This window comes from Pleurodeles waltl, chromosome 2_2 (genome assembly GCF_031143425.1).
Source record: "Pleurodeles waltl isolate 20211129_DDA chromosome 2_2, aPleWal1.hap1.20221129, whole genome shotgun sequence".
Classification (NCBI taxonomy): Eukaryota; Metazoa; Chordata; class Amphibia; order Caudata; family Salamandridae; genus Pleurodeles; species Pleurodeles waltl.
The window spans coordinates 663,272,623-663,344,711 of record NC_090439.1 but is presented as its reverse complement, the minus strand read 5'-3'; the positions used below and the strand labels follow the sequence as shown (position 1 = coordinate 663,344,711).

General features: G+C 43.8%; 1 protein-coding gene and 1 long non-coding RNA gene across 2 annotated transcripts in view; both read right to left on the bottom strand.

Moving 5' to 3' along the window:
- Window positions 1-27,928: 27,928 nt before the first annotated feature.
- Window positions 27,929-63,802, bottom strand: LOC138273753 (uncharacterized). Its single transcript, XR_011200295.1, has 3 exons — window positions 63,707-63,802; window positions 51,961-52,101; window positions 27,929-28,306 (listed from the first exon to the last, which is right to left on the bottom strand). It is a non-coding gene; the product is annotated as an uncharacterized lncRNA (long non-coding RNA).
- Window positions 63,803-71,754: 7,952 nt separating this feature from the next.
- LOC138282534 (cytochrome P450 7A1-like) overlaps window positions 71,755-72,089 on the bottom strand; it is a 10,846-nt gene continuing 10,511 nt past the window's right edge. Inside the window, exon 6 of the mRNA XM_069220225.1 lies at window positions 71,755-72,089. This exon is cut by the window's right edge and continues 1,896 nt beyond it. The gene's annotated coding sequence lies outside the window, so the exon portion shown is untranslated.

Sequence of the window (72,089 nt, the reverse complement as noted above, 5' to 3'; positions counted from 1 at the left end):
TAATTATCCCATCATACGTTTCTGTATAATGCGGGTGCTTGTGTCAAAGCCCATTGAATGGAATAGGATTCGGCGAGTTCCTCTGGAACAAGGGGCGAAAAGGAAGGTTTAATCACATCTTCTCCATATGGGCAGATACGGACAAATTCAGGTGGCCAATCTTGTTCGGCCAACAAACCATCATATATGTTTACTATGCGATCCCAAAAGATTGCGTCTGTTATGTGCTCAACGTCTCCTTCTAACTATAGCATTACTTTATACACCCTATCAGGCGTGGAGACACGCATGTCAGTAATCATCAGTTGCTTTCACCTCCAGATGCTCTAGAAGATTCCGGAGAACTATTGTGACCTCTGCCGCGCTGTCTAGCAGTGCTAGAGGACCCTCTTCATGAGTGGCATTTCGGACTGTGACTGCTGCCACTTTTTTCTTTTTGAATTGTGGTTTTTGTTGGGCGGGTTTCTCTTCCTTTTTAACAGAAACCTCCAAAGACCGTTGTGATTCCTGTCTCGGTTTCACGTACTCTGTCCTTCGCTCTGATCGCCCACCTCTCTCATTTCGTTTTTCCAATGAGTCCTGAAAGGAACGAGATTGACATGTATCAGTATGTTGATATCTATTAGGTGTTTTTATATTATCTCTGTTTCTGAGATTATATCTATTCTGCGGGGTCTCCATACACAGAGATTCTCCCCTCTCTTTTTTAGGAGTTTGTTGCTTTTTATCCCAGCGTTTCTTATTAACCTCAGGTGCTTGCTTAGGGGAATCTTTACTCAATTTACCCTGAAATTGTGTTTTTTGTGGTCTGGCCCCTAGACTATCTCAACCAATACTAGAATAGGTCTCTACGATTATTTTAGGCAGCTCTCGTTCCTGATCCTGTTGTGGAACGTCATGGAGCCGCATGCGCACCGCAAGCGCCACGGCTTCCCCTTTAAGATTACTTAAAATGATTGAGGATACTGTGGCAAAATTTCCCATCAATTGCACCCCTAAATCTAGGGCCGGGGCAGCCCCGTATTCATCTTGAATTTGTTTCAACACCTCCGGTAAATTGGCAAGTGTCGATGTTCCATGTGCGGTTGTATGAGCGCGGCAAACACAGTGCCCCAGGTATTACAGTTATCTACTGTAGGGACCATCCAAAAGGGCAAGCACATTGTTAATATTCTATGTTTATCCTGAGGTCCCGTATGGGGAAATACTGCCTCCAGCGCATTAATCTTTTGTGCTAACCAAAACAGAGTTTCCTCTCGTTTGGCGGGTACTTTACCTATAATAAAATGTACAGTCGCAGGATTTATACCTGGCGTTGCTGCATGTGGATGTGCTGGAGCAGCACATGCTGGGTTTGTATTTCATGTTTGGATTACAAATTGTACTAATCGTCTATATATCACTGTTAGTTCAATATATAAATGACGAACCTCAGCTGCCGCTAAATTTGCAACCGCAGGATGTGGTGTATAAGTGGCCAATAAAGGCCAGGTAGGACCGTCATTACTTAGAGGACCTAACCTTACTGGTAATATTGTGTGGGGTAGGGGGCCATCAAGCCAATTATTATGTTCTTGATAAGATAGAGGTATTTCTAAATGTGTGTATGCTCTGTATTGTCCAGGCGCATTTGCAGGTGCATATTGGTGAAATGTGTTTGTGTTCCCATCAACTGCTGGAAATGTGACCCAAGAATAAAAAAGTTCTGTTCTATAAGCTGCATGGGCATCCACCTCAAATGTGACTGGACCCCCCGGGCCGTTAGGCCATTCGCTAATAAATGTGTAGTTAGAGGTTGCCTCATATTAACCGCTATTTGTACCTGCTGTGGATTCGCCATTGTAGTGACATTATAAGTTCAGAGAAGGCACACCAAATAGGGCTTTCCTTTTAAGGTTCAAGCTTGAACAACCTCCAGGTGCAAATAGGATAGCCTACGCAGCTTGGGTGGAAATCCTCAGTACCACGGATGTCTCCGTATACGGTATTGAGGCGTCATTATATATAATGAGACAGAGATACTCCGGAGGACCAAAAATTAGAGCCTGACCAAACGCTATTATTCTAATGAGACTACTGGATTTTGAGCAGCAGAATTGCCTGCGTTGTGGGAGACTGAGTCCAACCCACTGAGGGTGACACCTGTCACTCTAATCTGGGTTTTTTCTCCGGTTAACTAGCAGTGCCTCATCCCTACCACAGGATAGTGATGATTAGGCAGCCGAGCGCATGATATACTAGGCTTCTCAGGGAAGTCGTGGTCACTCAGATCGCATCCAGTTCTCTCATTTACAACTCAGTCTCATATATAAATGACAATGTTTCAATGATGTGTTTAATAAAACGACTGCATCTTAGATAGCAAAGCGTGAGCTATAATAACAATAACCAGGATGACACAACATGACGGTATTAGAATTGTGACGAGAAGAGTGAATCATAAAAACAATGCTATCATATTGTCACTATAATCGAAGGACTATTTCCTATCTAGGTTAAAATCTGAGCACAGCATGTTCAGACGTCAACCCGACACCTGAGCAAAGGCCTGTGGTCTGCATTATCATCTGTAGCGAAGCATTCAGCAATCAGCATACAGTCGTGGTTCCCTGGCTGGAATCTCCCTCTAACGTGTAAAGGACAAGGACGTGCTTATATAATAACACAGCTGATGTTCTGAGAAAATGTCCCTATGTAAGGATGTGTATTTTCTACAAATGTTGGAGACTAAACTTCTACCACGTTCACCGGCAATGTACCGAACTGCAGTCTTGAATGAAGCACAGAGTGATCAAGAATGTTTTGTTTAAGAACAGGGTGCTGGCCTAGGCAAAAACAGTTAGATAGGTGAAAATAAACAAGACCGTAAAAATGGTTATTGTAATAATAATAAAGTGAAACTGAATAAAATATATCTAATTTAAAGTACGCAGCGGCCTAGTGTGTTAAAATAACGTACATGGAGCTATAACTAAAATGGCTACACAACAGTCCCCTATTTAAAACTTGACAAGGTGAACGCACCCAAAGAATGACGGATCTAGAGCGCTGTTGTGCAGCGTAACAATTAAAGGGTCAAGACTGCTTTGGATCGAGAACCATATTTCAGTGCTTGTTTGATTAAGTAGAGGAACACTAAACTGAAGTTAGTTGCACTTCTAGATATGTGGCTGCATACCTAGAAGACAAGAATGAGTTCCTACACAGAGAAAATTAGTTCCTGCACATTCAGAGAGAGTAGGACTCTTGTCATAAACAGGCCCCATCCTCTTAAAGAGTAGAACTCGTTCACAGATTGAGTTGATCTTTTTTTTGCATTGTTATAGAGCGCAAACTTGACCTGAAGGTAATGGTGCACTTTGCATGAGCACCAGTTGCATTACACAAGATCACAAATCTTTTATGCATAAGGAGATTAAGGGCCTGATTTAGATTTCAGCAGCACTATTTCCTATGGGATTTATATTTCAGTGGAACGGCTATCTGTTACCAGTGTGACTGAGAAACCTGTCCATTGAAATCTAAATCAAGCCCTAAGCGATTTGCCCAGGATCACAGGAGGTTGAGCTGACACTGTCCAGTTCTAAACTCAGCATCTCTGGACGCGGCAGCTGAGTCCCTCCATACATATTGCTGAACCCCTGCATAGGTACCGCAGCGTTTATGCACAGATGGAGCTGAACTACTACAGATATTCTGTTGATTTTCTTTACAGACAGTTTATTTCTTGCACTGAACCAGAGCAGAGTCCCTGTATACATAGAGCTCAGCCCCTGCACGGCATGAGTTGTGTTGATTAATAGATTGTGTTGAGCCAGTTCACAGGCAGAGTTCAGCCTTTTCAAACATTCATCTATACGCTGTAAAATATTTTATAACGAGTGAGATACTAGTGACCAGCTTCTAATCTGTGGGAGTATCACAGGCCTTACAGCCAGGTTAGTCTCTGACATGGGCTGTCTCTGACAGGGAGTCTGGAGGAAAAGGTGGGAGAGAGGGTGGGAGTTGGAGAGAATGGATTGAGAAAATATATTGTGTGGAGAGAGACAGAGAGACAGAGAGCCTGGATAGAGAGTGGTGACAGAGGGGAGAGAACAAGTGTGAGAGAATATGGAGGGAAGAAAGAAAAAATAAATGAGAGGCAAACATGACTAGTATGGGAAAGAGAACAGAAAGTGTGTCCAATGGGAGATGGCAGAATGAATGATGTGTGAACAAGCAGCTGTCAGTGATACTAAGGCAAACCTTACTGCATATTCTGCCTATTACTTTTGCTCTGTTTTTCATCAGGCATCTGGCTGTCACCTTGTGAGTGTGCAGTGCCACAGCTGGCGGTGTATGTTTCAGGTACAAAGAAACATTTTGGATAGCTCTACATAAGTTTTTCTTTTCGCAAACTAAGCACTAGTCGGTGATGAAGGTGTTTCACACAACATAGTTACTTGTCAGCCATGTTTTAGACCTCTTTAAAGTGGTATAATTACTTTTGAAACTCTTTCACATGGGACATCAAACATTAACCTTTCACATATTTTGGTAAGTTGAGTCTTTTTAAGATCATGTATAAAAATAAACATTGACAAACCAATGCAAAGGTACATTATGTATTAGAATGATCACTAATACATAGCACAGGACATCATGACACTGGCAACATCCCTAGCACAAAGAATAGGTCCTGGGCACATTGCATCAGAAGGAGGAGCAGTACAAGGTGGTGTCAAAGAGAGGAAGTACAAAAAGGACAGCTGGTCCCAAAGCTGTTCTGTGGAACAGGTAGAAGAAATCACGAGTAGAAAGTGTCCCTCCCTCACAGAACAAGAACAGATGAGAAAGCAGCAGTGCAAGCTTTACTTGCTTGTAGAACAGGTGCAATTTAGGTGACAGCACTACAAGTTTCCTTTTCTTATATGACCCAGGTAGCAGCAATATAAGCTTCACTACATATCAATGCCCTACAGTGCAATCTTTCTTACCTCACAAAATAGGTACTCCTTGACAGCACCATTATGCTTCCTTTTATCGCAGTAGGTAGCAGCAGTGCAATCTCAACATCTATTTAGAACAGATACAACATGACAGTAATAGTATAAACCTTTTAGCTGACAGAACTTGTAAGGCACAGTTGTTTGGAGCAGGTGCTAAATCCTTTGAAATGGGTACATTGGTGAAAGTGTGAATGCTACTGTCCCTCTCACTGTGGTGGCATTCTGACAGTAGTTATGTAGACACACTGATTTAGATGCTGCTAGAGGTGCTTATGAAATATCCTGAAACTTGTGAAGCAGTCACATTGTGTCCTGCTGTACCCCGTCTCCTACCTTTTCATATCCTGGAGCCTTGCTGCTGTCACTGAGTCTTACTTTTAACACCTGTAGGTCTTAACGTTGCCATACCCTGCAACCCATGCTCTTGTCACTGCAAGCGAGCGCTGCTGCTATTATGTACTGTCAGATCCTCCTGCTGTCACTCTGAATACTGCAGTCATTGGATATAACTCATACCAGCCCCCTGCTTCTTCAGGTCATTGTGAATAATGCTGTATCCTACTGGCGATCCAGCTGCCAGTCTTTCTGCCACCACCTCTTTAGGCTTGGTTGTTGCAGGCAAACCCTAAATGGAGTGGATGGATGTGTGAAGAATAGTCTGAGAGCAGGTCCACTTCAAGGGTACTGGAGGAGGGATTTCCTTCAGCAGCCTCAAGCTTCAATCATGGTTTCATTCATACAAGAACATAATGTGACTGAATGCACGCATGGCCTAGTCATGTGTCTGTATTTTTTAAAGATATTTAACCTGAAGCTCACAAACAGAAACTGGCTTTACTATTTGTAATTTACAATACTAGCAATTTCGTGCCACAGCAGCGCATAACCATGTCAAGAAAGCACTGAAGGGCCAAAGACTGAAAAAAAAGATTCATCAACCCTTTGTATACTATTTTATAATACCACAGTAAAAAAAAAGAGATGTACTCATTACTTGGACCATGATCTCTGTTCCACCCTGATGGGTACACTGGAGATACATCACTATTAATAAACCATTTCGTTATGTTAAATACCACCATGTTACACTTCAACGCATAGTGTATATGCATTTAGACAAACCTGAACCTTAAACGTCAGACAAAAATCATAAAGGTAATTAAGGTGCGACTCCTGTATAATGACTAAGTCAACCTGGGAACCTAGCTTTGAACCCAGCTTGAATCATGACTGAAAATTGTGCAGTTCTGAGCAAATCACTTAGGCCCTCATTACAACATTGGCGGTAAGTGCCGCTTACCACCATGCTGACTGCTGCCAACATACCGCTACCCGTATAATGACCCAGACATAGAAATCCGCCACTATACAGACACACACACAAGTCTGCCAGCCCAAAGGTCAGTGATAAACTGGCGGTACCAAAACCCACCCCGTTACACCAATAGAACTACGCCCACAGCATTATGACCCACGAATCACCGCAGCGGTCCTTCAACCACAGTAATCCATTGGCTGTACACACTGCCGCGCTCAAAATACACACACACTAACAAAACAACACCACATTGGACAATTCAAAATACACACACCTGATACACATACACACAGCACACCCACACACCCCAACACTATAAAACACACACCCACAATACCCACAACCCTTTACCACCCAAAGAGTTTGGCAAGTGAGAGAGAGACAAGCCAGGAGCACCCACTGAATCTGAGCCACAGAACACCATCACCCATATACCATCCACACACCACACAGCACACACCCCAACACATCACCCTACACACCCTCAAACATACGACTCACACTACACCCATGGCACCACAAAGACACTCCAGGTTCTCTGAGTAGGACCTAAGGGTCATGATGGAGGAAATCATCCGGGTAGAGCCACGGCTATTCGGATCACAGGTGCAGCAGACGTCCATTGCTAGGAAGATGGAGCTATGGCGGAGAGTCGTGGACAGGGTCAATGCCATGGGACAGCCAGTGTGTTAAAGTGGCTGTTTGTGTTGGCGGTTTCAGCCGTGGTCATGAGTCCAAATTTTTTACTGCCGGCCTGTAGGAGGTGTTACCGCCGCTTTATCACCAACCGCCAGGGTTGTAATGAGGGCCTTAATCTGTGATGATGGTGTAATTTTGTATAGCTGTGTGTAATTCAAAGATTTAGGCTCCCATTTGATGTACGCAGTCTTGCTTTGTCTCCATCACTACCTATAATATACAAAACTCTGTTGCTCCCCGGCTAATTCTCTATCATAACTATATAAACTCATACATGTTTTTGCATTGTGAAGTTACCCCGCTTATTCATCTCTGTGAAGGCCCCTTCCTTTTGGGCCCTTTGTGAACACCCCCCAATTTGTAACATTCACATAGAAACCCTATATAATTTTATTTATCCCAGTATATGTGCCAAACCTTTAATAGGGTTCATATAAGACTCTTTCTCAATGTCTGAGGGAGCACTTTCTTGTGTTTATCTGGGGATGCCCTTCATAAACATCTTTTTGTTCCCTAAATCATTTGTTTACTATGTGTCTGATGTTGCTTTTAGGAAGAATAGACACATTTACAATAAGTCTTTATTTTCTGTGTGTCAGATATGCACACAGGGACAGGATTCACTTGGCACAAATCATCCTGGAGACATCTGATACTCTCAGGTCTGGTGAATAGCCTCGAAACTCCAGCAGTGCTTAGGGGCATATTTACAAACTCCTTTGCGCCGCTTTTGCACTACGCAATGTGGTTCGAGAACAACTGTGGGAGGCTGGCCGACAAATAAATTATTAAATAGAGTCTAAGAACACGATAAAGAACCTGAGAAACGCAAACCCAATATAGAAAACAGATAGAAAAGACCGTGGACATGGCAATCAAGAAAAATTAGGATGGTGAGCAGACACCATACGGAAACACCTCAGTGAAAGAATGACATTACAAAAATCCAAAGTTACTGCCAACATGAAATGTGCTCATACCTTAGTACTAAGCACCCATAGTGACTGTTACTGTAACTCATGAACAACATGAGTAAATTGGTCAGTATAATATTTAGTGAGTCGACTGAACAAAAACAATGTATGTCTGAAGGGAGGGAAGGAGTAGTGGCTTGTAACCGTACCTAAAGAGTGGGTACAGTTGTAGAGAAATCCAAGTTACAATGTTGATTTCACATCTGGAACTGGAAAAGGAAGTAAAATGATTGTCAGTACAATTAACAAAATGGGGGCCGACCAAACGGGTAACGGGAAATAGTAGATGTAAACATAGTTACTATTGGTAAACTACCTGTATTTGGGCTGGTAATTTAAACGCGCCCCGATAAGTAATGTTGACACGGTATATAAAATAATCAGGTTGAAGGGCCTTGATAAGTCCTGACGCAATCCTGGAAATAAATATAAAAATACAGGTCAAAAAAGGGGGGGCTGACACACTTTAAGATAAAGCAGGTCGGAATGGCGAGAGCCTAAATCGAAGGTCCAAAAATAGTGGCGAGAGGAGGTGAGCGTAATCAAAGGTCCAATAAACCTGTCAGTAAAATGAGGAAGGGAGACTCACCATATGTGGCGGAGTGCCGTGTAGCGTAAGGTTCCCGTGGAAATGGTATCAACAGCATCGCAGGAAGCCGCAATGTTAATAACCAAAAGGTATCATGAAAAGAAAGGAAAGACTGCTCAATGGGTAATCAACAACATAGAACGTGGACAAAGAGACGAGGTGCCGGTGCCATGGCAATGAGTAAAAAGCCTCAAATTAAAACTGAAAAAGCAGTGACCATATTGTAAAAGAGAGAGGAACCATGAAAAAGAATCTAAACGGGCTCCACATGTACGCCGAATATAATCCAATGAGAAACACCACATGCCTAATTAGGAGTCACAAAGAAAAAGAGGTGAACTGAAGATAGTATAGAGACATAACCCTCAAAATAGAGGGGGGCATTACAATTTTACAACACAAAAGACAGTGTTCAGTTTGGCACAAAATGTACAAACATATTGCACGTAAATAGACAACTGGACATATGTATTACATATAAAAATGGCAACAGTGCGTACAAACAATTGGTATCAATAGAATTCCGGACAAAATAAGGAACATATAAGCATATACGGTTATGAGATGGAACACATATAACCTCAAAAATACAGAATATAATGCTACAGATAGACACAAATCTGCGGCCAGTGTCCCATTGAAGTAACACCCCCATGGTGTACACAAGGTGGAGACAAAGCAAAAAAGCACATGTCAGTTAAAAAGCTGAAATGATAAATCACGCAGCCATGTTACAGACAACATCAGATGTTCAATAGGTGTAAACCAGAACAGTATATACAGTACTACAGTAATACAGAAAACACCATAACACTGGTGTAAACATTCGGGGGATACCATGAGGATGATCATCACAAACTCTATATCAACGAGATAGACATTAGGTAAGAAATACATGTAGTTCCCTGTCAGTGTTGAGACCCTTTTCTACAGCCCGTAGTTTCAGTATCCATTTTGCTTCACACTTATGTAGATCCTTAGTTCTATCCCCCAATCTAGGTGAAGTGGATACATGGGTAATGCCATGAAATCTGATGTTAAGGATGTCCTTCTCTCCATGTTGTGAGTTGAAATGTGTTGCAAGAGGATATGTGGTGATGTGATTTCTAATCGCTCTATGTTCTTGTATACGTTCTTTGAGAGGATGAATAGTGCTACCCACGTAAATGAGTCCACAAACACAGATAATACAATAGACCATGTATCTAGTGTTACAATTGATGAAATGTCTGATATAATGGATAGCCTCCGTGTTGTAGGAAAAAGTCAAGGTCTTGTTAAGGGCCATTTGGCATGACACACAGCACCCACATTTGTAAAAGCCAACAGGTTTACTAGAAAGCCAAGTTGGTGGATGTGTCTGTACGAGGGGTATGAGAAAACTGGGACAAAGGGTATTTCTCAAAGTCCGACCCCTGCTATTTGTAATAGATGGTGTCTTGTCAATTACAGAGTCTAATCCAGGGTCTAAAAGTAGTAAGTGCCAGTGTTTTTTAAGTATGCGAAACACTGACTTACTTGCGGGACTGAATCTAGTGACAAAAGGGATGGCCTAACTTCTATTGGTACGAGCTTTTTTGTAGCTTCTAAGAAGTAAGGAATGACGTTGTTTGGAAGATATGCGTTTACCAGCCGTGGAAATTAAGCCTTCCGAGTACCCCCATCTCGGAAGCGTTGTGCCAGGTATTCCAACTCCTGTGTAAAAATCTCAGTGTCACTACAGTTAGGACGAATTCTCACCATTTCCCCATATAGGATAGCTTTGATTTGAGCCATTGGGTGTGCACTGTGTGCATGGAGGATAGAATTACAGGCAGCCGGTTTTCTATACAGTCTAGTTGAGATCTTGTTGTTGGTAATGTAGAGTAAAAGATCAAGAAACTCCATTTGGGAACAGTCAACTTTGTGTGTAAAGGCTAAATTGAACTCATTCAAGTTAAGGCGGTCTATAAGTGTGTTAAGGTCCTCTCTGCTGCCTGTCCAAATGGTAAGTATATTTTCGATATACCTCCCTCAAAACAGAATGTGTTGAGTAATGTGAGTGGGACAGTTTGACCAAAGATGTTGTTTTTCAAACTGTCCCACGTAGAGATTGGTATAAGAAGGGGAAAATTTAGCACTCATAGCCACCCCCTGACGTTGTTGGTACCATTGCCCATCATGTAAGAACACATTATTCTCGTGAACTAGTCTTGTAAGGTCAAGTAGCATTTGGGTGTGTTCATAGAGAGTGGCATCTCTATCTGCAAGTGTTATAGAGAGCAGATCAAGACCCCTTTCCAAGGGGATGGATGTGTAGAGTGAACTGACGTCAAAGCTAACAAAGGTACATTCATCCGTCCAATCAATATCTTCCAATTGGCCCAATAGGTCCCTCGTGTCCTGTATGAACGAAGGTAAGTTGTGTACCAACGGTTGAAGAAACGAGTCAATGTATTCAGATATTTGTTCCGTAGGTGAACCGATGCCAGAAATGATTGGGGGGAAGGTCCCAGATTTGTGAACTTTAGGTCAAATATATATACAAGGTGCTTATAGTGTACTGTTGTACATATATCTATATTCATGGGCAGAGAGAAGGCACAAATTCTTTCAATAGGCCAGTCTATTGCCAATTATGCTGATAATCCTAGGCATAGGGTTATCAGGCAGATATATGTAGGCTTGGGTATCGCTAAGTTATCTATTGATTTCGGACATGTAGTCTGATCTGTTCATTATCACCACGTTACCCCCCTTATCCGCTTCCCTGATAACAATGTTGGTACATGAAGAAAGTTTCTTCAGTGGCAGAAACTCCATTCGATTTAAGTTGTTTTTCAATCTGGGGCATGGGTCCTAAATTTGTCCTCAAGTACAAAAAGATCGGCACTCACTGCCTTGTAGAAGACAACTATGCTGTTGTCAGGTGGTAAAGTAGGTATAAAGGTAGATTTGGGTTTAAGGCCACTATCAAGATCCAAGTTGGGTTGGATATCAAGTTGGAACAGTAGTTCCTCCAAACTAAGATTTGGTTGAGTAGTAGAATCTAAGGACAGGACAGGGTGAATGTCTTGTATAACAGGGCAAAAACCCAAACCTTTCTTCGACACATTTATTTCATCATTGGACAATATGAGGGTAGACAAGTTAATCACCTGCACAGAGTCGTCATTCAAAGCAGAAGTAAGTAAGTTATTTCATAGGCTTAAGTTCTTTGAGTCCATGCGATTGAGCGAGTTGTTACGCCCTCCCTTTTGTCTGGCGTTATGTTCCCCCCCGCGGGTGAGTTTGTGTTTAAATTTGATCTGTTGTAATTTTGTTGTACAACCTTTCTGTAACGTCCTAGTTCCTCTAAAAAAGAAGATGGGTGAGGAATATTGGGAGTGGGTATGTTGCAAGAGGACCCTTCTGTAGAGGGGTCCAAGCTGTTGCTGGAGAAATTTGAAACATCCGATAGACTGCTAGGTGCTGACACATCCGTAAGGTTAGTGTCAGTCATCTTGCCAATACACTCCTTATTAACCTGGTCAAATTTACGCGCAAAAGTGTAAATGCGGCTGTTGCTGTAATCATTTGCATCCCTAATGAGTTTTTTCATTTTTTTATCCTTAATGTATAGTTGATAGCTATTGAGTATTTCTCTCAAAATGGTGTAGTTTTTGTTAGTTGCCTCGGGAAGATTTAAGTTTTTAATCTCCTCTTCTAAAGAAGCAATATCAAGCAATAGTTGGTCCTATTTTCTATCTGCATGTTTGATAAGTATATTCATCATTCCAATAAAAGATGAAGAAATCAGGTGTTCCCATTTCTCTAGAAGATCGGGGTCAAGGTCGTCAAAAGATGGGAAAATGATCACCCGTAAACCCATAGGGACTTGTTTGAGTTCTATGTAACGTTTGATTGTGTGGTAGCATCCTACCATCTCACCAGTTCCTGTTTTTTGAGTCTTTCAAGTTTAATACATTTTTGTCTAAGTCCTTCTGTCACATTGATACCAGTGGAAGTGGTAGTTGTTTTTTTTGCAAACAATTCGGCAGCTAAGGTGTCCCGATTGTCGTCAAAAGAAGCCATGTCCAAACAGACAAAGTAGAGCAAACAGATACCGTAATAAGGTTATGTGACCCAGAGTGCAGCTCACCACAATAAGACAAGAAGAAGCCTAGGACAAAGGTAGGAGGGTAGTAAGGGTATAGAATGCTGCACCTCCAGGGGATAATCACAGTAATGGGAACATGGAAATATTTCAGTTTATAAATGGTGCAAGTGGTCAGGTACCTTACTACCCATAAGCATCGAGAATGTGTATAGCTATACACAAATAACAATGAACAATAAAGACCACAGCACTCAATGTTCACAGCAGTGATACATAAGTAGTAACATCCAAGGTGTGCAGAATTCGTTGGAGAATCAGGCATATTAGTATCCCACGTTCTTAAATAGAAAGTCTTTTTATTTGAAAATGCAGTTTGCTTCATTAAGAGGGGAACGACCATCAAACACAGCCAACACGTATTTCGTCATGCAGGTGACTTTTTCAAGGCTGCAAAACAACATACATACATACTAGTGTTTCATTTTGTTCCGAACTGATCACTGTAGAAGCAAAACCGACAAATAAATTATTAAATAGAGTCTAAGAACACGATAAAGAACCTGAGAGCATCTATGTAGGTCAACACCCATCAGAAGAAGGGGATTTGGCAAGCCATCAGCAAGAAGGTGCGGACCCTGGGTGTCTACAGCTGGCCGATTGCCCACTGTTGGAAGAGGTGGGAGGACCTGAGATGCTTGGCCCGGAAGGTCACAGAGACCCTGCTGGGGCTGTCCTCCCAATAAGGACAGGTTGCCCGTCGGACCATGACCCCCCTCCCAATGACCCGCATTTTGGTGGTGGCCTATCCAGAGTTGCATGGGCATTTGGGGGCAGCACAGCAACCACAAAGGAGTAAGTACAGACCTTACTCATGTTTGACCCTATACCAGGTGATTGAGTGAGGGACAGAATGCTAGCTCTGACAATGTGGGAAGTATCATGTGTCACAGATCCCCTGTACTCACACTGGTGTACACAGGTCATGTATTGCCAACAGGAGTGAGCATTAATTTGGGTTTGGGACCTGTTACTCAACTATGGGGACCTCTCAGTCCTATAGCACAGAATGGAGGACATATGACTGTGTTCTGTGTTCCAGTAATCTGCTTTTACTACCTTGGTGGGTGTTACCTCCCACCAACAGATCACTCCTCCCTAATTTCACAGTAGAAAGGGGGGTGGCTTGTTGCTCTCTGTCTTCTGATATGTAGTAGGGTGGATGTCTATGTGTGAAATAAATTCAGGCAGGGACAAGTCATCTCCATTGTATGTTGGTTTCTGATGTGCCACAGCATTCCCTGATGCATGGGTGTCCATCATACATGTGACATGACTTACACAGCTAACATTTTGACACCTGTTGCAAAGTAATTCCCCTTGCTAAGTGAGGAATGCCATGTGTGATGTCTCATCAGAGTTAACAACATGCATTTTCGGTACCTGTGTGCATGTGCTCCATTTATACTGGGACACATATGTATGTATCAGATGTCAACATTTGATAGCCATGCTTATGTCCTGATAGCAGAAAGGTATCACATTTTTGTCCATGGGATCTTTTGTAAGTATGATACATAGGCAATGGTTGTCCACTCACAGCTATGGCCCACACAGTACTGTCAACATCATGTGTATTCTGACATCAAAATGCATGTCTCACTGTATTTTGTCCTGTGTACCTGTTGTAGCTATGAAAGATTTGACACATGAGGCCAGGGTGTTTGGCCACTTCATGTTTTAAGATAAACTTATTTGGTGCTGTTGTGGTAGTTCGTGTACACCTGTGTGTAGGTTGGGAAGCGTGATCTGACTGTTGGGTTGCATCATGCATGGTGAACCAGTAACGTTAGCATCACTTATGCTTTGCCTCTGGATTTCCTCCATAGATTGATGCCATGTGTGCCATGTCTGATTTGTGGGTAGTGATGTTGCTTATCATTCTGCAAAAAAATTGGTTTACTCAAGTTAGTGATTGCAAGGTCTGCCTCCCTTCTTCCTGCACAGTACAGTTGTCTATTTGATACATGCACAAAAAATTAACATTTAAATGTGTGGGCTATGTCATATGATGGCATGTTTCCACAGTGATATGGTTAGTTCAGTGTCACTTGATGAAGGTATGGCTTGTTTGTACCAGGGTTGCCTGCCTTTACTTGGCAACATATATTATTGCCTGAGACATTACATCAGGGTAAGGGATTTGTGAGGTAAAAATATTGGGTCTGTGTATTTGCTAAGATATCTTACAATGGGAATCCATTGCTTGTCTACTGCTTCACTATGCTGTGTATAATAGGGCACCTGTTTTGGGTGAAATAGTCACCTAGGCATGGTATGGTTAGTGTGACTGCTCAAATTCATTCATGCTATTGTAGTTTTAAGATAACTTGCTTTGCTGTGTGTTACAATTGTAAATTTAAGAAACATGCATTGTATTGTATTGTTACATGATGTTGGCACTTTGCTGGCACTTCCTGTGGGGGCTCAGTTGACTTAATGGTATGTAATTTATTTCTGATTTGTGATGGAAGTGTTATGTGTATGTTATGACCCAACTTCGCTATCTATTTTCAGCATCAGCACCGGAAGGTGAAGGAGACGGGGCACAGCTGAGTGGGGAAGCTTCTATCCATGGGACCTCCCATCACAACACCACAGATACCGAGGGACCCAGTGGCCCGGAGGGCAAGGGGAGTGCCGCGAGAGGGAGCGGATCTGCAACATCATCTTCAGAGTCTTTCTCCAGTGGCCACACCCTAGTGGTGGCGGACCCATCTGGGACCCCTCCAGTACCATCTCTGTCTGCCACCCTCAGTTCTATCACCGCTCTCCCTGTAGGTCCCTAATGAGTTGGCCGTGCCCGCTTACCCAAGAGGGTGGGAGACTCCTTTGCCACAGTCACCTCTGCCCCATGCCCTGCTGCACTCAGTGAGGAGGCTATTGACCTCCTGAGAAGCATCTCTGTGGGTTAATCCACCATTGTGAATGCCATCCAGGGACTGGCAACCCAGGTCCAACAAAGCACTGTGTTCCTGGAGGGCATTCATGGTGCAATAGCTGGCCTACAGAGACCTTTTCAGGCTCTGGCCTCCACACTGATGGCAGCCAGTGACCCCTTGTCTACCGTCCCCCTCCACCTTCCTCTTCCCAGTCCAAATCCCCTCTTCCCCTACCCACCCAAAGCACACAAACAGAGTTGCATGCATTCACCTCAACAGACAAGGGAATTGCACACAAACATAAGCACCACAAGACACACTACTGGCACACACACAATCAATATTCACCTGCATACACAGCAACAGTCACAACTTGCCCTGACACCCCCATCACCCCCAGCATCACAGGCACTATACCTGGCACACCTACAGACACCATACCAACATTTACTGATCCAGCCACCACACCTATCCTACCTGCAGACACCACCCCAGCAGACGCTCAACCATCTACCCTAGTCACTACACCCCCTGACACCATAACCACTGACACCCCTACATGTAGCACATCCACCATATCTGCAGTCCCCCCAACATACAGCCACCCACCCACAATAGTATCCCCCAGCACCCGCTGCCAGCACCCATGCCCCTCCCACACCAAGAAGAAGTCCACCCCCCCAAGAAGGTTCCCCAAGTCAAAAGCAAAACCAACCCCTCCCAAGCCCAAGCCCAAACCCCCCTCCCTCCACTAATCCCTGAGGTGCCTGTCTGCCCCCTTGATGCCCTTACCTGTGGAGATTACATGGCAGTCAGGAGTTAAGCTGGGGCACAATATTGTGCCTTTGGTGCAAAAACAAAGACTTTTGGACTGGCCAATGGCCTTGGACTTTCATATTTTTTGCACTTTTCTATTATTAAAGCCAGCCAGTTGTTGGTTTTTTGGTTCCATCTTTGTCCTGCATTTCCTTTCCTAGATTTCTGTTGTGCCTGGCTGACATTGGTTGTGTGTCAGTATTTGTGTGTGTGTGCTGAGTGCTGCTTCATGTTTTGTTTGAGCAATATGGGAATTTGTGTGCAATGCTGTTGTCCCCCAAGGGTAGGGTGTGTCTTGAGTGATAGGTATGTGTATGTAGCTGAAATGTTGGTGTCATGGTATTGTGTTGTATATGTAATGATGTTTTTGTGGCAGTGATGTGCGATGTGGTCCTGTATGGTGTATGCCTTGTCCCCTGATGTGGCTATTGTGTACATGTAGTGTGTTTCTGCAGTTTGGTCAGTGCAGACATGGAGTGTGTTGAGTTATGCAAGTTTGTTTTGCTTTTGTGTGCATGTCAATATTTGGATGTGTGTCCCTCAGAACTGGCTGGTGTCTTGTATGGTGTCTGGAGTAGTGTATGCTTTGTAGCCTTGTGCTTCACCCATATGTGTGACTGTGCATTACATTTGTTGTTGGTATTGCTTGTCCATGAGATATAAATGGGGCCTGTTCATGTGGGCATGTTTTTATGGGCCTTGTTCAATGTGAGATGTGTCCCAGTATTGCCTACTTTCTTGTTTGGTTTAGCTGCTCCCACCTCTGCTGTGCCAGTCTTGTTGTGATGTGTTGCTTTGCCTGTTTTGGACTGTTTGTGTCTGCGTGTATAGTGCATGACATCATAGGTCCGATGTGCTGTGTGTGTTGATTGCTGGGTTGTTTGATGGTGGTGTTGTGTGTGTTCCATTACACATAGATGTACATGTGTTTTGTATATGTGTCCAGTACCTGGCCAGTGTTGGGTGTGAGTGTGTGAAATGTATTTGTGCAATTGTTGTGTTTTTGTTACAAGTTTGTATGTTGTGTGGGGTTCTGTGACTCTGGGCCGGTGCTGTGTTGCTGTGCATATATGTGTGTCATTGACCTGTGGTATGTGTGTGTGTGCTGGCTGATGTGTGTGTGATGTGTATTTGAGTGTGTGTCACTGTGCTATTATGTGTAAGTGCTGCCGTTTGCACCCCCTCCCTACGATATGTTTTGTAACGGTACAAATCCCTACATTTTACAAAATTAACAGGTGAATGTGTGTACTTATGGTTGTTGTTGTCTTTGTCAGCGAAGATTTTGCTGTGTTTCAGCAAGCAGGAGCAGCGGGATAACATCTAGTTGTGGTTCCCTGGCATCTCCGTACGTGTATGTCTTCCTTAGGTGAGTGTCTATTTGAAATGGGGTCTCTGGTTGGCAGTCAGTTTGCTCTCTGTCCAAGCAGGGACCCTCACTCTAGACAGGGCAATGGAGATACACACTTAGATAATCCCTGCTCCCCCCTTGGTAGCTTGGCACAAGCAGTCAGGCTTATCCCAAAGGCAATATGTAAAGTATTTGTACCAAAACACACAGTAATACAGTGAAAACACTACAAAATGGACACCACAACAGATTAGAAAAATAGCCAAGAGCGAAACAACAAAAATCCAACATACAGAAGTCAAGATATGAATTTTTAAAGTAAAAAGAGTCTTACTCCATAGAAAACAATGGATACATTGTTGTTACACAAAGTACCTGGTTTGCGTAAAAAATAAAGCCACCTGGGTGAGAGTGCGATGAAAAAAACAGCGATGCGTCGCTTTCTCACTTGCAAGTGAGCCCGTGCGTCGTTTTCCAGATGGGGCACCTTGGGTCCAACAGGTTTACGTTGATTTTTGATGCTCAGCGATGTTGTGTGAGAAATCTGGCCGCACGGTGATGGAAAATCATGCTGCATGGGGTTTGCGTCATTTTCAGCAGCCACGATTGGGTGTTGCGTTGTTTCTCCAGCCGCAATGCAGGTGATGTGTTGATCTCCCAGCTGCAATGCAGATGGTGCGTCGATTTCAGCTGCGAAGCGGGTGGCGTGTCATTGTTACAGCTGTATTTGTAGGTGGTGCGTCAAAATGTTCCCCGCACGGCTACCTGTGCGTGGATTTCAATCCTTGTTCTACCAGCTTCCCCTTTCAAGGGCCCAGGGACTGGATAGGGCACCACTTGGCAGGGCAGGAGTCTCAGCAGAGAGTCCAGGTGCTGGCAGAGGAAGTCTTTGATGGCCCTGAGACTTAGAACAGGAGGCAAGCACAGTCCAAGCCCTTGGAGAATCTTCACAAGCTAGAATATACCACAAAGTACAGTCTTTATCCTCTTTCACACAGAAGCAGCAACTGCAGGCCACCCCAGCAACGCACAGTCACAGGGGCAGTACTCCTCCTCCAGTTCTTCAGCTCTTCTCCTTTGCAGAGGTTCCTCTTGGTTCCAGTAGTAATTTGAAAATCTGGGGTTTGGGGTCCACTACTTATACCCCTTTCTGCCTTTGAAGCAGGCAAACCTCAAAGGAAAGTCTATGTTGTTCCCAAGATCCTGCCTTGGCAAGGCCTGGATCCAGACACACACCAGGGGGTTGGAGACTGCATTGTGTGAGGGCAGGCACAGCCCATTCAGGTGTAAGTGAACACTCCTTCTTCCACTCTGGTCCAGATGGCCCATCAGGATATGCAGCAAACACCCGAGCTCACTTTGTGTCACTGTCTAGTGGAGACTCACAAACAGCCTAACTGTCAGTCTGACCCAGACTGGGAATACAAAAGCAGACAGAGTCACAGAATGGTTTAAGCAAGAACAATTTCAAACAGACAATTTAAAAACCAACTTAAAAAAAATATGTATTTTTAAATTGTGGTTTCAGAGACCCCAAATACCATATCTCCATCTGCTCCAAAAAGGAAACTGCACTTAAAAGATATTTAAAGGCAGCCCCCATGTTAACCTATGAGATCGATAGGAATTGCAACAGTGACAACCAAATTTGGCAGTATTTCACTATTAGGACATGCAAAACACATCACACACATGTCACACCTTTAGAGCACACAGCACCCTGCCCATGAGGCTACCTAGGGCCTAACCTACGGGTACTTTACATGTACAAAAAAGGGAAGGTTTGGCCTAGCAAGTGGGTACACTTGCCAGGTTAAATTGGCAGTTTTAAACTGCACACACAGTCACTGTAGTGGCAGGTCTGAGCCAGGTTTACAGGGCTACTCATGTGGATGGCATAACAAGTGATGCAGGCCAACTACTAGCATTAGATCTACAGGCCCTGGGTATCTCTACTGCACTTTACTGGGGACTTATTAGCAAAGCAAATGTGCCAATCATGGAAAAGCCAATTACACATACATTTTACACAGGGAGCACTTGCACTTTAGCACTGGTCAGCATTGGTAAAGGCATTGGTAAAGCACCCAGATTAACAAAACCAGCAAAAACAGAGTCCAGAACACAGTCAAAACATGGGAAGCAGAGGCAAAAAAGTAAGAGGAGACCACGCCAAAGGTGCCAAGTCTAACAGTCTCCGTTTGTTATGTCCGTTTCCACCTCCTGATGTGTGGTGGTTGGACTGTGGTGACCACATTGGTGGTGTGAAACCTCCTAATAGGTCCTGCGGAAACATGGTGTCCGTCGGACTGTTTGGGTCTACAGACGACCGCCGCAGTCTGTGCTGGCTGGCAGTGCCGGCAGAACACTGGCGGTCATCTGTGCGTACCACCGCCAAACTTGGAGGTCGGACCTCCACCAACCAGAGTGGCAGTCCTTGGACTGCCAAACTTGTAATCAGCCCCTAAATCTCTTAAAATTACAATCAACAAAACTAACACCTAAAGTTCATATATTAACTCAAACGTATTAAGATAATTATAAACAACGTTTTACAACTATATCAGTGAAAATGGTATTAAAACAGCAATATTCTCGAAAACTATTTTATTTACCTAAATTATATTCTGGACAGTAATATTCTACACCATGATATTTTTGTAGCATGATATGTTTTCCAATATTTATGTACCACTCAATACTTTGCCTCAGCAACATGTCAGGGTGTACCCACACATTTTAGGATGACTCATTTAGACAGATAAAAACTGATGGCTGGAAATACTTAAATTAATCTGAAACAGTGGTATGGGGAATTCCCATGCACTGTTTACTAGTTAATCTGCACCCTTAGGGCCAATGACATGCAATTCAGACTTCTTCCTGCTGCAATGAGAAGAGTCCAGGCCAACCTGCTCAGTCACGTTCCTTCTGATCTGGAATGCAAGTATTGGTGTTAGGGCAATTTACGTAGCATAAAAATTTATGGAAATACAAATCTGGCCACTTGTAATTGATTTGTGCATTCGTACTATTGTTTTAAGCTTGTCTGAGCTACTACAGAAGTGGAAAAGTCATATGTAAATTAGCAGTGGTCTTGCTCCAATGGAAATAGTCCAGCCCCAACTTCTGGCCTATTTTGCCTGGGCAGGGCTCGTGTAGCCGTGCTTCGTGGTACTTCACAAAATTATTTTAAAAACTCTGTCACGCTTCGTGGAGTTCTGCTAGCAGGCGGAGTTTCTTGCTCGCCTGTTTGCGTGACGTTTAACATCACTGGCAATGCAAAGTACATCCTCGCATTAGAATTCTCACTTGAACAGCACCACGTGGTTCGTATGGGCGCGGCCATCTTGTTTTTTCATTGTTATGGTGCTGTGGCCTACTTTTATCCCTCTTCTATCAGTCCCATCCCACACTTTTAAAACGTATTTTCCCCTAAGTTTTGTTTATTATATTACCTTTTATGTTTGTGTTTTTATATTTTAATTTTTTAAATTTTTTTTTTGTTTTTTTGCATCTCCTTTACTTTTTACGCTTTTTGCTTTACTATATTTTCTTTTCCTTCCTTCCTTTTTTCCTTTCTTATCTCTCCCCACCCCCAAATCCCCAGCGCCATGTCAGAGCAGGGGAGTGGCAGCACCAGGCCCCCAACCACCACTGGCAGCTGCCTTCCTTGCGGGTGGTGCCTCCATGAAGGGGTGCAGCCCATTGCTATTTTTTCAGAGGTGGCTGCATTGGCAGCACCACCTCTCCTCTGCCTTGGCAGCAGCCCCGATTCTGGGTATGGCCTTTGGGGTCACTGGCAATGCTCGGAGAGGGTGAGCCCAGCTGTGCGCTGCAGCTCTGAGGTCTGGTGCACTCAGCAACAGCTAACGCACTAGTGGGCTGATAACCTGGACCATAAAACGGACCTGCTGGACCTGCTAGGCGTTGAGGTTGTGGGGCTCGGTGAGTAATAATTAATTATTAGTTGTGTTCTATGCTAAAGTTTCTTCCCAAACAGCAACCATGCTTCTCACACATAGGTAAGTTAACTTTATGTTACAAATATAATATTAAGTGATCGTCTTGTCATCTAGACAGGTGCTCAGCGCTACCTAATTGTACTTGTTTTTGGCGCTAGCTTGGGCTGATTAAGACGTAATGCAGAAGCTCTTCCTGTGCCCTGTCCTGTTTAAGACAGTGATAGTTAATTTTAGTATTAGTGAGTTTGCATGTTCTCTCACTGCCTTTATTTTTTGTACCTTGTAGAGTGCCAATGGCCAAGCACTTTCCCAGTGATGTTTAGTTTTGCATGCATGCACCCATCTATGCATTGACAGATTGAGAATGAGATAAGAACTGTAGAAATCATTCATTGCAATTTATTAGGAATTCCAAAATGTAGGTTAGGAAATTTGGACTAGGGTTAGGAAATTTGGATTGGGGTGGTCCATGATACTAGTATTATTAGAGGCGCTCTGAACCTCTGATGTAGAAATGTTACGACGTTTGCCTTTTCCTTTAAAAAAAAAAAATATTCTTGGAGATATTATTTATTATCAGTACCACTAATCTTTTCTATTTTTTTTCCTTACATCATCTGGCATCCAGGGGCAAGAAGAGGGCTGGTTAGGCGGGTGAGAGAGGTGAAGGTGTCCCCTCCAAAAGTGCTCTGCTGGCCCAATTAAGTTCTGTTGTTGTTAATATTCATATTTATTTCCCTAACTTTTACCGCTCCATATTTATGATTCTTTTTTTTACCTTTTTACTGTGCCTGTCTCCAAATGTTTTTCCAACTCCACTTTGATTTATCTGTTTTGTAAATTCTTATCCCTGCATTATTCAATTTACCTATTTTCTATATTTCAAGTTTCTTTTTTATCAAACTGACTGGCTGTACTAGTCTGTCTGTAGCTTCCTTTCTTCTGCGTTGTCTGTGAGCTTTCCCTCTCCCCTTATATATCTTGTGAACTGGTCGTAAGGCTCAGAGAACCCATGTACTGAAGATTGCATGCCAATGTAAGGTATTCTACGCATGTTTTGTGAGAAGGCTTTCTTTTTCTTGCTCCAGCTCAATCATTAAAAAAGGAAAGAAATGTGTTTTTGAACATGGTCATGTAAATGTTTGTACCCTCCAATGTTGTGTATGTACTAGAACAACAAATTTGCAATGATGAATAGATAAATACTTGGAATGAAGAAACAAGGGAGCTCTCCTGGAAAGAGGCGTTCTTTTCACCTACTTTACTTGCCTTGAATGTTTTTTTATCAAAGGTTTGATTCAAAGGGTGGGGTGGTATTTCTGACTATTCTGACTATTCCCTTGACTCACAGTATTTTTCAAGCGATACAGATAATATGTATCCCAGCATCCATTAACCATCACCTCCCTCCCTTGCTATGGCCTTTTACCAATGCCACCCAGGATGACCTAACAGCTGCATGGTTTAAGTTGGCAGAATCAGCAATACAATGTTGGCTGTGCAATGTGTGTCTGTCTGCTTAAGCTAAGTTAATGTGTCAAACAGTTTTCAACACATGGCAAAGAAAAAACAAGGTGTGTTTCCTTTCCCTCCCAGTGCCCACTCAGTCACGTCATAGTGCTTCACTCCTTTAATATTTCTGAAGTTCTATTCCAGCCTTCTGAATAATTTGAAAAATCCATTCTTTGCTTGCACCACTTTTTTCTGGCCAAGGTCATATTTAATTATAAATATAATTGATTATGGCTTCCATAATGGATTTACTTCTGTTCAGATTTTTCATTTTTAACATTTGCCAACCACAGTGACTCACACTACTAGCCAAACCTTAAGCACATGATGATGATGAGAAATTGCTCAATAAAGTGTGCACTCTATCCACCCAGCCTAATCCTCTCTACCTTACCCTGCAGTTGACTACGTTAAGAAGATTACTTTCCTTACTGCAAAGCAAATGTATTGTTTTGGAAAAAAGTGATTATTACAAAGTGTGGTGGAGGAGGGTGATTAGGACAGTGAGTAAAGTGGCACTAAGTAAGTGCCTTGATTTTCATGGATGGGACAGTCTGTGACGAATGTGCCAAATACAATTGCGTAATCCTTTCCCTGTACTGCTGTATATTGCTTTTCCCACCGTCTACTTGTGGCAGACAGAATGTCTGCATGATTGATTTTATTTTACTATGTGGTGTGTTTCATTCTTAGTATTCATTAGCCTTGTAGTCTGGGTACAATTGAAAGGTATTTATTTAGGAGAAGAACAGGCCTTTGGAATAACATAATTTTCTAGTACAGCTGCCCCAGCTGCAGACAGTAATGAGTACGACTAGGACGCCATCTGAGCTGGCACGCCACCATTAGTTTAACACAATAGGAGAGAGAAAAGTATTTGTACTCAATAGTGCATAATAGCTGTGACTCTAATCGCCTTACAATCGAATGGCCAAAGGTGGCCAGCAAATGTACTGCTATTGTGCCACTACATGATTTTAAACAAATGCTTTGCTTAGAGCAATTTCGCTGTCTTTCTTGATATAGCTATTCCTGCTGGTTGACCATCATGGCAGGAAATGGCAGCCCGCCTGCAACAGCAAAAGCTGGAGCAGGGCTCGAAAAATCCACTTGACCACTCTCATTGGTGAGTCTTATTTGATCAGGTTGAGCTATTTTTAATATTTACTCATCCCTTCTGGTGAGTTGACACTGAACAGGTGTTCTATTCAGTTGAAAAGTGGAGGGGCAATAAAAGATGCCTTTAAATCTTGTTCATATGTCACATTTGCTTTGTGTTCACAGACAGAGGTGAAAAGTCAGTTTTCCAGAGTTCCAGGACTTTGTAAGGTGAACTTTGTGACCTGCTGCTTAGAATGTAAATAAAAGGATATAGGGTGTCAGGATTTTCCTAACACACAACATTTAAATGACTAAGACAACTGTGCAAACATTTCAAAATATAGTTCAAGAGCTGTGAAAGTATTTTTTTTTATTTATGTGTGATGGAAAAATATTTTTACAGAATGAAAACAAATCAGAATACTTTACGTGTTGATGTGCAAAGGAGATTGGTAATACACTATATAGTTTTATCAGTAAAGCTGCAAGTTAGTGGAGAGGTTTATGGACATTTCTTGGAAAGCTACTGTGTGTAGATGACTATATGTTACCACATCATGGTTTAGTAATATACTGAGTGTTTAAGAAAACTGAGAAATACTCCAACCCTAATGGCAATGTTGTTAGTAAACTGAAAGAAGTCCTAGGTTATGTGGGCCAGACCTCCTGGGTTTGTGGGCTACATTCATGTGATGCATGCACACTACTTAATCAAACAAAATATTTTTTTTGTACTGCAGAAATACTGAGCTCACATGTTTGAAGGTGCAATCATATGTGAGAATTAAGAAAAAGATGGCTCTGTAAACTATTTGCATAGGATCACACAATTTGAGCCCCATTCACGGGTCAAGTACATTACAGTTAGGTCAAGTAGATTATTTAAGTTACTCGACCTGCAGGTCTAGTAGCATTTTTATGAATTTTCGAGCCCTGTGGAGGCCCTCAGGGCAGAGTATCAGAGGCTGGTGGTCCTTGAGCGAGGAGGAGGTGGCAGCAGCAGTTGCTGCCAATGGTCAGGGCCCCAGCCAGCCCCCAGCCACCTCCAGCCCGTGTGCTACACCAGCGCTACAGTTCCAGTGCAGCCGTCTGCTGCTAAACCATAACTGCTGCCCCCCCGGCACCGCTTTCCAATGCCGCCATCTTAAAGCTGTCAGTTGGCAGTAGCACTTAGCGTCACAAACAGAGGAGATGTCCGTGTGGTCGTGAGTGTGGTCACACGTCATGTCGTGCACAGGCCTTCTGTCTGACAGCACTGTGAGTGATGTCTCTTTTTAGGTCGAGCCTAGGCAGCGCGCATGCGCTGTCTCTCGGACTGTTATAATTGCTATGTGGGCTCAATGCCCACCTACTGGCTTTTTATTGGCTGTGTACTTTTTGTAATCTAATTCATTTGTCGCTATTGGTTTCTGGCATGCATTTGGCATGCCTTCTTTTAGATTATCCCTCCCAAAGCGCAGAAACCAAGTACAATCTTATTACACCGGTTCGTTTGTTATATGTGTGTGGAACCTTTTTTTCTTACTTTGTGTCCTGGCATTGTAGCGATTAGTCTGTTTAAGCAGGGCTTGCATTGTTTTTTTTTTAACACGTGTAAAGATAGCAGTGCATGTGTTTGATTCTTCTTGATTCTTGTGGTTATTTTAAAACGTGCTTAATGTAACATTTTGAAAGATAGCAGTGCGGGTGTTTGATTCTTTTGGTTATTTTTCAACGTGCTTAATTTAACTTGTTTAAAGATAGCAGTGCGGGTGTTTGATTCTTTTGGTTATATTTAAACGTGCCTAATTGTTAGGTACTGTTTGCACAATTTACATATTTCATCCCATTGCGGCGGCATTAAGCAAAGTTTACGTGCATAATTACTTTCCAGCGCGACATTAAGCAAAGTTTACGTACATAATAACTTTGCGGCGACATTAAGCTAAATGTAAGTACATTTTTATTTCACATCCTAACATATTCATGCTTTGGGTCACATACACTTTGTTAGACAAATACACTACACATAGAAGTCCTCTCTTTTCCCCACATGTACTCTGTGGTAGCACAGCACTCACAGACACATTGAGAACGAATGTATTTCTCAACATTACAGTGTTGTTTTAGGTGCATATTTTGAGGATTTTGTTCGTTTGTTTGCTACAGTGAAAAACGTACTTCAATACAGCAAGGCGCATATTAGCTTGCATGTGGAGTTTTGGTAAATTTATTTCGTTACTCAAATTTGAAACGCTATTAAATATAGACGAATGTTCACTTGATTTATTGGGTTTAATTTTAATATTTCGCCGGTATATTAATCACAGTTATCATTCAGTTACATTTACTTTATTCGAGTTTATAACCTTCATACTGCTGCGCTTGTTTGTGTTTAGACACGAATATGTACCTGTTGTGTTAGTACTTACTTCGAAGCCATTTAAGGCTGATTTTTCGTTCTTTAAATTGACAAATTATTACAGTGTTAACGTAGTTTTAATTATACACTGTCACATTTTACAACATGGCCAGTACAGGCTTAGTTGTGCCTTCTTAATATTTTGAGATGTTTTGGCATTTAAAAGCTTACAAGTGCTAATGTCCACTTGTATTTTACTTCGGCACAGCTACAAATAAAAGCGGTTAACGTTTAGCTGTGCCTGTTTCTAAAATATTATTTAGTAGCATCAAGTTAAAGGCCAGTAATGATTTTTTTCTTTCGGATTCTTAAAGGCATCTGCCGCAACTTTGTTGCAAGGCAGAAAAGCTATTTAGCCAGAAAACAAACAAAGCTTCTTTAGTGGGCAAACAGAGGTCTGTAGTTTGTTTATGTGTTGCTGAAGAGTTCGCTTACCTGCCAAATGGAGAGATTTAGCATAGCTGTAAAGATCTATATCAGGAATGTATCCAGCATGTGTGGGTCAGGATGTTGACATTACAAGTATGCTAATTTTCTTTGCTTCGAAGAGGAGTGGTATCTTATCTGGGTCCTGCTTCGTTTTTTCACACATTCGCACTACTTCTGACTTTTGGCTCACTTTTGGTTAGTAATTTCAGACTTTTTCGTGAATAGAGCACTGCGAGGGTGGAATTCTCATTGTGTATGCACAATGATAGATTTGCAAACATTAAATTGGGGAAGTTTGTAGTATGTTATTACAATCCTGCTGCGGCCGCTTTGATTTATTTCCTGGTTGCACGTTTATTTTTTAAATATTTTCTTATGGGTTTACATATAGCAGACTGTACGATCGTTTACATTTTGGGATTTTACATTTCTAAGGCATAATTACTGTACATAGATATTTAGCATGCGTTCATAACTTTTTAACACTTTCTGTCAATCAAACATTTTGGAATTTCCGCTTGTTTTCTTTCATCTAGCTCTCTTATTTACATAGCACTCTCTTTTTATCCCTCTTTTGGCATCCCTTATTTACAAACAGCACTGTTTCTTTCCCACTGATACAAAACTTGAATTAAAATGTCAATAAAAAGTATACCATTTTCTGAGATTACACTTCATTGTTGCAGAAAATATTTTATTAAATGCTTACAATACTATTTGTAACATAATACATTAACATCAACAACACCAATAGCTCTAATGCTTACAAATGCGAGACCTATTGCATTGCAAATGCTTGTTCTTAGAGCACCTAAAAGCAAACATGCAAAAAGGATATCAGTGAAACGTGGCATTGGGTTAGTTGTATTAGTGGTAGAAACAACATAATTTAGTAGTTACTTAAATTATAAATAATTCAGAAATAATACAGTGTATCCATTTGTAAAACCACATCAACATTAACTTTTATTATCATGTGCACTCAGGAAGGATAAGAAAGAGCAACAACTAAAACATACAGAATGTGACTGTTGGCTTTATGTGCATCAAGTTGACATGTTGCACTCAGGGAGGTGATGGTGACAAATGGAATAATCCTTGAATAACGTAATGTTGTGCAGCTGTACACCTGTGGCAGACATGGGGCTAATGGGGAAAATGGAAACAAAATGACATAGAAAATTGTAATTTATTTAAAAAAAATCTAAAATCAAGAAAAGAAAAAATAACAATATTGATTATTACTATTATAAAAATAAACTAAATAAATTATTTGAAAAAATAATTAAATTAAAAAAATACAATTCAATTGCTGATGTAAAGGGGAAGGGGACTAAAGTATCAAAAACATCTCTCTCCTACCTCCTATCATACACAGAAAACTTCTTCAAAAAAACAATATAATATCTCACACATCAAGATTTATTTATGATAATTATTAAAAAAATCAAAATGTATATAGAAATAGAAATCATCCTAAAATACAAACCCCCCTCCATACATGAAGACAACAGACATAAGACTCTGACAGAAAAGACCAAAATACAGACAGAGACTACAAGGACCTCAACAATCTATAACATAGAATTACAAAATAACAAACATGGGAACACTCATGGAACAAGAACCATACATATCACATAACAATCATGAGTCATTAAGACCATACAACAAGTGACAAACATTGCATGAAAATCAAATTAACAAAAGTACATGGACTCAAAAATGTCTTTCAAATATTTTATGACAAAATTCTCCAATAATAGTCATTCAGTAAATCACTGACTGAGTTCAGTCGTTTAGATTCATCATGGGGGAAACCTTTCCAACTCTTATTCTCACTTGCACTTAGTTCATTTCCAAATGGGTTCCAAGGTGTTGTTCCTTGTATTCGATCTCATATTCGATTTAGTAATCAGAAACCCCAATCTCCATAGGGTATCTAAGGTGTCTCATCTACTTTAATGATAACCCATCCAGTTCGCTGACGCGCGTTTCGGTGGACATGCACAACCAATGTATCCAAATTAGTAAATTCCACCTTCCTCAGGGCATTCGGTAATCATTGTAACATAGGGTCTTCTGAGTAGCTTTATATATAGTAGCCAAATTGCTAATAAAGCTTCTGCTTTGTGGCCAACTGCCGCATGGAGAAATACTCGATCCTGAATTAGGCTTTTTGATGAATGCTCTCTCCCAGTATGCACACGGGGATAGTGCAACCGGCATGTTGTCAGATGGCTTGACATCGAAGGGGAAGGTGACTACCATGAAAAACCACAGGGATTTGGGAGGCAAGGAGTGGTGCAGGTGAAAAATGCAAAAACGTATATAATAAAATATAAAACACTGTTCGTACAGTACATTTAGTAATAAGAATTGATCTACTAGGCCTCAAGCAGAACACACAAAATGGTCGCCAGACACATGGTTAAACAACAACCAGCAAGGAGGCATGGCCACCAGAACATAGAAGAACACATGCAGGCCTAAAAGCACACTGGCTGCCCACACAAAATAGCCGCCAGCCACATGGTCAAACAACAACCAGCAAGGAGTCATGGCCACCACAACAAGGAAGAACACATGCAGGCCTAAAAGCACATTGGCGGCCTACACAAAATAGCTGCCAGACACATAGTCAAACAGCAACAACCAGCAAAGAGGCATGGTCACACCAAAGAAAACATGCAAGGCCTAAATAAAGCACAGTGGCTGCCTACATAAAATAGCCACATGGTCAAACAGCAACAACCACCAAGGAGGCATGGCCACAACAACTAAGAACACATGCAGGCCTAAAAGCACAATGGCTCCCTACACAAAATGGCAGCCTGCCACATGGTCAAACAGCAACAACCAGCAAGGAGGCATGGCCACCACAACAAAGAAGAACACATGCAGGCCTAAAAGCACACTGGCTGCCTACACAAAATAGCCGCCTGCCACATGGTCAAACAGAAACAACCAGCAATGAAGTATGGCCACCACAACAAAGAAGAAAACATACAGGCCTAAAAGCACACTGGCTGCCTACACAAAATGGCTTTCAGCCACATGGTCAAATAATCTGCATGGAGGCACGGTAACCATAACAAAGAAGAACACACACAGGCCTACTGGCTGCCTACACAAAATGATCATCAGCCACATGGTCAAACGACAAGCAGGATGAACAGAAAACAAAAGAACACATGTAGGTATAGAACTATAATTGACTATACAAAAAGGGCCCTTGGCCACATGGCATGAGGAACAAAGACAAATGGTGGGCTATGAAAAAAACTCTCATGGACTGGCCAGACAAAGAAGGCATTGGTACAGAAGAAAAAAAACAACATTATGTCAGTAATTCCAAAAACTACAATTAAAGGAGATAAAAATGTTACAACAACAACACACATCATACAAAGGCACAAAAACATTCACACACTAATTGTGCATCATGCATATTCACGAGTTGGGTTATTTGTGTATAACAGCACAGAGCATTTTATGAAGCAACAACATTGCACAACTGTCAGTGCACAAAGGTTACTGTTCCTCACAGCGCAGTTCAGTGCCATCACAGCTTTGTGCTGTGCTCTAGCCACATGGAGACACCCACATCTAAGGCAGTAGAATGAGCAAGGTGCAGAGGTACAGAACAGAGATGTGTGCCTGTTTTGAATGTATTTGAGCCACCAGTGAAGACAGCCAGCACAACTCAGCTTGCGAACACAGAGATGTAGTCACCGCTCTTTGTCAGAGGCATAAGGCGTAGAGGGATGAAGTGAAAGGGATATGGCGTAACAGCAGTTAAATTGCTTAGGATAATAATTATCGTAAAGATTTATAAGCATTTTATCAAGGAAAAATACATATAAAATTGAACTTATAGTATTGAAATCAAGCTGGAGGGGATATAAGAGAATACTGTAAAAACATATTTTTTTGAGTTTGAAAGTTTAGTGAAAACCTGACCAATTGATCTTTGATTTAACTCTAAGAATTTCCTGCCCAGACTCAGTCATGTTGTGTCTTTCTGGTATCATTCAAGAAATGGCTTCAATACCTTTGAGTCGAGCTCGCAAAAAAAAAAAAAAAGAAATGGGTGGGGTTGTTTTATTAGTAGTGATGATTTCCTCTTTCCACTGCAGCAGTTAAAAAGTGATTGTCATCATAATCCAGCACGTTACAAAGTGATTAATAAGAAGACAACTAGATTGGGAACAACTGAATACAGTGCACGAAGCATGCGTAGGTGGGGTTTTGGTGACCATTCTGGACAGTGTACATTCAGGTGCAAATTAATGAGGACTGATGGGACAGAGTTGGCGGAGGAATCTTGTCGTTTTTTGAGTCGAGCACAAAGCGCTCTGCCCCTGGTGTAATCTCTCTGTGGGCTTTTAACCACACCCATGTCAACCCCATCAGTTTGTTTGGATCGTGGGCTTGTCTTTTAAGATTTGCTTGATTTAATTAGTGAAAGACACACATATGTCATGCCTTTTCTGGTGTTTATCCCTCCTCGTGCGCACCGGCCAACTACTGAAAATATATGAGGCACCGTGTTTTCTGTATGGTTTCTGGCCTACTTTTTCTCTTTAATTCGTAGGCAGCCCAATCTCTCTGGGCAGTAGTCGAGCGCTTTGCATGACATTGACCCTGTTACATGGATATTTGCACTTTTGCCGGTTACATGGATTATTGCACGTTTGCCGATACGTGTCACTCCATGCGAACTTCTGTTTGCTTTTGTGTGTCTGCTTTGTACTTATGGCAGCCGTGGCACTGTGAATCGGCTAGCTTATGTGAAACTGTTTTACTTTGCATTTTCAGTTAATTTGGCAAGAAAAGTCCAGTTAGGAGTTTACAACGCTAATAGCTTTGACTCCAGCAAATGCGATACCCATTGCATTGCAAATGCTTGTTTTTGTTGCTGCCTAGGAATGCCTGCTGCAGCGCACCGTGTACAGATATGACTTCTCCTCTTCTCTGAAATCTGGAAACTTACTTTGGAAAGCCTGATATGCTGAGATGGTGTTCCTGATTAAGGACGCATAGCTGGAAAATGTTTTGCCTCTGCTGTGGCTGGGCTGGCTGCCACAATTGGTTCAGGTTGGGTGATGTGGGCTTTACTGAAGCTGCAATCCATCTTCTGCCAGCCTGAATCCTGAATATTACACCCTCACCTAGGTGATATAAGTTTCAGCAGCCTTCTGTTTCAAGAAGGACTGACATTTAATTATTGGATACATACCTGGTATGGTGAGATGTATTATGTTTTTAAACACATGTCTTTAAATGGCTAGTAGGGCTGGGTGGGACACAGTCAATCACATGTCAGATACACCATCCCAAAAGCCTCTTAAAACCGTGGATCTGTTGGTAAAACATGTCTCTAAGATAAATAAAACATAGTTGCTGAGTTTAAATTCACTAAGGTTTGATTAATTTATCTTAGTTTCACTAAGGTTTGATTGACTTATCTTACTTTAGTACATCCCAACATTGCCTCGAGGCATTAAAACATACAACAGGTGCATAAAGAATATAAAAAGAAGTATATATATATATCTATATCACGTTCTTATATTTTTTTAAAAGTGGGCTGAAAGTTGATCATTTTATCCCATATTTGTTAGATAAGATTTGCACAGGAAACAGCGACTAGCCTCCCAAAAAATGCTGTGCACCTCCAACGTGCATACCACCCTCTGAACCAAGCCCAGCCCCACCACTCACAAACTTCACCACTGCCTCTGTCCCTGGCTGATTTCGGCCCCAGGGACCCTATCCCCCGGGCCCTGGCCTAAAGATTTGTATTTTTTTTGGAGAGGAGAGGGGCCCGGACCCCTCCCCAGCCGATCTCAGCTCCGAGGACGCCATCCCCCAGGGCCTGGCCGTCTCTCCTGTGTGCCCTTAAGGGCAATTACTTCTCGAAAGTCGCCTGCATCGGGAGTTGGAACCGTGTGCAGTGAAGATGCCTCCACATTCCCTTCAGGACATTGGAGCCAATGCCTGCCTCCCTCACATGCCATTGACTATCCTTTTTTTACATCACCTGTTACCATGTTCACACCATAAAGCTCAAACAACTTTAATAACAGTTTTCCTGGCTTTTTTTAATTGAGAAGGATGCTTGGTAATCCACATTAATTTTTGCCTCTAAGCAATGTTAATGCTCACAATTGTGCCAAGAAAGAAATGAGACAACAGTTCTCTTCCTGCTAATTGTCAGATTCAGTCCAGTTCAAAGACCTGTTCAAGAAAAGATCAGGAGCTTTGTGCACCCATTTCCTGCATCCCAGTGGCACTGTAGTATTACAGAAATCGATGCAGATGCTTGTGTGATACCCTTCTGTAATACTGATATCTCTGGTAGACATGTAGTGTCGGCCTATCCTATAGGGCATTTCCTTGTTTCATGGGGGCACTATGCAAATGACAGAAACATTTTACCTCTGCAATTATAGATGTGGATGAAAAGGCAAAGAGGCCGTCAGGAGGTTCTCTGCCTTTGTGCCTCAAAGAGGTGATGCACAGTTATTCATCCCCTGAGTGCGACCACTGAGAGGGAGAAAGGAGGGCACATGGACCTCCCTGTAGGCAGATGCAGTCACTCACTGCACCTGTCTGCAGGAGGATCTCTGTTCCTCCTTTGTAAAGCAGGCTGGATGCCACCTGTACTGTAAATTATGGATCAGCTGCTTCAAAGAGCCACTTCACATTTCACTACTGTGGACAGCACATTATCTGTAATGAGGTTCACTGTCCTTGTTTGTGCTCTGTCCAACTACCTAAGGTGCACCGGCACAAACAGGGAAATCATGTCCTTTTCATAATGAGGACCCAGGTGGCTGAAAATAAGACATGTTTCGCAATCCTCCTATACCACACCCCTTCATTCCTTTAATACCAACCCAAGTAATGTACACATCAGAAATGCCCAAAGAGGTGCCAATACCACTGTTGTTAGCATAAACCCAAAGCCACCAGATCAAATTATTTCCCTACAACCAAACCAAAGTCTTCTTGGTATCTTTTTCAAAAAGAGAAGCACCTCAGCACTAGCTAGTGTGAAGTAAGTAAGATATGAATGTAGAGGAAAACATTTGAAAAGGAGGGCAGAAAACATAGACAAGATGTGATAGAAGGAGGCTCTATGTAAAAAGGCTAGACTATTAGCTGTATGGGTTTAAGAGGATAAAGTGAAAAGGCTGGTAACAAAAATCATTATTGCTAAGGGGTGGGTGAAGTAAGGTGTCCAGGGACTAGAGGAAGTACAGCCAATGCCACTAAAGCAACAAGATGCTTAATAAATATTAAGGGCAAGGTAGTTTTAGAAAGTTACCTTTTCCTTGCCTACATCCAGTGCAGCCCTATGAGTGTTCAAGCGCTGAATTAGGTAGGAAAACTGTTCCCATAGCGGAGGCAAAGGCCTGGGAAGATGTGTTGCCCGTTTGGCAGGATAACCATTTGTGCAGTGCAAAGGAACTTCATGCGCTTCACAGGTGCCTGCTCTGTTATAGGCAGACTTCAGGGGGCACCTGGGCAGGCCTCCTCTTTTGGTCCCACAGTTAGGCAGGCACCAATCCTAGTGGTGAGTACCCGTATAAGTGGATTATAGTAACCACAGAAGAGGGGATGCTTATTTCCCTGGCCGCACCTCTAGGGTCAGCACGTAGGCTCTGCACATGGGGAGGAGGGTTTCACCACCTTAGATTCAGGCAGAGAGGGGCCCTGTAGGAGTGTTTACAGTAGGGCACATACAGGAAATACTTCATAAGTGAGTAAGGTAACCCCCTAGGAACTTTTAGCCCTACCCACAACATGGTGCCAGGCAGGTGACATCCCCAGTACCCTCCTCATAATTTTATTGGACCTATGAAAGATCAGAAGAGGACTGAACCTGCTGTTGGTGACCTGAGCACATACTTTACTGCTATATTCAGCAGGTTTGGTGTCTTTGTTTGCTGAGTTTCTAATCTATTTTACTAACCCCTCTTAATAAGCTATGAACATATGTGGATGTAAGAGCATGAACACATTTGAGGGTCCACCTCTCACTCTACTGCAGATGTGTCCAAACCTGTGTCTAAACTTGAGTGATAGCTTTCATATATCCATATACTCATATAAAAGGTACCAAAGGTTTCAGAAATGGATACATCCAAGAGTGACTGAATATCCATATACAACCCCTTCAACAGCAAGCACAAACCTACCTATTGTTATTTGTTTTGACAAGCAAAGAACCATTAACAAGGCACTTGACACCCAAGCTCCGTCATCAAGGTGTCAGAAGGGCTGGGGCACCCAATAGAAGCAGCAGACCTGCTTGAGGAAACAAGTTACCAGTTACGAATCAGGAAGCATTGTAAGGCTAATGAGAAGTGATGAAAGGGGACAGCACCATTTCATGCTATCCTCGCAGTGACATGAGTATGCTCATGTACGGAACAAACAGATGTCATTCAGCACCTTGCAACAGAGGGAGATGTAAGCAGCAGAAGGTGATCCCCTGACACACTCAATATCAGTGAAAGATTGAATTCCCTGGATATAATTCTGAAATAACAAAATGCAATTGGATATAAAATATAAGCAGCAATGTTATCAAAACCCTGAGGAAGGAAGTTTATCAAACATCTATTGTAGCTCGCAAAACTTTGTCTTCACAGAAGCCACTCTGTTGTGACACAGCCTGTTATGCTCACCCTTACAACTGAATAGTGAAGTACTTACTTTATTAGACTTTCTTTACTTGCTCATTTTATTATAGCAGCCATGAAGCTAAAAATTAAGCTTTCCAGCAAATCAATACAGGTTGATAAATGAAACCACCAATCACTCATGAGCTAAGACTATACATAGCTATCAGCAGGAAGTAACACTCTATTTTCTTGATGTGAAGACAAATTAAATTCCAAAATTCTCACAGAAGATCAGAGAAGAGCTACCACAAACAATAGAATGACTTTTGAATACTCTGACAACTCGTTTGGAATAGTCTGAAGCCTGAAAGGATGAACAAAATATTTGACAAGATGTAGACTGTATGGATATAATGGTCATATCCTTGTCTTAAATAAAGTCAGGACTTTCCTTCACTATTGTAGCTAGGAAAATTACATTTTCATGTTATGTTTGTTTGAAGCCCATTCACTACTACCAAATAGTCACGAGCCACTGGTTTGCAAAACAAGTTCTAAATGTTAATACTCTCTGCCAATCAGCAGATCGTAGAATTTCCTCTTACCTCTTTTCAGCTAGCGACCTTGAAGACCATGTCTATAGAGCAATGAGTTCCAAAGCTTTTCTATCTTTTCAGCCAAAAACATACCCTCAGCTCACCTGGCTAGGATAGGAGAAGAAACAGGAGCATGTGTTTTTTAGAAGCTTAACAAATGAGGATAGGGCGTTTTAAGATCAGTAATCATTAATACATATTGTTCAACACCACTACACAGATTTTTGGATGAGATGGAAAATGAGGATTTTCAAAACTGGTGCAGGTGCTGATGCAGATGTCTTAAATAATTTTTAATGATTGTTTATGTATTTTTAATAATGACATGTAGAAAATGAATAACGTAGAAAAATAATGTACACGTTTGAAATTGTGACCTTGGAGAATGACTACCAGTGTTCACAAAATGTACTAAATAAATGATTACCACGCATAAAAATATTGAAAATGTATTAGATTAATGATGTAGTGATGTGTCATATTGAGACTTATGAAAATTGTTCATGCTTATTAATTGTAGGCCTTAACTAGGCAAGTGTCTTGGCCTACTTGCCAGGCCTCATACAGAAGCTGTATTTCTTAGCGTTTAATAGAAAATGCTGACAGAGTGAACTAGCTATGAAATGCTCATTGTTTTAATAAAGTGCTTAGGAGAAGCTTTCCATGAGAACCAAACTAAACGGAGACAGTATTCTTAAAATGTAACTTACTGTATGTAGTGTGACCTAGATGTACTTTCCCAGGACGCTAACAATGACGACAGTGGCTGGAGAAGAAGATGCAACAAAGTTGATACCTGATGAGCCGGATGATGAGAACATAGTAAGGGGCGAACCAGTCAACGACAAGAGATAGAAGAAATATTAAAATTCATAGATTTGGGACAGTTAAATAATTGGATAGAGTAATAACGTATGATTAATTGACCAATTGGAAATTGGGGGTAGTTTGAGTCACTTTGATATAACAACGTGACAGAAGGAACTTAGACAGATTGCGAGACTAGCGATCTAGAGTGACAGTGAAAGTAGAGAAGAGATTTGAGATTCTGTCATTGGGCTCATACTCTCTGACTGAGAGCCTGATGTGTTGCTGATCGATTGATGACCTGAGGACGAAGACTGATTCTGTTTGCTGACCCATGCCGTGGATAGGTAAATATGACAATATGAGTGAAATTTATTTATGTGCCTTTTCTTTCTAGGTTCCAACTGCGCTGTCTTAGATAGTTTTCCTTAGATAGATGTTTTCTAAATTCATGTCCTACATTATTTTGCATGAAGCCCCACATGCTGATGCTAATCTGGGTTAGAATGAGGTTTTCTACTTGATGCATGACAAGGTGCAGAGACAAATGTTTGACAGACTATTTTGCTGAACTTTATGGACAGTGCTGAAATATTGAAGCTGATTTTATTAATGATCTGCACTAATGCTCTAGATTGTATTTTGATACAAGCCTTGATCAGGTTATGTTTCTGGCATCTTTTGGCTAATTAATAATGCCCACATATGCATTTTGAATTGAGTTTGAGTATTAATCCACATGATTTAGGATTGTTGAAATATGGGGAATAAAATTACTAAACATTTACTAAAGGTGTGGTTATTCATGGCTGAGAAGTCATGGTGTGTGACAATTACTGACTCTATTGATTATTGATTGTTGATTTGACTAATGATTATTGATTATTGTGTATTGATTGTTGGTCCCTACATTGGAGCTATGGTCAGAACATCTTAAACGAGTCAAAAGGTTCATCGACCTATGCGCGTCCACTTGTAAGTTTACTTATTAAGGGCTGACAGTTATGGTAGCAGACTAATGGTTGTCTCTTTAAGAGCTTGCCATAAGTGTCTGGTATAGGGTGATTAACAGTTATGGTGGTACATTAAAGGTTAGTCTCTTTGAGAGCTTACCATAGGTGTCCGGGATGGAGTGACAGGTGTTAATAGTTGTGGTAAGAGACTGATGGACACGTATTCTTGATTATGGTGATGGTTTAAGATTGATCCGTTAAGAATTCAGTATTATTAAGACTTGGATTTTGTTTTTTGAAATTGCACTTGTAGAGAAAATGATGTTACCCTAAGCCTAGAAATGACTTTCCCAGATCCTGGATCCTGCTAGTAGTGTTGGGTATGTTCTCGGCGTTCTAGTGATAGAGTGAGAGAGATAGGTTGCACTTGCACAACTTATGCAAATTGCAGGGGAATTGTGACGTATGTGAGGGAATTTAGGGAGTCTGCATACTCCAGATGAAGTTTTAGAAGGAGTATGAGTACTCCATAGTATGAGAGTAGGGAAGTCGTCGAACTTCACATGTGTGTGGTGCTTTGTGATTAAAAATTGTCCACGTGGTTGTTGATGTACGAACCCTGCATGGTCTAAGACTCTGGAGTATATTGAAAAGTGTATGAGACACTTGGTTGTATGTCGTAATCTGTCTGGTTTAGTAGGTTGATCGGGCGTGGTCAATGAGTCAGTGTGTGTGTGTTAAGTGGGCGAGAGGAAATTTTGACTGAGATTTGGCGAGTCCTATGTGCACCAGGACATGCCCATAGATCAGTTGACAGTAAAATCTGGCGGGTCGAATTTTACTTGCGAATCTGGGAGACCGAGAAAGAGGAATTGCTGCATGAGTGAAAGGGCCATCAGTGAAAATCCGTAAGGTTTCTGAAGCGATTGTTTTACCTTTTCTGTGGTAAACCAGCCAATATGTTTTTGGTTTTGATTAGTACTCGCAATATTATGCATTAGTTTTGAGTGAATTGGAGTTAGGAGGACGAGCCGCAAGACTTTGTCAGCCACATTACATGTGAGTGTGACGTCATTGGAGCCGTGCTGGGATAGGTTGGTTAGTGAGAACGGTCACGCACGGATTTGCAGCCGTCCGTGAGAGGCAATTGGTTGAGAACGTGGGTGAAAGGAATCTTAGGAGTAAAAGTCATTTCCTGATTTGATTTGGAATATACAAAAAGTAGAAAAGATCAAGTTTTTCAAGTTTTGACTTTTGAAACCTGATTTTGACAAGCTGCTAACTGATTTTGACAAAGGAGAAGGGTTCCTGAAAGTGAAACTGAACTGTGGAAAGAGAATTGTCTATTTTTTATTTTTGATGCACGTTTCCTAAGTTACTTCTGCTTTCTGATTCTTTACAGATCATGGCAGATTTTGATAAGCAGGTTAGGGATGGTAGGAGCTGTAAATACATGAACATTGGTTTGGCAATTATGTGTGGGATTTTGTTTATAGTGTTGATTGTGGGTATGTCTGTTCTTGATGCGAAAGAAGCCAACCATACTACTGATTCTGAGACTGCTACACTAACGGCTTTAGAGAAGTTTAATTTAGATGAGAAATATTTGAATGATTATACTAATGCAAAAGGAGAACTTTCTTCTAACATTTTCTATCGCTTGTTGAATGAGTATGTTGAGACGATGGATGCAAGAGATTGTCTTGTGTACATAGATTCCTTCATCAGTTGAGGAAGGAGTCACCTATCATAGTCTTCCACTAACCTATGGAATAAGTTGTAGTCTGTTACTAACAAGGTTGTATAACCAGGAGTACATTCAATATTACTATTCTAACCATGATGTTGTGTTTCCGTTTGTTCCTATTATTAAGTATTTCAGTAGAGTAGCGACAGATCGTGACAAAATATTAGTTCTAGGATTCTTTGAGCCTACACTAACGTTTGGCACAGCTTACGCTAACAAAAATAATATCACATGCTTGCTTACACCGTTAGAGAAGAGCTTCTTAGATCATACTGATGATAGGAGAAAGGTGCTGTAGGAAAATGGCTCCCTGTTGCAGTTACCCCCCACTTTTTGCCTGATATTGATGCTGACTTGACGGAGAAGTGTGCTGGGACCCTGCTAAACAGGCCCCAGCACCAGTGTTCTTTCACTTAAAAATGTAGTTTGTTCCACAATTGGCACATCCCTGGCACACAGATATGTCCCTTGTAAAAGGTACCAGTGGTACCAAGGGTCTTGTGACCAGGGAAGGTCCCTAAGGGCTGCAGCATGTGTTGTGCCACCCTAAGGGACCCCTCACCTAACAAATACACACTGCCATTGCAGATTGTGTGTGTTGGTGGGGAGAAAAAGGAAAAGTCGACATGGCATCCCTCTCAGGATGCCATGCACAGAAAATACTGCCTGTGGCATAGGTAAGTCACCCCTCTAGCAGGCCTTACAGCCCTAAAGCAGGGTGCACTATAACACAGGTGAGGGCATAACTGCATGAGCAATATGCCCCTACAGTGTCTAAGTCTATTCTTAGGCATTTTAAGTACAGTGTGACATTATTAAGTATATGGTCTGGGAGTTTGTCAAAACGAACTCTACAGCTCCATAATGGCTACACTGAATACTGGGAAGTTTGGTATCAAACTTCTGTGAATAAAAAACCCACACTGATGCCAGTGCTGGATTTATAAAAAAATGCACACAGAGGGCATCTTGGAGATGCCCCCTGTATTTTACCCAATTCTTCAGTGCAGGACTGACTGGTCTGTGCCAGCCTGCTGCTGAGAGATGAGTTTCTGACCCCCTGGGGTGAGGGCCTTTGTGCCCTCTGAGGCCAGAAACAAAGCCTGCTCTGGGTGGGGGTGCTTCACACCTCCCCCCCTGCAGGAACTGTAACACCTAGCAGTGAGCCTCAAAGGCTCAGGCTTCGTGTTACAATGCCCCAGGGCACTCCAGCCAGTGGAGATGCCTGCCCCCTGGACACAGCCCCCACTTCTGGCAGAAAATCCAGGGGAAATAATGAGAAAAACAAGGAGGAGTCACCCACCAGTCAGGACAGCACTGAAGGTGTCCTGAGCTGAGGTGACCCCTGTCTTGAGAAATACTCCATCTTGAGTTTGGAGGATTCCCCCAATAGGATTAGGGATGTGCCCCCCTCCCCACAGAGAGGAGGCACAAAGAGGGTGTAGCCACCCTCAAGGACAGTAGCCATTGGCTACTGCCCTCCCAGACTGAAACACACCCCTAAATTCAGTATTTCGGGGCACCCCAGATCCCAGGAAATCAGATTCCTGCAACCTGAAGAAACAAGAAGGACTGCTGAACTACAACCCTGCAGAGAAGGAGGAAGACGACAGCTGCTTTGGCCCCAGCCCTACCAGGCTGTCTCCAACTTTGAAAACCTGCAACCAGCGACGCATCCAACAGGGACCAGCGACCTCTGAAGCCTCAGAGAACTCCCCTGGACTAAAGGACCAAGAAACAAGCTACCTATGCCCCAGGACTAAGACTTGTAAGTGTTTTACTTACCTCCTAATCTAACCTTTACTGACCTCCCCCAGGAACTGTTGATTTTTGCACTGTGTCCACTCTGAAAAAAGCTTATTGCCATTTTTACAAAGACTTTATATGATATTGCTTTTATTCAAAGTTCCTAAAGAATCTAAGTGAAGTACCTTGCATTTAAAGTGTTTACTGCAAATCTTGAACCTGTGGTTCTTAAAATAAACTAAGAAAATATATTTTTCTATATTAAAACCTATTGGCCTGGAGTAAGTATTTGAGTGTGTGTTACTCATTTATTGCCTGTGTGTGTACAACAAATGCTTAACACTACCCTCTGATAAGCCTACTGCTTGACCACACTACCACAAAATAGAGCATTAGAATTATCTAATTTTGCCACTATCTTACCTCTAAGGGGAACCCTTGGACTCTGTGCACACTATCTCTTACTTTGAGATAGTATATACAGAACCAACTTCCTACAGTCGCTCAAGGAGAAATTAGGAAAAGGCTTAGAGAAAAGTACTTACAAAAATGATTATGCTTATAGTGCAATTAAAACACAAGGGAAATTAGCTTTAGATGCATTACACGTAGGTAAGCTTTGTATATATAGAACAAAGTCGCGTACTGACACTTTATTTGGGGGTACGAGTGAATGTAGGCATGTGTTCTTGTTTCAGAGTAAATGGGCATTTATGTTGAATGGACAGGACCCTGCAATTCCAGGGATATATTATATTTGTGGACTTAATGCTTATTACCGTCTTCCAAGAGGATGATATGGGGCATGTTATTTGGGGATAGTTTTTCCAAAGATTTACCAGATGGAGGATTTGAAAAAGTTTCCGAAAGTGACTGAATGACATCATAAGAGACAGAGGAGGGAACCCTCTTCTGCGATAGTGGGAGATATATTTGGTGCGGTGATTCCTTCAGTGGCAGTCATCCTGAATTCAATCAAGATTCAAAAGTTGTCTACTATTGTGGATAACATGCTGACAAATTTTTCAGGGGCAGTACTCCTGATAGATACTGAATTGGCTGCGGATAGAGCTATGACTCTTCAAAATCGTCTTGCTTTAGACATTCTTTTAGCGAAGGATGGCGGAGTCTATAAAATGATTAACTCTAGGCATTGCTGCTCTTACATACCTAATAACAGTAAAGAGATAAGAGACTTACTAATCTGACTAACGCAAGTAGTGATTTGGTGGAGTTAAAAGAACAAGGTGTTTGGGAAAAAGTTGGTAAGGGGTTTGCTTTGGTGGGAAATCGGCTTAGTAGTAATTGGAATGGTGTGCTGTTAAAAATTATGCAGGGAATATTAATTGTTATAGGTTGTCTATTAGGAATATGGGGGTTATTCAAATTATGCAAAAGAATTAAATTGAAAAGGTCTAAAAATAATCAGAGGAGGGAAGAAAGATAAAGGGAAAGAATCTTTAGGGAAAAGTCAAGGAAAAGACAAAGGCCCTCATTACAACATTGGCGGTAAAAGGTGCTTACCGCCGTGCAGAAGACCGCCAACACACCGCTGCGGCTGTGGAATTCCGCTACAGGTATTACGACCCACTGCACAGAAACCGCCAAAATCTAGACACCGACACAAGTCCCCCACACCAAAGGTCAGTGATAAACTGGCGATAACAAAACCTCCACCGTCACGCCAACAGGAATATGCCCACACTATCACAACCCACAAATCCACGTGGCGGTCTTTCAGAGGAGGGAACCCTCTTCTGCGATAGTGGGAGATATATTTGGTGCGGTGATTCCTTCAGTGGCAGTCATCCTGAATTCAATCAAGATTCAAAAGTTGTCTACTATTGTGGATAACATGCTGACAAATTTTTCAGGGGCAGTACTCCTGATAGATACTGAATTGGCTGCGGATAGAGCTATGACTCTTCAAAATGGTCTTGCTTTAGACATTCTTTTAGCGAAGGATGGCGGAGTCTATAAAATGATTAACTCTAGGCATTGCTGCTTTTACATACCTAATAACAGTAAAGAGATAAGAGACTTACTAATCTGACTAACGCAAGTAGTGATTTGGTGGAGTTAAAAGAACAAGGTGTTTGGGAAAAAGTTGGTAAGGGGTTTGCTTTGGTGGGAAATCGGCTTAGTAGTAATTGGAATGGTGTGCTGTTAAAAATTATGCAGGGAATATTAATTGTTATAGGTTGTCTATTAGGAATATGGGGGTTATTCAAATTATGCAAAAGAATTAAATTGAAAAGGTCTAAAAATAATCAGAGGAGGGAAGAAAGATAAAGGGAAAGAATCTTTAGGGAAAAGTCAAGGAAAAGACAAAGGCCCTCATTACAACATTGGCGGTAAAAGGTGCTTACCGCCGTGCAGAAGACCGCCAACACACCGCTGCGGCTGTGGAATTCCGCTACAGGTATTACGACCCACTGCACAGAAACCGCCAAAATCTAGACACCCACACAAGTCCCCCACACCAAAGGTCAGTGATAAACTGGCGATAACAAAACCTCCACCGTCACGCCAACAGGAATATGCCCACACTATCACAACCCACAAATCCACGTGGCGGTCTTTCAACCGCGGTATTCCATTGGTGGTACACACCGCCGCGCACAAAATACACAGACATTTACAAAACACAACCACATTGGACAATTCCAAAAACACACACCTGATACACATACACACACCACTCCCACACACCCAATACAATATAAAACACCCACCCACATTACCAACAAACCCTTACTATCCAAAATTCCGAAGAAGGCCAGAGAGACAGCAAAGCAAAGACAACACCAGCATACACAGGCACACAACACCATCACTCATATACATCCACGCACAAAACACCACACACCCCTAAACATCACACCACACATCACAAAACAGACCACCTCACACATCACCCACACCACCCCACACATCACCCACACCACCCCTTGGCACACCAAAGACACCCCAGGTTTTCTGAGGAGGAGCTTAGGGTCATGGTGGAGGAAATCATCCGGGTAGAGCCACAGCTATTCGGATCACAGGTGCAGCACACCATCATAGCTATGAAGATGGAGCCATGGCGCAGAATCGTGGACAGGGTCAACACAGTGGGACAGCACCCAAGAACACGGGATGACATCAGGAAGAGGTGGAACGACCTATGGGGGAAGGTGTGTTCTGTGGTCTCAAGACACCACATTGCGGTTCGGAGCACTGGCGGCGGACCCCCGCCTCCTCCCCCACAACTAACAGCATGGGAGGAGCAGGTCTTGGCTATACTGCATCCTGAGGGCCTCGCAGGAGTAGCTGGAGGAATGGACTCTGGTAAGTCAAATCTTTCACTACTTCATCCCCCACCCTTCCTGCATGCTATCACATACCCCCACCATCGCCCTCACCCCCATCATTCCAACTCCTCACATATGTCCCACTAGAACAAACCACACATCCCAACACCAAGCCCTGCATGCAACAACAAAGCATCAACACCCATCATCAATGCATGTCCACTACACATACCCACACAGACCACTAAACAATTATCACACAAGCTCCGACACAGGAATGGAAGCACTGGGGTACAGGGTCACCCACCCATTGCACATCATGGCACACACAGATGCAATAATTATGCCTTTACACCCCTGCAGGACCCCTACCCAACGTCACGGGACAGGAGGTTCCAGACATGTTCACTCCCCCCACAGAAGAGGCCCACAGTGATGACAGCAGCTCTGTCCAACTGGATCTAGATGACCAGCCCGGCCCATCTTGGACCTTGGGACAGTCGGTTCCCCTGACACTGGCACAGGCCGCCACAGAGCCTCCCCACTCAGCAAACTCCAGCACAGCACCGACCCAGCGGGCCCATACCTCTGTCCCCAGGACACGTGAAGCAGCAGTGTGTCCACCACTACAGGGAACCCAGGCTAACCCACCACCCCAAGAACAGCAGGGACCTGGGGGCAGTGGTAGTGGGCACATGGTTCAGGGGACAGAGGCCCAGGGGAACTGGGAACTGGGAGGGCTGCTGTGCGACAGGGGGAGGACAGGCCCTGGGAACCCACTCTCCACAAGGCCCTCTCCAACATCATGGGAGCAAACCATCATTCCCAGGAGACGATGGCAACGGTACTGGCCAAGTTTCAGGAGACCCAGCGGCTGCAGGAGGAACAGTATTTGGGGTTCAGGGAGGAACTCAAATCCATCAATACCACCCTGGGCACCATTGTAGGGGTGCTGAAGGACCTCGTCAACACCAGGAGGGACACTGTGGCACAACAAGGGGCCCCTGACACTAGCCTGGACGATGAACTGCCCTCCACCTCCGCCGGCGCTAGTGGACAGGACGCCCTGCCACAGGACCACCACACCAGCACCTCACCCCCTGCAGAGGGAGAACCACCACGCAAACGGTCCCTGAGATCCAGGACAAAGACAGAGCACGATGCCAAGACCCCCGCTAAGAAATGCGACCACCCTGATTGTCATCCTTCTGTCCCACTTTGTCACCCTGTCCATCCTTAAACTGCCCTAGCTCCACTTCCTATGCCCCTTTGGACAATGCACCTGTGAGACAAATAGACTGGACTCTGCCATGGACATTCCTCCACCATCACCCCTGACCATTTTACAACCCCCTCCACTATTTAGCACTTAAATAAACACCCTTGAATCACAAAACAATCTGGAGTCAGTCTGTGCTTTCACAAATGTGTATTAGCTATAACGAAGGAAAATACCAATGTCCATTGTATTGTCAACATACCTATGCCACACAGCTCTAGTCCATGAGGTTACATAGCAGAGGTCACACAGTGGGACCCACATCTGTGAAATCGAAAGGGAAAGTGACAAATCAGAGTCCATACACTGGGTGAACGTGACAGACAGATGAGAGGTCGAACAACATTATCAGATGTAGGAGGCAGTGATGTCTTCTTACATGTGTCTCACTGGAAGTATTGATGGATCACGTTGTTTCTGTTGTCTATGTCCTCTTCTTCTGGCTCCTCTTCTTCACTGTCCACAGGCTCCACAGCTGCCACAAGATCTCCATCTGGACCATCCTCCTGCAGAAAAGGCACCTGTCGTCGCAAAGCCAAGTTGTACAGCATACAGCAGGCCACGATGATCTGGCACACCTTCTTTGGTGAGTAGTAGAGTGAACCACCTCTCATCTGGAGGCACCAGAACCTGGCCTTCAGGAGGCCGAAGGTCCTCTCTATAACCCTCCTAGTTCACCCTTGTGCCTCATTGTAGCGTTCCTCTGCCCTTGTCCTGGGATTCCTCACTGGGGTCAGTAGCCATGACAGTTTGGGGTACCCAGAGTCACCTGCAAATGTCGAGGGACAACTGTTAGACACACACTATCCCTTAGGGACAATCCCAGACCGTGACAACTATTCACACTGTGTAGGGTCCATGTCCTCACCTAATAGCCACACACGGTGCCTCTGGAGTTGCCCCATCACATAAGGGATGCTGCTATTCCTTTGAATGTAAGCGTCATGCACTGAGCCTGGAAACTTGGCATTCACATGCGAGATGTACTGCTCGGCCAAACACACCATCTGCACATTCATTGAATGGTAACTCTTCCGGTTTCTGTACACCTGTTCACTGCTGCGGGGGGGACCAAGGCCACATGTGTCCCATCAGTGGCACCTATGATGTTGGGAATATGTCCCAGAGCATAGAAGTCACCTTTCACTGTAGGCAAATCCTCCACCTGAGGGAACACGATGTAGCTGTGCATGTGTTTCAGCAGGGCAGACAACACTCTGGACAACACGTTAGAGAACATAGGCTGGGACATCCCTGATGCTATGGCCACTGTAGTTTGAAAAGACCCACTTGCCAGGAAATGGAGTACTGACAGGACCTGCACTAGAGGGGGGATTCCTGTGGGATGGCGGATAGCTGAAATCAGGTCTGGCTCCAACTGGGCACACAGTTCCTGGATTGTTGCACAATCAAGTCTGTAAGTGATAATGATGTGTCTCTCTTCCATTGTCGACAGGTCCACCGGGGGTCTGTACACCGGAGGATGCCGCCATCTCATCACCTGCCCCAGCGGACGTGTCCTATGGAGGAGAACGGTGAGCAGGGGATACCTGTGGGATGGCGGATAGCTGACATCAGGTCTGGCTCCAACTGGGCACACAGTTCCTGGATTGTGGCACAATCAAGTCTGTAGGTCACTATTACATACATTCATACATAGTGCTGAAATATTGAAGCTGATTTTATTATTGATCTGCACTAATGCTCTAGAGTGTATTTTGATACAAGCCTTGATCAGGTTTTGTTTCTGGCGTCTTTTGGCTAATTAATATTGCCCTTTTGAATTGAGTTTGAGTATTAATCCACATGACTTAGAATTGTTAAAATAAGGGAAATAAAATACTAAACTTTTACTAAAGGTGTGGTTATTCATGGCTGAGAACTGACAATTACTGACTCTATTGATTATTGATTTGACTAATGGATATTGATTATTGTGTATTGAATGTTGTTCCCTATTTTGGAGCTATGGTAAGAACATCTTAAACGAGTCAAAAGGTTCATCGACCTATACGCGTCCACTTGTAAGTTTACTTATTAAGGAACGACGCGTTAACACAGGCATTCTTCATGTGTCTTACAACAGAAAAGAGCATCCCGGAAGAAGAAGAATGTATTGCAGAAATTCCTGGATCCCTGTCTTTTGGGACTCTCAGAAAAAAATCAAGCAGATTTTTCAGGCTTGTTTCTTGGCCAGATTTGTAAGGCTTATTTTGAAATGATAAGAACCACAGGTAGTCCACATTTGGAACAATTGCGGAATTAATTTAACATCTTATTTCGAGAAATAACAGTGTTTGGTGGGTGTATTATCAGATGCAATTGTGTCCTCAAAAGCAGAACAGCTCATCTAAGGCCATTAATAAATCTAACTGACCTGCCTTGAAATAACAAAAATGCAAGCATATAGGATATTTGCTAAAATTCGACAGTGACTCTAACCAACCTACTCTAAGCTTGCTAAAATTTATTTTAACTCTTGATGGTACCCAGGACGATTTTATGAGGCTGGCAGATTTAAGGTAAAAGGCATATCAGGGACCGAAAACACCAGAACGTTTCAAAGCCATCTGCTATAGGTTAGTGGGTTAGATCAGATTGCAACTGTTGCTGTTGAGATTTTGGGGGAGGTGAGGGTGAAATAGAAGCAATACAGAAATATCTATGGCCATTTTGAAGAGATATCAGAACCAGGCCTGATCCATCTAGAGTGGGAAAATTAGCACCCCCAAGGTCTTCTTTCTATGAATATGAGTCAGTCACCTAGCCATCATGACAGTATGAGGATAAGTGTAAATGGGGTCCATCTTGCAAAAACATGTCTACTGCAACAGGCTACTGTAAAATTGTAAATTCAAACTTGAGGCAGAAATATAGTAGCAACAAACCCTAGTGATCATTTAGGTGGTCATTCCGACCTCGGCGGTCTTTTCTTCAGACCGCCGAGGCCGGGGGAGACAGAATACCGCCATTGCCGGCGGTATTCATGCCTCCCTATTCCGACATTTCCGCTGGGCCAGCGGAAATGGCACATCAACATTGCCGCCGGCTCGTAATAGAGCCGGCGGCAATGTTGATGTGCAGCGGGTGCAGTAGCACCTGTCGCACATTTCACTGCCCGAAATTCGGGCAGTGAAATGCGCGATGGGGCTATGCCTGGGGGCCCCTGCACTGCCCATGCCAAGTGCATGGGCAGTGCAGGGGCCCCCAGGGGCACCCCCAGTCCCCTTACCGCCAGCCTTTCAATGGCGGTGTTTACCGCCACGGACAGGCTGGCGGTCGGGGACTCATAATCCCCAGGGCAGCGGTGCTTGCACCGCTGCCCTGGGGATTATGCCCACCAGGCGGAAGCCTGGCGGGAAAGTGGAGGGGCCGGCGGTCTGACCGTGGCTTTTCCGCCACGGTCAGAATTGCTGGCGGAACACCGCCAGCCTGTTGGCGGTATTACCGCCAACATACCGCCAGGGTCGGAATGACCCCCTTAGTGTTTAGAAAGTTACTATATGAAGTCTCCTTTCAAGAAGGAGGGCCAACATGCCACCATGTGAACGCCTGGAAGAAATTCTGTTCTAAATGAAGTTTGAATGGGAATCTTTCCTTTTGCCTTTTTACAACTCTGCCTGAGGTCTAGACTTGGCAACTCATAGATTGCTTGCATACTGGACTGCAAAAACCTTGTCTACTTGCAAACATAAAGGTGAAATTGAATTGTGAAGGAGACTGCAAAAGATCTCGACAATTGATATGCATTTGCAATGTTCCCCAGTTGAGTACTGAACACTCTGAGGGTCTCATCTCCACAGACTGACATGTGACAGACTAGATCTGAGGATTTGGTAAAGAGGGTGCGGACATTCTAAGAAATGAAATTGGTCTGGGCACCATGTAATTTCTTCTTGAGTATTTGGACAAAGGTACTTTGCACCTACAGAGAGACAATTTTCTGTAAATTTCTGATCTTGGGACATTAGCTTGCATGGAAATGGAGGGGTCATAAAAATACAGCTTCTACAGACAAATCCCTATCATTCTGGCAGATTTGAGGAGTGATATGTGAGGATGTGATGTCATTGTCGATTGAGGAGATATATGTGAGGATGTGATAACATCCTTACTTCATTTTGGGAGTTATCTTAGACCCTGGAATTTGTCAAATTTCCTATTTGGAATCTACAGCTAAATTGATTAAACAAAGAACAGAAGACAGACTCAAATGTGTGAGGCATGCATTGGTAAACGCTGGTGTGCCAATCAAATTAAAGGGACATCTGGTGTTCCAAGCAACTTGGAAGAGAGGTATCAGACCTTGGGGTCGAGCATCACCAACCATTCTCCTGGAAACAGAACAAATTTTAAAGGAACAATGGTTCCCACTTTGAAGTGGCTGTTCTTTTTTTGTTCTTCTCTTCCATTTTTAGTCACATTTGGTAACAAAAACCCTAAGGATGAAGTGAATGCTCTTCTATAGAAAGAAGCTTTTTATATTCTGTATGAGCTATAACTGTTCCACACATAAATGAATTGGCTTTAGAAAAGAACCTTTGAATAAAGAAAAACTGTACTTGAAAGCCCTGTATAGTTTTACGGACCCTGGGATTGTCTGAAATTACTTGCTAAGTTTGAAAAAATACATTTTGCAACCAATTAACAAGAAAAGAAAATGTGATTCAGACCTTGAGAAAAAGGTCTTCTTGTTCCTAGTTGTAGGGGAAGTATTGTCCCATTCTTCTTTGGGGAAATAATGAGGATCATTAGTATTGCTGAAACTGGCCACCATGTGGGTACTGTTGTAACCAGTTACTGCAATGGCAGTGGTTGCCTCAACAGTTCCTATGCATACTGGCTTCATCTAAACAGGTTTCCTAAACACTCTCCTCACAGAATAGTGTGCTTTGTGTAGAGAGGGAAAGCCTTGACTTATATCACCATTTCCTTTGTAAAATTGTTACTGGAAACAGAAACTCTAAGCTGTAGGACCCGTCTCAGGGCTTGCAGGTTTGCATAATGTGTTATCAATTTTGAGCAGCAAGACTTTGGGCCAGATTTAGGTCTTAGTGGAATGAAATACTTCATCACAAATGTGACAAATATCACGCCTAACGTATTACGATCCGATTACCTCCTATGGGAATCATAATAAGGCGGATGGGATATTTGTCACGTTTGATACAGAGTATTCCCTCTGCAAAGTCCTAAAACAGGCCCTTTGTCTCTTTCCAACAAAATAAACACATTGACATTAGCAGCAAAACACAACGCTTGTTGATCCCAGTTTGACAAAATGCAATCCCTAGGTTTGTTCTGCGAGTTCTAAATCTTAGTATGTAGAGCCACGACATTTGAAAGCTTGTTCTAGCAGAAGAATCAGACCCTCTTAATACCATTCTTTCTACCATCAAAACAAATCACAATTAGTTCGTTCATTGAGTCTTGAAACTCTTTGTAATGAAACAGACCCATGACCTTGGAGATGCCATGACTCGAGCCCATAGAACAACCAATCACAATACCAAAAGTACTGGAATCATTCCAGTTATCAGTGTCTTAATCAGTTGTACTATAATTGCACTTTGTGACCTAAACAACAATAGGACATTTCTGTGGCTTGCATCCTCCAGAAGTGAGAGTCAAAGAATTGACAAAGAATTGGTCTTTGGATAGTTGAAAACCACTAATCACAATACCAGCAGATTAAGAAATCCATTGAATAGAAGGCTGGTTAAATTTAAAGAATGTTTACCTCCATTGGTTGGGGTCCGAACTTCTTTGGCAACAAGGACGGACTCATCAAAAGAGTGTGCATCTTCATAATAAGATCTGCATAGTCTGCTACTACCAACAGGTGAGGGTCAGGTATTCAGTAATTGTCCCAGCCTAGGAGCTGATAGTTTAAGCCATGAAGATTGAAACAGAAAGAGTGAGGGTATGATATAGGTTATATTTTATCAGTGCTTTCTCTTCAAATTCAGAATCATATGGAAAATACCAGGCCTTCATAACTTGTGTTATCAATATCTTAAATTTACCTGAAGACAACTGCAACAGTATTCACACAAATATATATTGAATTCCAAGGTTTAGAATTCAGAAGGACCAGCTGTAAATTTCATTTTACTGGTTGCCATGTTTTAAACATTCTGACTTCTCTGTGCACAGTACCATAAAACATTCCCCTTCAAATTATTTCACCAATGTATTTTCAGAAAGACATGAGCAGACATAGCAGGCCCAAGCAAAAAGTGCATTTGTGCAGTCATGAAACCTACAGTTACTAAACTGCTTAAGTGCTCAATCTGTTATATAGCAGCAATGTATGCTGGTCATTGCAGTATCCATCTCTTGTCTCTAAACAAAATGTCAGTCAATAAAATATACCATGCCATAAGCAGCAGTCCAAGTAGTAGGAAATATAAACAAAACCTAAACATCTACTTAGATGTATAAGAACAAAGCAAATGATAAGCACAACTGTGTGAGACACAGCCCAATTAAGAAAAACACATATATGCAACAATAAAAACGATATATATTTTTATTGATTTTATGAAGTGAAAACACAAAAGGAGAATGCATCTATAGCATACATTTCTGCTCTACAAAGAAAAAACAAGCAGACCTGAGGACAAAACCAGTTATAGAATACTTAAAGTGCAATTGTGCTATATTGTGGCCGGCCAGCCCCACTATCTGAGGGCTAAAGACCGGTAAAGTGCAAATTATAAAGTGCGATATGTGTCGACCTTTCAAAGTTATACTCAAGCCCAAAAGGAGAATGCATTTATAACATATGTCTCTGCTCATATGGCGGAACAGAAAAATCTAAGGATAAAAACCAGCTATAACATACTTATAGTGCAAATTGTGCTTTATTACGGATCCCCCGGATCGTATCTTAGGGTTCTGAGCTTATGAATGTGCAGACTAAAAAGTGCAATATGCATCGACCAATCAGTATTATACACATACACTAAGGGCCAGATGTACGAAAGGATTTTACCCATTCTGTGTCTATGGGAAAAAGCTTTCGTACATATGGCCCTAAATGTACTGGCCATGATTCCCCTGTATCTCGATGTTCCAAAGGGGACATTATTTCCAGATGATGTACTAAACATAACACAGCTCCACCATCATAGATAAACTTTCAATTTAAGGTAACACCTAAAAATTCACCCATCTCAACAGAGATTCCCAGATCTGTTCCTCTTTTTTCTTGACTTTCTAAACCCTTGGACATAAATAAAGACGTTTCTAAAGAGTGCAACCATCATTGCGAGAAAGACGGGGGACAGAATCAAACCAAGCTGAGGCAGTGCATAGGTAGAGCACTGCCGTGGCGATACAAATACCCAGGATTACCCTGGGACTGCCTCATTATGAACACCCAAGAGAACTAGTTGCAGTGTTAAAGCAATGTCAAACTCTAAAGATTTCTCAAAAAAATGTACTGATTTCCCTTTTAAGTAATTGCAGTTCTGGACAAGCAAATAACATGTGAATTTTATCTGCTTCTTGAGACTGACACCTCGGGCAGTGAGTGCCCACCATTCCCCCCATTTAATGATCTTTGCTGGTGTGTAGTATAAATCATAAATAATTTTGTAGTCTTGGGCTTGAAGTCCAGCGGAGCATAAAACCATTTGCCTTACTTTGAGAGGCTCACAAAAGGGACATTAAGATAAGCCAAATTTCTTCTGCCACTTACTTGTCTGCTTCTCAAGATCGTCATGGGATAGAACATTCAGTGTGCTGTATATTCGGGTGATTGCTCTAAACAGCAAAGAGAGTGAGCAGAGAAAGCCCCTCCCTCTTCCCGAACTTCAAATATCACAACAAAAAGAATGAGCTTAGTACCATGTCTGTCAAGTGTCATCCATGTCAATTAACTTGCATTTTATGAATAAAACATTTGTTTTTTTAAAAAAAACCCTCACCCATTAACCTAGTTGGTGGCATGCTTCATCATCGGGTTACCACCAAAGATGCCAAATGCATCTTAGGTGTGCTACGATGCCTGATTAAAGCAGAGCTGGTTTGACTCTTTGAAGTGAGGTGAATGTGTAAGTGAAGGTTTTAAAACTACCTCCAGGATATCCACCCAAAGAGGGTAAAAAATGTAATAACGGACTCCTGGGGCAGAATTAAAAACATTGGTGGATATAAAGGGAGAAATTAGCGATCTCACACATCCTCGTAAGTGGTCTAGTAATTGGTTGACATGTTTCAACCAATGGCATGTGCTTTTAAAGTCACAGTGGCTATATTCAGTACCAAGGTGTCAGGGCTACCAAAGCCCTAAAATGTGAAAGCACACACACTAAGGCATGCGTCTATGGGGTGGTATTTTTGTAACTTACGATCTTCACCCAAATGCATGTTGTTTCTGAAAAAGAATAAATTTCAGCAAGATAGCCATGATGCATCAAGACATGGGAATTAAAGAAAGTATTATTAATAATGCACAGCAGGCGCATTTATAGTGTGACAGCCAACATGCTCCTTGTGCCACTGCCTTTAGGCATGCGTATTGCTTAAAACACGTGGATAAGATCCACTCGGTGTTCCACACAACACCCTTCATAACATGTCAACATGAGCAACTCTATTCAACGGAAAGGCAATATTTGATTAGAGTTCTCTTTTCTTAGTAATGCAACCAAACACTTGTGGTGACAAACTGCACCTCGTGGCTCATAGTGCCCATTTCATTAAAAAACTTCTAATCAGGCAGAAAACCACTGCTGTGTGGCGTCATGCATCACTGGGAAATGTGGTCCCCTCATCCGCATTATTAGAGACCTACCATTTCCTGTGCTGCACGTCATCAAATAAGTGCTTGTAAAATGTAACCTATGTGTGTTGCTACCAATCAGGGCAGCATAGGTCCGGAGGAGGGACGCCAGCTTTAGTCACCTGCTTTAGAAAAAACAAATGAAGAGCCATTAGTCCAGTAGCCTCCTTAACCCCTTCTGTGCCGAGGACGTAATGGTTACGTCCTGCGGCACAGTGCTGTTGTGCCCAGGACGTAACCATTACGTCCTGGGCACCCAGACCAGAGGGAGCGCTAGCGCTCCCTCTGGGGGTTCCCCCCCACCCCCCAAAGTCAGGGATGGAAGGGGAAGCCCTTCCCCTTCCACCCCCGACCCCCCCTGTGACATCAGCGCGCGAGCGCACGCCGTTTGTCACAGGGCCTCCTCCCATCGCGCTGGAAGCTCCAGCGCGATGATCGGAAGAGAAATGCTTTGCATTTCTCTTCCGATCACGGGGAGGAGGCAGAGAGGCTTCAAAGGGAAGGAAAGTTATTTCCTTCCCTTTGAAGTCTCTCTCTGCGTTTTGGCAGCCGGATTGTAAAGCAATCCGGCTGTCAAAACGCCCACTAGACACCAGGGATGTCTTTTTGTTTTATGAAAGTGACTCAAGGGAGCGACCCCTTGGGCAAGGGTCGCTCCCAGGGGGGGCATTTTTATGAGGCCAATCTGCCCCCAAGGGGGGCAGAAACCACTAAACACCAGGGAGTTATTTTTGTTTGTTTGTTTTTCACGTAAGGGGAGCGACCATTTAGGCAAGGGTCGTTCCCCTGGGGGGCAAATTTATTTTAGGCCATTTTCAGCCTATTTTTATTAGGCCGGTCTGCCCCCACGGGGGCAGAAACCACTAGGCACCAGGGATTTTTGTTGTTGTTGTGTTTTACAGATGGGGAGTGTCCCCTTAGGCAAGGGTCGCTCCCCTGGAGGGGCAAATTGTATTTAGGCCATTTCTGCCCGCTTTGGGGGCAGATCGGCCGATTTTAGGTCAATCTGCCCCCAAGGGGGGCAGAAACCACTAGGCACCAGGGATCTTTTGTTTGCGCCGTCACGCAAGGGCAGCGACCTTGTAGGCAAGGGTCGCTCCCCGGGGTGTGGGGTGGGGGGGGGAATTTATTTTAGGCCATTTCTGCCCCCAGGGGGGGCAGAAACCTCTAGGCGCCAGGGCAAATAGTTTTTTTGTGTTTTTTTTTTGTTTGTTTGTTTTTTTAGAGATGGGGAGCGACCCATTAGGCAAGGGTCGCTCCTCTGGGGGGCAAATTGTATTTAGACCATTTCTGCCCCCCTTGGGGGCAGATTGGCCGATTGTAGGTCAATCTTCCCCCAAGGGGGGCAGAAACCACTAGGCACCAGGGATCTTTTTTTTGCGCCGTTACGCAAGGGGAGCGACCTTGTGGGCAAGGGTCGCTCCCCGAGGGGGGAGGGGGGCAAATTTATTTTAGGCCATTTCGCCCCCCCTGGGGGCAGATCGGCCTATTGGTATTAGGCCGATCTGCCCCCAGGGGGGGCAGAAACCTCTAGACGCCAGGGCAAATAGTTTTTTGTGGTTTTTTTTTTGTTTCTTTGTTTTTTTAGAGATGGGGAGCGACCCATTAGGCAAGGGTCGCTCCCCTGGGGGGCAAATTGTATTTAGACCATTTCTGCCCCCCTTGGGGGCAGATTGGCTGATGTAGGTCAATCTGCCCCCCTTGGGGGCAGAAACCACTAGGCACCAGGGATCTTTTTTTTGCGCCGTCACGCAAGGGGAGCAACCTTGTAGGCAAGGGTCGCTCCCCAGGGGGTGTGGGAGGCAAATTTATTTTAGGCCCTTTCTGCCACCCCGGGGGCAGATCGGCCTATTGGTATTAGGCCGATCTGCCCCAAGGGGGGGCAGAAACCTCTAGGCACCAGGGCAAATAGTTTTTTTTGTGGGTTTTTTGTTTTGTTTGTTTTTTTAGAGATGGGGAGCGACCCATTAGGCAAGGGTCGCTCCCCTGGGGGGCAAATTGTATTTAGACCATTTCTGCCCCCCTTGGGGGCAGATTGGCCGATTGTAGGTCAATCTGCCCCCAAGGGGGGCAGAAACCACTAGGCACCAGGGATCTTTTTTTTGCGCCGTCACACAAGGGGAGCGACCTTGTGGGCAAGGGTCGCTCCCCGGGGGGGGAGGGGGGAGGGGGGGCAAATTTATTTTAGGCCATTTCGCCCCCCCTGGGGGCAGATCGGCCTATTGGTATTAGGCCGATCTGCCCCCAGGGGGGGCAGAAACCTCTAGACGCCAGGGCAAATAGTTTTTTTGTGTTTTTTTTTTGTTTGTTTGTTTTTTGGAGATGGGGAGCGACCCATTAGGCAAGGGTCGTTCCCCTGGGGGGGAAATTGTATTTAGACCATTTCTGCCCCCCTTGGGGGCAGATTGGCCGATGTAGGTCAATCTGCCCCCCTTGGGGGCAGAAACCACTAGGCACCAGGGATCTTTTTTTTGCGTCGTCACGCAAGGGGAGCGACCTTGAAGGCAAGGGTCGCTCCCCAGGGGGAGTGGGGGGCAAATTTATTTTAGGCCCTTTCTGCCCCCCCGGGGACAGATCGGCCTATTGGTATTAGGCCGATCTGCCCCAAGGGGGGGGCAGAAACCTCTAGGCACCAGGGCAAATAGTTTTTTTTGTGTTTTTTTTTTTTGTTTGTTTTTTTAGAGATGGAGAGCAACCCATTAGGCAAGGGTCGCTCCCCTGGGGGGAAAATTGTATTTAGACCATTTCTGCCCCCCTTGGGGGCAGATTGGCCGATTGTAGGTCAATCTGCCCCCAAGGGGGGCAGAAACCACTAGGCACCAGGGATCTTTTTTTTGCGCCGTCACGCAAGGGGAGCGACCTTGTGGGCAAGGGTCGCTCCCGGGGGGGAGGGGGGTGGGGGGCAAATTTCTTTTAGGCCATTTCGCCCCCCCTGGGGGCAGATCGGCCTATTGGTATTAGGTCGATCTGCCCCCAGGGGGGGCAGAAACCTCTAGACGCCAGGGCAAATAGTTTTTTTGTGGTTTTTTTTTTGTTTCTTTGTTTTTTTAGAGATGGGGAGTGACCCATTAGGCAAGGGTCGCTCCCCTGGGGGGCAAATTGTATTTAGACCATTTCTGCCCCCCTTGGGGGCAGATTGGCCGATGTAGGTCAATCTGCCCCCTTTGGGGGCAGAAACCACTAGGCACCAGGGATCTTTTTTTTGCGCCGTCACGCAAGGGGAGCGACCTTGTAGGCAAGGGTCGCTCCCCAGGGGGAGTGGGAGGCAAATTAATTTTAGGCCCTTTCTGCCACCCCGGGGGCAGATCGGCCTATTGGTATTAGGTCGATCTGCCCCAAGGGGGGGGCAGAAACCTCTAGGCACCAGGGCAAATAGTTTTTTTTGTGTTTTTTTTTTTTGTTTGTTTTTTTAGAGATGGGGAGCGACCCATTAGGCAAGGGTCGCTCCCCTGGGGGGCAAATTGTATTTAGACCATTTCTGCCCCCCTTGGGGGCAGATTGGCCGATTGTAGGTCAATCTGCCCCCAAGGGGGTCAGAAACCACTAGGCACCAGGGATCTTTTTTTTGCGCCGTCACGCAAGGGGAGCGACCTTGTAGGCAAGGGTTGCTCCCCGGGGGGGGGGGCAAATTTATTTTAGGCCATTTCTGCCCCCCCTGGGGGTAGATCGGCCTATTGGTATTAGGCCGATCTGCCCCCAGGGGGGGCAGAAACCTCTAGACGCCAGGGCAAATAGTTTTTTTGTGGTTTTTTTTTTTGTTTCTTTGTTTTTTTAGAGATGGGGAGCGACCCATTAGGCAAGGGTCGCTCCCCTGGGGGGCAAATTGTATTTAGACCATTTCTGCCCCCCTTGGGGGCAGATTGGCCGATTGTAGGTCAATCTGCCCCCAAGGGGGTCAGAAACCACTAGGCACCAGGGATCTTTTTTTTGCGCCGTCACGCAAGGGGAGCGACCTTGTAGGCAAGGGTCGCTCCCCAGGGGGAGTGGGAGGCACATTTATTTTAGGCCCTTTCTGCACCCCCTGGGGGCAGATTGGCCTATTGGTATTTGGCCGATCTGCCCCAAGGGGGGGCAGAAACCTCTAGGCACCAGGGCAAATAGTTTTTTTTGTGGTTTTTTTTCTTTTTGTTTGTTTTTTTAGAGATGGGGAGCGACCCATTAGGCAAGGGTCGCTCCCCTGGGGGTCAAATTGTATTTAGACCATTTCTGCCCCCCTTGGGGGCAGATTGGCCGATTGTAGGTCAATCTGCCCCCAAGGGGGGCAGAAACCACTAGGCACCAGGGATCTTTTTTTTGCGCCGTTACGCAAGGGGAGCGACTTTGTGGGCAAGGGTCGCTCCCCGGGGGGGGAGGGGGGTGGGGGGCAAATTTATTTTAGGCCATTTCGCCCCCCCTGGGGGCAGATCGGCCTATTGGTATTAGGCCGATCTGCCCCCAGGGGGGGCAGAAACCTCTAGACGCCAGGGCAAATAGTTTTTTTGTGGTTTTTTTTTTGTTTCTTTGTTTTTTTAGAGATGGGGAGCGACCCATTAGGCAAGGGTCGCTCCCCTGGGGGGCAAATTGTATTTAGACCATTTCTGCCCCCCTTGGGGGCAGATTGGCTGATGTAGGTCAATCTGCCCCCCTTGGGGGCAGAAACCACTAGGCACCAGGGATCTTTTTTTTGCGCCGTCACGCAAGGGGAGCAACCTTGTAGGCAAGGGTCGCTCCCCAGGGGGTGTGGGAGGCAAATTTATTTTAGGCCCTTTCTGCCACCCCGGGGGCAGATCGGCCTATTGGTATTAGGCCGATCTGCCCCAAGGGGGGGCAGAAACCTCTAGGCACCAGGGCAAATAGTTTTTTTGTGGGTTTTTTTTTTTGTTTGTTTTTTTAGAGATGGGGAGCGACCCATTAGGCAAGGGTCGCTCCCCTGGGGGGCAAATTGTATTTAGACCATTTCTGCCCCCCTTGGGCGCAGATTGGCCGATTGTAGGTCAATCTGCCCCCAAGGGGGGCAGAAACCACTAGGCAGCAGGGATCTTTTTTTTGCGCCGTCACGCAAGGGGAGCGACCTTGTAGGCAAGGGTCGCTCCCCGGGGGGGGGCAAATTTATTTTAGGCCATTTCTGCCCCCCTGGGGGCAGATCGGCCTATTGGTATTAGGCCGATCTGCCCCAAGGGGGGGCAGAAACCTCTAGGCGCCAGGGCAAATAGTTTTTTGGTGGTTTTTTTTTTGTTTGTTTGTTTTTTTAGAGATGGGGAGCGACCCATTAGGCAAGGGTCGCTTCCCTGGGGGACAAATTGTATTTACACCATTTCTGCCCCCCTTGGGGGCAGATTGGCCAATTGTAGCTAATCTGCCCCCAAGGGGGCAGAAACCACTAGGCACCGGGGATTTTTTTTTTGGCGCCAATGTCACGCAGGGGGAGCGACCCCATAGGCAAGGGTCGGTCCCGGGGGGCGGGGGGTTATGGGGTGGGGGACAAATTTATTTTAGGCCATTTCTGGCCCCCGAGCTAGAGGCCAAAATCCACAGGTAGGCACTGTTTTCTATGAAAAAAATTTATGTGTCCACGTTGTGTTTTGGGCCATTTCCAGTTGCGGGCGCTAGGCCTACCCACACAAGTGAGGTATCATTTTTATCGGGAGACTTGGGGGAACGCTAGGTGGAAGGAAATTTGTAGCTCCTCTCAGATTCCAGAACTTTCTGTCACCGAAATGTGAGGAAAACGTGTTTTTTTAGCCAAATTTTGAGGTTTGCAAAGGATTCTGGGTAACAGAACCTGGTCAGAGCCCCACAATTCACCCCATCTTGGATTCCCCTGGGTTTCTAGTTTTCAAAAATGTGCTGGTTTGCTAGGTTTCCCCAGGTGCCGGCTGAGCTAGAGGACAAAATCCACAGGTAGGCACTGTTTTCTATGAAAAAATGTGATGTGTCCATGTTGTGTTTTGGGCCATTTCCTGTCGCGGGCGCTAGGCCTACCCACACAATTGAGGTGTCATTTTTATCGGGAGACTTGGGTGAACACTAGGTGGAAGGAAATTTGTGGCTCCTCTCAGATTCCAGAACTTTCTGTCACCGAGATTTGAGGAAAATGTGTTTTTTTAGCCAAAATTTGAGGTTTGCAAAGGATTCTGGGTAACAGAATCTGGTCAGAGCCCCACAAGTCACCCCAGCTTGGATTCCCCTAGGTCTCTAGTTTTAAAAAATGCACAGGTTTGGTAGGTTTCCCTAGGTGCCGGCTGAGCTGGAGGCCAAAATCTACAGGTAGGCACTTTGCAAAAAACAGCTCTGTTTTCTTTCAAAAAATGGGATGTGTCCACTTTGTGTTTTGGGGTGTCTCATGTCGCGGCCGCTAGGCCTACCCACACAAGTGAGGTATCATTTTTATCGGGAGACTTGGGGGAACGGTGGCTGGAAGGAAATTTGTGGCTCCTCTCAGATTCCAGAACTTTCTGTCACCGAAATGTGAGGAAAATGTGTTTTTTTTAGCCAAAATTTTAGGTTTGCAAAGGATTCTGGGTAACAGAACCTGGTCAGAGCCCCACAAGTCACCCCATCTTGGATTCCCCTAGGTCTGCAGTTTTTAAAAATGCAAAGGTTTGGTAGGTTTCACTAGGTGCTGGCTGAGCTAGAGGCCAAAATCTACAGGTAGGCACTTTGCAAAAAAACAGCTCTGTTTTCTGTGCTGTGTCCATGTTGTGTTTTGGGGCATATCCTGTCCCGGGCGCTAGGCCTACCCACACAAGTGATGTACCATTTTTATCGGGAGAATTGGGGGAACACTGGGTGGAAGGAAATTTGTGGCTCCTCTCAGATTCCAGAACTTTCTGTCACCAAAATGTGAGGAAAATATGTTTTTTTAGCCAAATTTTGAGGTTTGCAAAGGATTCTGGGTAACAGAACCTGGTCAGAGCCCCACAAGTCTCCCCATCTTGGATTCCCCTAGGTCTCTAGTTTTCAAAAATGCACAGGTTTGGTAGGTTTCCCTAGGTGCCGGCTGAGCTAGAGGCCAAAATCTACAGGTAGGCACTTTGCAAAAAACAGCTGTTTTCTGTGATGTGTCCATGTTGTGTTTTGGGGCATATCCTGTCGCTGGCGCTAGGCCTATCCACACAAGTGAGGTACCATTTTTATCGGGAGACTTGGGGGAACGCTGGGTGGAAGGAATCTCTACGATTCCAGAACTTTCTGTCACCGAAATGTGAGGAAAATATGTTTTTTTAGCCAAATTTTGAGGTTTGCAAAGGATTCTGGGTAACAGAACCTGGTCAGAGCCCCACAAGTCACCCCATCTTGGATTCCCCTAGGTCTCTAGTTTTCAAAAATGCACAGGTTTGGTAGGTTTCCCTAGGTGCCGGCTGAGCTAGAGGCCAAAATCTACAGGTAGGCACTTTGCAAAATACAGCTCTGTTTTCTGTGATGTGTCCACGATGTGTTTTGGGGCATATCCTGTTGCAGGCGCTAGGTCTACCCACACAAGTGAGGTATCATTTTTATCGGGAGACTTGGGGGAACATAGAATAGCAAAACAAGTGTTATTGCCCCTTGTCTTTCTCTACATTTTTCCCTTCCAAATGTAAGACAGTGTGTAAAAAAGACGTCTATTTGAGAAATGCCCTGTAATTCACATGTTAGTATGGGCACCCCGGAATTCAGAGATGTGCAAATAACCACTGCTTCTCAACACCTTATCTTGTGCCCATTTTGGAAATACAAAGGTTTTCTTGATAGCTATTTTTTACTCTTTATATTTCAGCAAATGAATTGCTGTATACCCGGTATAGAATGAAAACCCACTGCAGGGTGCAGGTCATTTATTGGCTCTGGGTACCTACAGTTCTTGATGAACCTACAAGTACTATATATCCCCGCAACCAGAAGAGTCCAGCAGACGTAACGGTATATTGCTTTCGAAAATCTGACATTGCAGGAAAAAGTTACAGAGTAAAACGTAGAGAACAATTGATGTTTTTTTCACCTCAATTTCAATATTTTTCTTTTTCAGTTGTTATTTTCTGTAGGAAACCCTTTTAGGATCTACACAAATTACCCCTTGCTGAATTTAGAATTTTGTCTACTTTTCAGAAATGTTGCGGTTTCTGGGATCCAGCGTTGGTTTCATGCCCATTTCTGTCACTGACTGGAAGGAGGCTGAAAGCACAAAAAATCGTAAAAATGGGGTATGTCCCAGTAAAATGCCAAAATTGTGTTGAAAAATCGGGTTTTCTGATTCAAGTCTGCCTGTTCCTGAAAGCTGGGAAGCTGGTGATTTTAGCACTGCAAACCCTTTGTTGAGGCCCTTTTCAGGGAATAAACCACAAGCCTTCTTCTGCAGCCCCTTTTTCCAATTTTTTTGAAAAAAACGAACTTTTCACTGTATTTTGGCTAATTTCTTGGCCTCCTTCTGGGGAACCCACAAAGTCTGGGTACCTCTAGAATCCCTAGGATGTTGGAAAAAAAAGGACGCAAATTTGGCTTGGCTAGCTTACGTGGACAAAAAGTTATGAGGGCCTAAGCGCAAACTGCCCCAAATAGCCAAAAAAAGGCCTGGCACAGGAGGGGGAAAAGGCCTGGCAAGCAGCTAAGGGGTTAATAAAGCTCCAAAGTAACGCTTGTGAGAAAATAATGCTCCCAAAAGCATAGCGACCTCTTGCTGGGCCTTCCTCCCTATTCCCCGACTTGCTTCGTCAAGGTCGTCCATCTGTTTCCATACCTACTGTGGGCCTGCATGGGATCCAAATCTTGCTCTGGTTTCAGCCCGTGCAGTATAAGCAGAGGGAAACGACGTCCTCTAGTTTGTGTGTGATCGCGCATCTGCTTACATGAAGCCGTCAAAGAGGCTTATCTGATTGGCTCCACAAGGGATGCCTCAAAACAGTGCCGCCCCCGGGATTGTATTAACCCCTCGCTGCCACTAGATTCACTTCAGATGTATTTCTAAGCGCCTGTTTACGGTTTTGAAAGATCTAAGCTCATATTTTATTGAAAACACCACAGTTGTAATTCTAAGCGCCCGTTATGGTTTAAAAAGACCTATGCTCATATTGTCTTAAAAATATGTCTATGCTAGAGTCAAAGAAGAGCGACCTATGTTTGTATTTTCATGAAAAACATGCCTTTGTCATAGCCTGAGAAGCACGCCCAATGTAGTTCATAATACATCTGCTCTGTTGGGTGACCAATAAGGTCACTTAAATAAAACCTGAATTGCGTCATATGTCACTTCTGTGCAGTTCCTGAAGCTACAATACAAATAATTGTAAAGTGTTCATAATACATATATCGATCGTATAGTGGACGTTAAATCTCTAGCAACTGCACTCTAAACTTTAAAAAAAAAATGGTAACAGAACAATAGTTGGTAAAGGCATTGATAACTGGACACTATGTATAGTCCACAACAATAACGTGCCCCATTTTACATGTATCTACTGTTACAACTAGGCTTTGTGTGAAAGATTAGTACCGATGTATAGCTGGCGAAGAACCCGGGAGGGAAGGTATATGACCCAAGGGGCCGCTTAACCTGGTATGATATCTACATGTGCCAGAATTAAGCCAGTTAACACCCCAAGAAGAGGGTGTCACCGTGTTCTATTGAATGTTAACATTCAGCCCTGTTTTGTGTGTGGACACAAGGTAAATTCATTGTTGTTCCTTTTCAAAGAGGAGGCTTTGTAGATTATCCTGACCAGCTTCCAACTGTTCTATTATCACACAATGCATGTCGTTAGGTGTGTGCCTCTCCTTCAGAAAATGGCCCGTCATCCTTGTGGTATTGTGTTTGCACTTTGCTGCGATGTTCGCAAATCCTAGTTTTTACTTTCCTCCTAGTCATGCCTATATTTCGTAGCTGACAAGGGCATGAGATTATGTATATTACATGCATTGAGTTGCACTTTGTGTGCTTCTAATTTTGTCCAAATTTTGCCTGATTTAAAATTCAGTGTCTTTGTATTGGAAGCTATGTGGCATACGCTTCCGTTGTCACAAGGATAGTGTCCTACTACTTCAGGTAGACCCACATTATTCAGCACAGTGCTCCTCTGTATGGAGGGTTTCCTTGGATGTGTGGATACTAAACAGTAATTCTTGCTGTCTTAAAAGGGAACAAGGTTTTTTCCCAGTTAACATTTCCCTGTTTGTAATATACACCAATATTTGTTTATTACTTTCGTCACTTGATTAGAAATTGAATTATAAATTATGACACGTGTTAAGGGAATGGCATCATCCCTTCTGGTCTGTTCATCCAAAATGGCCTCTGTTCTGATTCTGTGCATGTTTCCTGGTAGATCTAATGATTCTCTCTGGATACTTCCGGTCCCGTAACACCTCTGTAAGGGAACTAGATTGTACATTGAAGTACTCAAATTTACTGCAGTTTCTCCTAAGTATCAAAAATTGACCATAGGGTAATTTCTCACTTAATGTTCTTGGGTGGAAACTATCAAATTGCAATACAGTATTCCGGTCCGTTATCTTGTGGTACGTTTTTGTGTAAAGTTTTCACTCCTCTGCAAATATCGTCACATCCATGAAAGTGATTGTTCTGATATCCACTATGTGTGTGAATTTTAGGTTGGTGTCTTGTGCATTGATCCATTCCAAAAAAGGTTCCGACATTTGTTGTTGACCTTGCCAGGCAATCAAAATGTCCTCTACGTATAGTTTCCATAGTAATTCTTCCTCTGTGTGGGTTGTTGAAATTCAAGCTGTGTCCCATGCCAAAATCAAACACATAGAGTCCAGCCACACTGGGGGCGAATGTACTGCTATTCGATGTTCTGAAAGTTTGTAAATAGAGGGTTCCTTCAAACTCACATTTTTTTCCATCAGGGCCAAACGTGCACAGCCCAAAGTGAACTGGTGTGGCGTATTAAACTCCCAAGTCATCTCCTCCAGGGCGTCCCTGATGACACACATGGTTTCTTCTTGCGGAAGACTCGTGTGCAAGCTTTCTGTATCGAGGCTCACCAAAAGATTGTTCTCTGGATCAAAATTGACTCCCTTGAGTACGTTTATCAAGTCCTTGGTATCCTTCAAATAGGTAGAAGTGCCCTGCACCAAGGGTTTTAGGAAAAAATCACAAAAATGTGAAAGTGGCTTGAGGAGGGAGCCCATACCTGATACAATTTAGCTTCCTGTGGGTGATTGAACATTCCTACTGTCCTCTAAGAGCTCCATCAACTCTACTTTGGCCAAACCCCTAGGATCCTCCTTTTACTAAAAAGAAAGTCACCGATTTGAAGATTTTTTAAGAACTCTAATGCTTAACATAAAAATTCTACCTCAGTTCCTCAAAAGTGACAATACTATCCCCATCATAAAAATCACCAAACCTCTTCAACCCCTGGCCCTCCCAAGCTCGTACACAAAGGTAGTCAAACATTTCAGGGAGCATTGGGTTTCTTTGGAGGGGAGTATAATGATTCAGGCACCCCAACCCTAATTTTATTCGTAGAGCGGTCCCGATCTTACCCACGGCCCAGAGAGTCTTAAACCGGACCTTTCAGAAAGTAACTGGGTTCAATCTGTCTTAAGAAACACCCCCGGGCTTCTTCTCCTACCAAAAAGGCATAAACAGTAAGTACTGTACCGCCTATCCTCCTGTCTTCACTACAATCCCCTATCAGGGTACACATATTTTGCAATGTGGCTGCCCAATAGTATAGTTTGAAATTCGGGACAGCCCAGCCTATCATCCCTAGAAAGAGTTAAATACTTTAGAGCCCTTCTGGTCTTAGTATAGCCCCAAATAACTGTAGATGCAAGCTCGTCTAATAGCAGAAACCAGCAGCCCTCAAATTCTAGAGGAATAGGCTGAAACAAATATAAAACTTTGAGCACAAAGGGCATTTTAATGATGTTACAGTGGCCAGCTATAGACAGATGTGAGTTGTCCAATCTCCGGAATTCATTTTTGGCCATCCCAATGACCGGTGCTAAGTTTCCCTCCACAATTTGGTGTAAATTGACCATGATAGTGACTCTTAGATATACAGCACTCTCAACAACATGTATATCCTCAAGCAGTGTATTTCTATTGATCAGGATCTGAGTCTTGCTTCAATTCAGAAGGTATTCAAAAAATTCGGCAAATGCCAGCGCCTCTCATTCTATCTTCCTTATAGCTACCCCCAGATCCATTGTGACAATGGACACATTACGGCCTGGCGGGAACCGCCAGAAGACCGTACCGCGGTCAAAAGACCGCAGCGGTCATTCTGAGTTTCCCGCTGGGCTGGCGGGCGACCGCCAGAAGGCCGCCCGCCCGCCCAGCGGGAAACCCCCTTCCACGAGGATGCCGGCTCCGAATGGAGCCGGCGGAGTGGAAGGGGTGCGACGGGTGCAGTTGCACCTGTCGCGATTTTCAGTGTCTGCCACTCAGACACTGAAAATCTATGTGGGGCCCTGTTAGGGGGCCCCTGCACTGCCCATGCCAGTGGCATGGGCACTTCAGGGGCCCCCAGGGGCCCCACGACACCCGTTCCCGCCAGCCAGGTTCTGGCGGTGAAAACCGCTAGAACCAGGCTGGCGGGAAGGGGGTCGGAATCCCCATGGCGGCGCTGCTTGCAGCGCCGCCGTGGAGGATTCCCTGGGGCAGCGGGAAGCCGGCGGGAAACCGCCGGCTTCCCTTTTCTGACCGCGGCTTTACCGCCGCGGTCAGAATGCCCCCGGAAGCACCGCCAGCCTGTTGGCGGTGCTTCCGCGGTCGGGTCAGAATGACCCCCTTTGTCTGCAAATGCTAGCACATTCATGTCCCAGCCTTAATAGCACATTGATAAAATTAGCTCATTACTCTCCAACTTCCTGATCAGGGGATCAACATAGAGGGCAAAAAGGAGGGGGTAAACAAAGGCACCTCTGCCTTGTGCCCCACTGGATCTGGCCAAACTGGCCGCCAATCATATGCAAATTAGCCATAGGTTGGAAGTAGACTGTGCATAATGACTTAATAAAATTCAGCCCAATTCTGAACCAGCTCATCACCTACTACAGGTTTCTCCAGGAGACCCTAACAAATGCTTTTTCAGCATCCAGCAGAATCAGAGTCATGGGGTTCCCCGAGACCACTGCAGTGTCAAAAAACATTATTACTCTGTGGATGTGATCCGGTGTCCCACTTCCTGGGACAAATGCCATGCTGCCTCGGGAAGACAATCTTACCTACTATTTGACTAAGCCTAAGTCTTGATACCAACACCTTGGAATATAGTATGAGCAACAGGAGGTCTACCACAAAGGCCAATACCTGGAATCCCTACCAGCAAATAAGATAGTTAGCAAAGATCAAATGTCTTGGATTCTCCAGTGACAGGGGAAGAAATTCTTCTTACCTCATTCCCGCCTCTCCTGCTTTCCCATTTTTCCACCTTCTGCACCTCTTGGGCGAGCCCTTACCAGCTGCAAGACCTCTAAACAGACAGTACAAGCCCACAGTCAGAATTGCCATCATCTTCAAGGACGCCTTGGACTGGATCACTTCCGCAGATGCATCCATTAGCAACATGGAATACCTGTCATTAAAACTCCAAATCACAACCAACTTCACCCTGAATGGCACCCTCATCTACAGACCACTGGGATGATGCGCTGTGTTTGCGACACTTTTGCGGACTTTGTTGCACTCATGCTAAACTCCAGCACTTACATCATCCTCAGAGACCTGAACTACCATCTGGAAGTCAGCACTAACCCAAACTCAACAGCACGACTCGAAGACCTCTGGAACCTTGGTCTCACCCAGTATGTGAGAGGGCACACACTACGCCAGACACCTCCTAGATCCAATGTTCACCTCCTTTGACAACATCTCTGCCAAAAAGCCCACACCACACTGAACACTGGACAGAGAACACTCTTGTCAAATTCAGCATTCCCGTCCAACACAACCTCCGATCAGTGACCCCCATCACATACCTCTGAAACTAGAAAAACATCCCAAATGAAGACTGGACCACCACAACCACATTACACCATCTCAAACACAGCAACCACCTACCTGAATCCATCAACAACTTAAACAACCAAATCACAATCTGCACCGACACCTAAGCCCTCCTCAAACACAGCAAACTCATAAGAACTGGACCCCAAGCCACTAGTACACTGAGGAACTGAGCGTGACAAAACACAACTACAAACAATTGGATTGCAGGTTGAGATTGAGTTAAGAGATCACAAATAGGATCTCCTTGAAATCTGACCTCAGACCCTACCACTAACAGATTCAGACCACCAAAAGCACTGCGCTTGCAGACAACATCAACACCAACTCCAACAGCAGCAAAGAGATCTTCGCCATTGTGAAATATTTCACCTCATCAGTGACTGCCTCCAACAGCATCACCCCCTCAAAGAACCGCTGCAACAAACTCTCTCCTTTCTTCTTGATCAGTAAGATAACCTCCATATACAAAATGTTGATCTGCAACTGGGCCCAACAGACCTCGTAACTCAACTCCCCGTCATATCCAAGGAATCAACTATGATCATGTAGCCCTTCATCACCATAGACGAAACCATGCCACCATGAAGTCCACCCACACCGGGGCTCCATTATACCCTTGCCCCCGTCATACCTTCACAAGAGCACTTCAACCTATGAACGAAGCACTCACCCCTATCATGAATGCCTCCATCTGAAATCTTGAAGACACTCATCAACAAATGCCTCACCAGTCATTTCAGCTAATACCAGCTCCTCAACATCACACATTCTGGCTTCAGACCCTACCACAGCAGTGAAACAACACTTATCACCTCCACATATGACATCCATTTGATCCTGTACAAAAAAGGTATGGTTTCTCTCATCCTCCTACGCCTCTCCACAGCATTCAATATGGTCACCCACCCCATTCTCATCTGTTACCTAAACAAGACTTGAATCAAAGGATAGGCACTCCACTGAATCGTCTCCATCCTCGCTTGTTGGACACAGATAATCAGCACCACCCCCTACACTTTGGATGCCCACAACTTCATCTGTGGAGTATCGCTTGAATCATTACTGAGCCCGACCCTTTTCAGTGTATACATGGTCACATTAGCAAGCATCATATGCACCCAGGGCATCAATGCCATCACATACACCAATGACATGCAGCTCATACTCTCATCAGATGACACTTTCAACACCCGGGACAAGTTCAACTTCTGCATGACCGAGGTCAGCAATTGGCTGAAGACCAACTGCCTCAAACTTAACAAAACAAGACAGAATTTGTTATCTTTAGGAAGGAAACATCACTGTGGATCTCCACATAGTATCTGGCTGAATTGGGACATTCCCCCCATCGAGCACCCATGCCAGGATCCTAGGGATCATCAAACTCAACATGACTGCCCAAGTCAATTTCGCCACATCCTCCTTCTTCCAAACCCTGAAGATACAGAGGAAAATCTTCAAATGGATTCCCAATAGCATCTGCAAAACCGTTACACATTCCCTCGTTACCAGCAAGCTGGACTACAGAAACATCCTGTAAGCCGAAATCAGCAAACAACTTATCAAATGCCTGCCAACCATTCAGAACTCAGCAGCCAGAATCACACTCAATCTCCCACACCAAACATGTTATACATCATCTCAAGGAGCTCCACTGGCTCCCCATACATAAACGTACACAGTCCAAACTCCTCACTCACACCTTCAAGGCTCTGCACAACACTGTTCCAGCCCACCCCAATAGCCGTATCGCCTTTCACACCTCCACTCAGCCAGCCTCCTTGCACACATACACAGAACCAGATACCATAGTCAGGCTTTCCACTACATTGCTCATTAAGTGTTGAGTGACTTGCCATTACAGATCAGAGCCGTCTCTTTGTTTATTCAGTTCCTCAAGTACCTGAAGTCCTGGCTTTTCAAGTAGCTCTCTATGCCTGACCTGGGCGATGCTAGTCTCACACCCCCTCAGTGCCATAATACCCTCCTGGATGACAGTGCATTCTACAAATATTCATAATATGACATAATAACTGCTTGCAATCCACTCATAGTATCTTTGGGTGGCTCCACAGAGGTGGAAGACACCATTACTTTATGTGTGATGTACATCATACAAAAGGCATTACACTAGTGCATTTCCGACAGTCACCATTTCAGGATGTCATAGTTGCTCTTCCAAATCTTTGATGATACTGGAACGATGAAAGCTCAACAACAGATGCCATGTAATGCTCAGAATATGTGACAGTTCACACATGGTACCTCTTATCAAATGTGTGCTTGGCAATAAAGTTGACACTATGTGGAATTGTGGATTGCAGTTCTGGGTCCATGTTGCCAAAAAAGGAAAATAAAATCTTGGAGAATCTTCCAAACCTGGATTGTAGTATTCAGGCACTTATGATTGCTCTGTGCGTTATGGGGGCTGGTACGACAAACGTTTGGTTCCGAGCCCAGCCCTTGCTGTAAATGTTAGTTACCTGGTCAGACGCCAATGTCTCAATTTAGCATTGTTCAGACTTGTCATTCTCTGGAACAAATAAGGAGCAGAGCATGTAGGTGAGTGGAGACCACCCACCCTTTAGGATCAGATGGGATGTAACTGATACATCATTGTTCCTCCATCACTGAGAAATCAAGTCAAGACAAGCGTGTCTGTGTATTAGTTCATGTATTGATTCTGGCACCATGTTGATTCAGTTTATGGAAATAGAAAGACATCTGTTATTGTACAGTCTTCTAGCCAGCTGAATAATGACGCATAACAAACTAATCAGTAAGAGAAACGACGAGGAGAGACAGAAAACGTAAATACAAAATTTATTTACAATTTACAAAATAGTTAAACAGTATAAATAACAATATGTATGAAGCAATGGATGGGCTCATATTTTTAACCCATGTACAATAGAAAAATAAATCAACTAAAATGTTGGTATACTATTGAGTCACCATTTTCCAGTGCACAAGTATGGAACATGTACATTTTTAATGTTGCCAATGTGTAGAATATTGCATGTGTGGATGTGGAAAAGTGGGTCCTCTCCACTATGCGTGCTCCAGTGGATGGACAATCCACTTGAGTACACAGGATGGAAATCCCTTTCGTAAACTCTCAATCAGTTATGAGAGTGTACCT